Source organism: Panthera tigris, chromosome A2, assembly GCF_018350195.1.
Source record: "Panthera tigris isolate Pti1 chromosome A2, P.tigris_Pti1_mat1.1, whole genome shotgun sequence".
NCBI classification, from domain to species: domain Eukaryota; kingdom Metazoa; phylum Chordata; class Mammalia; order Carnivora; family Felidae; genus Panthera; species Panthera tigris.
Window position 1 is genome coordinate 5,954,827 of NC_056661.1, and position 67,828 is coordinate 6,022,654.

Sequence of the window (67,828 nt, forward strand, 5' to 3'; positions counted from 1 at the left end):
TAACCCTGGAGTCTGCCACCCTTAGGATGTCCATGAATGGCCCTCTGGGAAATCTGGGGGAATCTGTTGACCGCCTGAAGTAGCTTTGGAATTTTGCATGTGTGTGTACATTTTCCTGGGCAAGGAGGTGCCCAACTTTTATAAGATGTTCAAAAGTCCTAGGTCTTCAAAAGGGTTGAGACCCCCGGCTCTGAACATCCAGATTCTGTAGGTCAGCGTTTCCCAACATACAGGCCTAGGACCACCTGCATCAGAATTACCTGGGATGCTGATTTACAGACAAGTTCCTGGCCTCCAGCCAGACCTGAGTCAGTCTTTCAGGGGTGGGGCCTGGGATGTTTTGTTCTGGGGCTGTTGATTTTGATGCAAGGCCAAACATGAGGACCATTTTACTGAGTTCACGTGTCCATAGCAAACAACTTATAAATAAGGGATTGGCATCAAAGTTGGGGGCAGGGGTCGCTGGTCCCTTGTGTCTGTGTCCCCTCCTTGGGAGAGAACCGCAGATGTAAGCTGTTCGGGTTGGGGGAGAAAGGGTTGAAATCCCATTGGGATGTGCCTCACCCCCACATACGGCACTAATTGAGCTAGAATGTCCAGGGGGAGGGCAGGACAGCCAGCCAAAGACACAGGTGTGCTTTTGGTCTGAGACTCCTGTGACTGAGTTGAGCCCTCTACGACGGTCCACCCCAAATCCACAGCCTCCTGTCTCTTCTCGGACAAACCAATCCCAGGATCTTGTCTGGACCCTCCCCCCCCCCCCCCAACCCAAGGCTGATGTGTCTGCTCCTCGTCTCCTGGCCTGGGCCCTCTTGGCCACCTCGCTTGAAGACGATAGTAGAGATTCTGGGGCGGAAGCATCCGGAAGGCCTCTACCCCAACCTGCCCCACCTTTCGCTTCATTCCTCCTCCATTTTTTCCCGCACCTCCGCTGGCAGGCCCTCGTAAAGGGTGTCCTCCACCAGGAGCCCCACTCTCTTGAGCCCCACACAGTTGCCAAGTTCTTCTGGCAGAGCCTCCAAGCGGTTGCCCTTGAGCTCCAGGCGGCCGAGGGCCCTGAGGGCCCCCACCTGGGGCGAGAGCTGGCTCAAGTGGTTGTAGCCCAGGAGCAACGTCCGCAGCTTGCGGCAGAAGAAGAGCTCCTCTGGCAGGGCCTCCAGGGCGTTGTAGGACACAGCCAGGTGCTGCAGGCTCTGGAGGAGGCCCAGCTCGGGCGGCAGGGAGCGCAGCCCGTTGTGGGAGACGTCCAGCAGGCGGAGGCCAGAGCACAGGCCGAGCTGGGTGGGCAGGGTCTCCAGCTTGTTGTGGCTGAGGTAGAGCTGCTCGAGGCCCCGGAGCTTGCGCACGTGCTCGGGGACGTAGGCGATCTGGTTGTGCCACAGCTTGAGCGTGACCAGCTTGCGACAGTGCTGGAAGCTGAGGATCTCTTCAATGGACCGCAAGTGGTTGTCCTTGAGGTCAAGTTCCTGCAGCGCCCCCAGGCTGAAGATGGCATGGGGGATGCGCTCCAGCCCGCAGGCCACCAGCTCCAGCTCCCGCAGCGCCGCCAGCTTCTTGAGGCTGTTCAGGGCCAGCAGGCGGGCCCCGTCGTTGTGCAGACTAAGCCGCTGCAGATGCCCGGCCACGTCGGTCACGCTGGCCGGCACCTTGCTGGCATTGCTCCGCAGAGACAGCACCTTGAGCTGCTTCAGCTCCCGGAGGCTCTCGAGGGTCGCCGCCCGAGCCAGCTCCGGGGGGAAGAGCCCCTCGAGGTGCAGCTCCTCCAGGCCACGCAGCCCGAACACCCACAGGGGCACCTCGCGGAGCTCCTCGCACTTGACCCGGATGACCTTCAGGCGGTCCCGCAGGAAGATCTGCAAGGAGAAGGGCAGCCGGGCGGGCGAGTGAAGCAGGCTGAGCTCTTGCAGGTGCACGAGCTGCGAGAGGCCCGGGGGGAAGGTGATGTCGCAGATGGCCTCCAGCCGGAGCGCCTCCACCTCGCTGAGCTCGAAGACGGTGTCGGGCAGCCCCGGGAGCATGCAGAGGGCCAGCTCGAGCCGGCCGCGGGCGTTGCGCTGCAGCTTCTGCCGCAGCTTCTCGGGCGTCCACTCGTGGTTCAGGTTGAGCTGCTTCAGGCGGCTCTCGCTGACCTCGGAGAGGAAGACGGCAAAGCGCTTGGAGTAGAGGGAGTCATACTGGTCGATGAGGTGCAGCATGAAAGCAAAGTCGTTCTTGACGTCGGGGATGTCACCCATGCCCGTCTCCTCCCGCACAGAACGGAAGGAGTACTCCTTGAGGGGCCGGTGGAAGAGCCAGTAGAGGGTGTAGAGACAGGTGATCCCGTAGACGCACACGAAGGAGATGTAGCAGAAAGCCAGCTTGGAGAAGAGGTGGGCCTTCGTGTGGTTGCAGCAGAAGCTGGCGTAGCCCGTGACCTCCGAGGTCTCCACCCTGCAGGCCACCAGGAAGCTGATCTTCTCCACGTAGACCAGGTTGTAGACCAGGATGGCAAAGAACTTGCAGACTTTGAGCACCGTCTGCCGGATGTACATGGTGTACAAGATGTCCCCCTCTTCGACGTGCACGCGGAACTTCTTGACCTTCTCAAACAGGGCTTTGGCCTGCTCACCCTCCTTCTTGTCCAGTAGGGTGACGGCTGGTGGCTCAGTCACCACCTTCTCGGGCTCCACCAGCACCTTTTCCTTCTCACCCTCATTGGCTTTTCCCGGCCCCGCCGAGGCCTCCACGGTCGCTGTCGCCCGTCCGGTGGTGGGGCCCTTCTGGTTCTCCCCAGAGACCTCGGACAGGGCCCGTGTGGTCCACGGAGAGTCGAAACACTTGCCCAGAATGGAGATGAAGTGCTCGATCTTGGAGCTGGTGCCGGGGAACTTGAACCAGAAGCTGGTGCAGACCATGAAGATGAGCGTGTGAATGACGACCAGGTAGGGGAAGTACTTGGCGTACCAGTGGAGGGCTGTCTCGTAGCAGAGCTGGTTAATGAAGCTGTACTGCTGGAGGTCCAGATTGTTCTTGAGGCCGCTTACCTCCCGGAGGCCCCCCATCTGCTCGGAGACGCCCCGAGGCAGCAGTTGCTGGCAGGGGGCCTCTGAGAAATTCTCCTGGAGTTCGTGACTCGGCAGACAGATGATCTTGTCCTGTGTCACCTGGGAATGAGGGGGAAACAGGGCCAAGGAGCTGGGATGGCCTGCACGGTTGGGGGGAGAAAGGCAGGCTGAAAGTGGGAGACCCCAATCCCTGACTGTCCCCAGCGGGCTGTGACTTTGGAAGAGTCACTAAACTTCTGAGAATCAATCTTTGTCTGAAAAAAAGGAGTTAGGTTGAATTGCATCTTCCTTCTCCCTCCCGCCCCCCCCCCCCCCCCCCGCCGAAAGATACTGACCTCCTAATCCTTAATACCTGTGGACAGATAGTCTTTGCAAAGCAGATGTGATCAAGTTAAGGTGGGGTCATTAAGGTGGGCTCTAATCCAGTGCGACCGTGTCCGTTTAAAAAAGAGCCATTTGCACAGAGACCCGTGCGCAGAAGGGAGATGAGAGAAGGCCCGAGGCCACCAGAAGCCAGGAGAGAGGCATGGGACACATACATGCTCCCTCACAGCCCGTAGAAACACACAACCCTGTCAACCCTTTGACCTCACACGCTCAGTCTCCGGAACTGTGGGATCAGAGCAGGTAGCCCTCCGGAATATCCGGGCCGCGACCCCACCCGCCCCGCCTCTCCGACCCGCTCAAACAGGCCCCGCCCCTGTAGGTCCCGCCCCCACAGACGGGCCACACCCGGGCCCCGCCCCCTACGTGCCCCGCCAACTACCCGCTCATCCGGGCCCCGCCCCTCTCCACGCACCCAGGCCCCAACCCCTACAGGCCGCGCTCCATCCAGGCCCCGCTGCTGCCTCGCGCCTCACCTGCAGGGTGCAGCCGAAGACCCCGATCATGAGCATAGCCACGGTGAGGTACTCCGCCAGCACGTCCCACCAGGGTTTGAGCACCTTGAACGCGGGCTGCTGCTCCGTGAACTGCTTGAACTCGGCCACCGGAATCATCTTTCCTATGGGAGAGGAGGAGGCGGGGGTTGCAGAGACCCTCGAGAAGGGGCGTCTGGTGGCGGACCCCCAGAGGAGCCAGACACACGCCTCTGCTCCCAGTTTGTGCTCTGCCCTGCCCGAATCTGGCAGAAGGCACGAGCTGTGTGCCCCTCTCTCCCCCAGACCTCACCTCCTTCCTGAAGCCAAGCTACTACCAGTCTCACCACATCTGCTCCCCGGGATCCCTGCCCCCCCTCTGACGCCGCTCGCCCTTTCAGAGGTCAGGAAGGGCAGTCCACGGAGCCGCTGTCCTCCTGCTTGCCCGAGTGGCCTTCTCCCAGAACCCAGCCATCTCCCACCCTTGATGACGAGCCCAAACCACTCGCTCTGCCGCTCTGACTCCAGACACCTGGTGTCCGGACCGCTAGCCTCTGCTGTCTCTGCCACCGGGCCAGAGAGCGTCTGAGGCTGAGGACTTCCGGGGTGTGGGCCCCCCACCCCCTTCAGGGGCGCTCCGGGCACCACCTCCAACCTCCAACCGGAAAAGCCGGCTGGAGCCTGGCTCTGGTTACAGGGCCTGAGGGGCAGGGAGGGGCAAAGCTGAAGGCTGGTCAGTGGAGGGGAAGGAGGACTAGGACACCTGGGTTTCTAGAGGGATCAGTGCCTAGAAACTGAGGCAGACGACAGAAACCTGGGCTCTGACTGGGAGGGTAGGGGGTCGCCAGGATGGCCCGAGGGCAGAGGATCAGGAAATGGAAAACTCAGGGACAAAGCCAGAGTGACACCTACTGTCTGGGCTGGGGCTGGGCTGCCAGGCTCCTGGGCGGCCAGCCCGCTCTGTCTGTCCCTGGGTTTCACTTTAGACCAAGGTATCATTATTTCAGATACGGGACAGCCAGGAGTGAGTCACGTGGGGGCATGGGCCACAAGCTGGGACATCACCCTCCCAGAACAGGCAGCTGGGGAGCCTCCCTCCCCCTCTCCCGGAGGCTGGGCGGAAGGAAAGGGAGGCCGCAAGGCCCCCACTGCCTTTTGAGGGGGCTCCCAGGCTGGACTGCCTCTCACAGCACCCTGCCTCCCTTTGCAGTCCCCAGGTCCCTGAGGCCTGGGGTTGACTCCCGGGCGGGGATGAGGTAGAGACGGACAGGGATGCGGGCTGTAAGCCCTGCCCGCCGGGCTGAGGGCGAGGTAGTCCACCACACCTTCTAATCCCTTCAAAGGCCCTCACATAGGGATGGCAGGGGCAGGGCCCCCCTGACTCAGGCCCTGACTCACCCAGAGCCGGGGACAGGCAGGGGGTGCACAGACAGAGCACGGGCTCCCTCCCACAATGCCCCATTCCTCACTCTCAGTTTGATGCCCTGTCCTAAAAGAAAAGCTGAGTAGAAGTGCCCCAGCGTATCAGTGCCGTCAGCCGGGAATCTTATCAGCAGCACCCTGGGGGCCACATGAACAACGTAGCCACCAAAAGGGACACCTGGGAGCATTCTGGAGTGTGCATACGGATGCAGGTGGGTACCCGGAGCCGTATACACTGGGCTGAGGGGAGACCCAGGACCTGTTCCAGCCAGCCACCGTTCTCCCTGCCCCGGGTACCTGTGAGGGACACGGCTCCGCTGTTGGGGCTGCGACAGAAATGCCACGTACACAGGCGAGGACCAACTTCCTGCCTGGGTCCATCTCGCAGTGGCGGAAGCTGCAGTATCCACCAGGTCAAGACTACAATCAAAGGCAAGACGGCGGCGACACCGAGGGTCCCCGGTGGATGGCCCAGTGGCTCCCACGGAACAAGGTATATACACAACGCCATCAGAGGCAGACACTGGGGTTATCATTATCTGTCTCCATGACTCAAACTCGATGGTCTGAACCTGCCATTAAGCTTCCACAGACACAAGGCTGGCCCCCCCTTTGTCTGAGCAGGGCTGGCGGGAGGGCCCTGGGCAGAGGGCTCCAGGGATGGGGAGCCCAGAGGAAAACAACAGCACGGCCATACGCAACTTATGGCCACCAGATGCTTCCGGTGCCTCCTTGAATCCCCACTCTGGGGGAGGGAGGGCACCACAACCCTCATTTTCCAGACTCAAGGGGAGGGAAGGAACCAGCTGAAGCTTTCACAGCTACAAGCGGTATGTGAGGCGTGACTCCCAAGTCTCATCTGTCCCCTAGCGCCCTGTCTGCTTCATCTTGGGTGAGAACCTCTCGCTGGGATGCAGCATCTTTGCCAAAAGGAGCCCGGAGAAGAGTGTTCTAGCAGAGAATGTTCTAGCAGAGAAAAGATGGGCGGAGGGCTGCTCTGCAGGGCAGGCCCTGGGGGTTCTGGTCGGCCTGGGACGGGGTCGTGCCCCCCGCCTAGCCTCAGCTCTACTATGCATGCCTCACCCCTGCGTCTCCCCTCTCAGACCCTCCCCAGGCTCCCAGCTTGCCTCCTGGGGGCAGTGGTGGGTGCTCGGGGTCCAGTGCCCCTCCTCGCCCACAACCCGTGCTAAAGGGCAAGGAGGACACAGGGGTAACTGTCAGCCCTGAAACGGGCTTTGAAGCACACAGGTCCAACCTTTGACTTCTACACAAGAGAGAAACTAAGGTCGGGGGTGGGGGTAGGGGTCCCCTAGTAGCAGATCTTGGGTCAGGCCCCAGGCCTGGGGACTCTCCACCTAGTACTTTTCCAAGCTGCCCAGCCAGGACTTGGGAGTCAGGGAGTCTTGAGGTTTAATAGTCCCAGAGAGGGCAACTTGGTAGGGACCCCCGGTGGTAGGGTTCTGGGGCGTCCAGGGGAACATGGCCAAGACCCCATGGGGGTCTCCCCCAGCCTGCTGATCTGTCCTTGGCCAGGCTGGCCTGCTCCCTGACAGGCGCCCTAGGTCTGGCCAAGGCCGAGGCTCTCGCCGCCTCCACCCCCTCCCCAGCTCCTTGTGTCCCTGGCGGGCGGGCCGCGGGCTCAGGCGGCAGTGCCGGCGGCACCTGGGGCGGTCCTCACGTGGGCCAGACCCCCACCCCGCCACCGGGTCCCCAGGGACGGGGAGCCTCCTACTCACCACTCTGGCTGGGACGCTGGGCCCAACTCCTGGGTCCCTGGGAGCGGAGCAGCCGGGACTCCCGCAGAGTTCCCGGGCCAGCCTGGGTGAGTCAGGGCGGGCGGGCGGGCGGGACAGGAGCCCGGGAGCCGCCCCGCCCGCCCGCCCCGGGGACGTCTTGGCTCCGCCTCCCTTTGGGTCCTCCCAGGTCGCCCCCTACTCCAGACGCCAAGGGATTGCGGGAGGAGGGCAATCCGAATCCAGTTCTCCACGATCTCGTGGAGGGTGAGGGGTGGGCCGGAGGGCAGAGGTCTTAGAACTTTGGGCCGGGCTGCAGTCAGGGAAACTAGGGGGGCCCCCCCCGGAGGCGCTGCGCGGCTCCCAAAGCCGGCCTGTGGGCCCCCTTCCAGGATCTAAGCTGTAGAGACCCTGTCAGGAACAGGTGAAGGGCCTCCTCATCCTTGCCCGCACCCCCACCCCAAGGGGCAGCCACCTGGCTGCCAAATCCAGAGGAACAGAGTCCAGGGGAAGGGAGGGGGCTTCCCCTTCCTGCTCTGACCACCCAGCCAAGGGAGGATGAGCAGAGTGGGGTGCTTACCTGTCTGGCCCTGCCCAGCCTTGAGACCTTCTCCGAACTTCGGAGGATGGGTAAGCTGCTCCCAGGTCTTGGGGGCGGCACAAGGGCTGGAAGGCTCTGGGATCTGGGGCTGGAGTCCGGTCTGGGAGGGCAGCTTCTAGAGAGGATGGCTGCCTCCCCACCCCCACTCATCCCTCCCTGGCCGAGAAGGCCTGAGCTGGGTCTTACACTGGCAAAGCACCCTTTCAGCCTGGAGGCATCCGGTGAACTTTGACCCGTTCTGTCTGCAAAACTGAAGGGAGAGGGGACCTTGACAAAGTGGGGGAATGAGATCCCTCCCCCACGGGGAGGCTCACGACTTCCACTAGACTGGAGACAGTCTGAGACCCGAGGCTTGAAACCTCGAAGATTGAGACCCCCTCTAAGCTTGGGTTCCTCTGCGAAGCCCTGTAGTGGGCACGACCCTTGGAGACCCGGCCTCTTTCAGGTGTCTGTGGGTTCTACCACAGGCAGCTCGAAGACAGACAGACAGACAGACAGACAGGAGGCCCTCTTCTCTCTGAGAGTGCCCATGCCCTGGTCTACAGCTTTACGCCGGGGTGACCATCCTGATACACATGGCTTTGCACACTTGTACAAATCGCCGAGGTCACTGTGACGGCAGCCCCATGACTGCTGTGTCCCCAACCCTTGGGATGGTACCTGGCACACGGGGTGGGGGGGCATTCAGTAAATGACAGGTGGGTGGACGACTGAGGTGTCGCCTTAGGTGCAGACCCTGACACAGGGAATTGGAGGCAAATGGTCCACCCGGAAGGTGATCCCAGGGCGACCTGGGGGGGGGGGTAGCTGGGAAGTGACCCTGGGAAAGGAAGGAGGCCAGCAGGCATCCGTGAGGGTAAACGGAGCAGGTTCACAGGCAGCTGGGGCTCTGTTCTGCTGGGAGACAGTGGAGGACACACCGCCAAGTTGTCCAACCCAAGGGGCGAGGGGGTTGAGAAGGGCTGACCCGTCAGCTCCTGTCAGGCTGCGGGTTGCTCTGGAGAAGGGGGGGCGGAGGGGACTCTGCGGCACCTGCCACAGGTGTAGACGCCCCAGGAGAACAGCCAGGTCACGGGACACACGTATGCACCACGCCTTCCAGTTATTCTCCCGAAGGACCGTCTGCTTCACACCCCCATTGGTGGCGCGTGAGTCCCCCCCCCCCCCATCGATCACACCCAGCCTTTAAAAAGCATTGTGGTAAAATACCATGACATAGAACTTACCACTGTCACCGCGGTGAAGTGTGCAGTTCAGCGGCATTGAGTGCACTGACGTTGTTCTGAAACCATTTCCACAGTCCGACTCCAGAACGCTTTTCATTTTCCAATGCCTAGATTCTGTCCCCATTAAACCCCGGCCCCGGCCCCCTGCCTCCCGCCACCTGCTGTCTGTCTCTACCAACGTGCCTCTCCTAGAGAGCCCGCGTAAGGGGAATCCTACCGTGTTCGTCCTTCCGTGACTGGCTTCTGCCACCGAGCACGCGTTGCCGAGGTCCATCCGTGTTGTAGCGGGTGTCAGAATATCTTTCCTTTTTAACGCTGAAAAATATTCCGTTGTGTGGCTGGACCACATTTTGTTTATCCATTCATCTGTCGATGGATCCTCTACCCCTTGGCCGTCGTGGATAGTGGTGCTCTGAACCCAGGGGTGCAAATATCTCTTCAGGTTCCTGCTTCCCATTCTTTGGGGTGGGATTGCTGGATCATATGGGAAGTCCGTTTCATTTTTTCGAGGAACCGCTGCCCGGTCTTCCACAGCGGCTGCACCTGCACCATGTTCCCACCAACCGTGCACGAGGGCTCCCATTTCTTCACATCCTCACCGACACTTGTTATTTAACACTCAGCTTTTAAGGTTTTGTGAATGGGAGGTAGTTATCGATCGCTGCCAAACAAATCACCCCCAAGCCTAGGAGCTTAACGCAACTAGCATTTATTGTCTCACACAATCTCTGAGGGTCGGGAACCTGAGAGTGAGTGTCATGGGTGGTTCACACCTCCCTCTCCCACTGGCCCCAGATATCACTGATTTGCTTTCTGACACTACAGATTAGCCTGGATTTTCCAGAATGTTATATAAATGGAATCATGCAGCGCGTTGTGTGTGTGTGTGTGTGTGTGTGTGGCTTCTTTTGTTCTGCAGGATATTTTTGAGATTTGTCCCTGTTTTGAGTGGCTTGGTACTTTGTTGCTTTTTATTTATTTTTAATTTTTTAAATAAAGTTTATTCATTTATTTTGAGACAGAGAGAGAGAGGGAGAGAGAGAGAGAAACCCAAGCAGACTCTGTGCTGTCAGCACAGAGCCAGACGCAGGGCTTGAACCCATGAACTGTGAAATCATGACCTGAGCCGAAACCAAGAGTCGAGGCTTAACCAAATGTGCCACCCAGGCGCCCCAGTAGTTTGTTGCTTTTTCTGGCCGAGGAATATTCTACTGTAGGGTACTCTCTGGTTTGCGTAATCCGTCCCTGTTGATGGACATTTGAAGAGCGTTCTTAAAAGAAGGAGGAGCCCAGATCCCAGTGAAATGCAGAGTGGGTTCAGTGTAGCCTCGGAGGGGCCTTGCACTATAAAAGGTGAGGGGCAGGCATCTGGGGGTGGCCAGTGGATGTGACTTGCTGGGAAGGGCACTGCTGGTGAATGGGCGGGTGGGCGGGGGGGGGGGGGAACCAGGCTGCTGTCATGCCAGAAGGGGCTCACACAGGTGATGCTCGGAAGACTTGGGGAGGAGGTGAGGCCAGAATGATCTACTCTGGAGGGCAGCGCCCTGAGGAATGGTGAGGGGGCACCTCTCCCAGACTGGAGGGAGGGGTCATTGAAAGGACAAATTCCAAAGGGTTTTGACCTTGCCCCCTCTCTCTTCCATTCCCCGAACCTCAACTGAACTCAGGCGCAACTCCTGAGGGGAGAAAGCCAAACCCCTGCTTCCGGCCACACCCTAGTTGAGTCTATCTTCCTTGTCCAGGTTCAGCCAGGTGCCAAAGCCCCCCACGCCCCGTCCTGTGCACGAAGCCCCCCCAGGTCCAGACAGTAGTGAACTGCTCCTGTGTGGGCATGCAGGCATGTGATGGGCAAAGGGTTGGGGCAGAGGGCGCTGGCTCTTTGGGATGGGGGAGGGGGTGGCTCAGTTTGGACAGAGGAGGTATCAGAGGTAGAAAGCACTGTGTGTGTGTGTGGGGGGGGGGGGGTAGGTGTCCTAGCAATAAGCAGAGATGAAGGAGGGCGGCCGGCTCTGTCTTCCCACTCCTACCTCCCCCTTGGCCCAGTCCCCTGTGGAGGTCCTTCCACGGAGACCCCTGCGCGGGCTGGGAAAGGCACCTCCCACTCCCACCGGCTGTGCTGGGCAGCCTCCGACAGGGTCGTCTCTGCTCCTTCAGGCACCAGTTTTGACACCCCCCCCCCAGTTGACTCCCCCCCCCCGCCCAAAGCTCGGCTCTGCTAATTGCTTTTGCTGACTTGACATAGGAGCATGTGGGGAGGGGGGTGCCCTGCCCTGCCGAGGGCTCGGAGCCTCTCACAGTTCTCTCTCCCCGCCCTCCCCAGCCTTCCTCTCTTCTTGTGTTCTCCCAAATCCGAGCCTACCCCTAAATTCCCACGGCTGCATTCTCTCCGTGGTCCGCCTCCCGCAACCAATGTAGGGGCTTCCTGGGGTCTGGGAAAAGCCTTGGATATGAGAGGGGCGGAGGCCCGCGGGGACCCTGGGGGGCCGGCCTCCGCTGTCGAGAAGGCGAGGACTGGGACCAGGGACACTGAGCGGCGGGATTGGTTGACTGGGCACGAGGCACGATGGTCCCGCCCCCTGGTTGCCAGGGCCCGGCCTATCCGCGTCCAGGCGGGCATCGGTCGCCAGGTGGTTGGGGTGGGGGCCAAGGCAGGTGTGTATGTTTGGAGGAAGGGGCCAGGCCCCGTCGGGACCCCAAGGGACTCCCTCCCGAAGCCCCTGCGGCTGGGAGTCTGGGGCCCTGCGGCGCGGCCGCGGAGAAGCCGCCCCTCCTTCCACCGCGCCTCTCCCCACCGCCCCCGGCGCGCTCCCGCCCGCCGCCTCCCGGGGCTGGATCGAGCGCGCGCGCCCCCGTCTCCCCTTCCGCGGCCGAGGGGCGGGCCCGGCTCCCCGCGCCACCGCCCGCAGCCCCCTCCCCTCGCCTGCCGGCGGCTCACGCCAGCCCCGGCGCTCCCGCCCGGCCCCACCCCAGGCGACCCAGCGTGGAGAGGCGGGCGGCCAGAGCCCGAGGTGAGCGCGGCGCGAGCAGGTGGAGCGGGCGGAGCGGACCAGGGCCCGGCTGGGGGAGGGGGACGGGCTCCGGACGCGGCTCTTTGTCTCCGCGAGCCCCTTCGCGGGCCGCCGGGGCCGCTCCTCCCCCTGGCAGGTGCCCGCATCCTCGGGGAGGGCGCTGGGGGCCGGGGAGGGGACCAGGGCTTGCGCTCCCGTCCCCCTCAGCTGGAGCCTGTGGCAGACCCCCGTCCCCGAGGCTGGTGGTCCGGGTCTCCGAAGGGGCGAGGGGTAGGGGCGTGGGTCTCGGGTCCTGAAAGGGAGCCGAGGCGGGTGGGCTGGGGCAGGCAGGGCCTCTCAGCTTTGGAGGAAGGCGGTGGGGGTGGGACCAGGGGACCACCGTGAGCAGCTGGGCTGGTGAGTGGGTGTGTGGGTGGGAGGGAAGTGGATCGAAGCCGAAGTGTGGGCGCCTGTGGGTGGGGAAGGAGCAGCGAGGTGCCGGGACCCGGGTCCCTGCAGGCAGCGTAGCAGCGCAGGAGCTGGGATGCTGATCTGTCTGTCTCCTCATCAGGTGCGGGATGGACAAGAGGGACAAGGCCAGGGCGGGGGCCGCCACAAGGACTCCGGCTTCTCGCCCTCCCGGCCTTCCCACCCCCAGACCCCCGGGGTCTCCTCGACCCCCTCCCCCAGTAACCAGCGCGGCGCTCCGAGTTCTGGGGGCAGCGGGAGCTGCAGGGCGAGGGCCCCTGGCCGAGCGAGCTGGAAGTACCCGGGCAGCCGCTCTCCCGGAGGCTGCTCCCCGGGTGGGATCAACTCGGAGCGCTGGGACAGGCCCCCGGAGTCCAGGTATCCCGCCCTCTTTGCCCCGATTCAGACCCCGTCTTTCTGTTCCCCCTTTCCTTGTGAGGCTGCTGCCTCCCCTTCCTTTCCGGAGGCACCGCCTTGACTTGGCCTTCTCCCCGCAGCCTCCAGGCCCCCAGCTGCTGGGAGAGGGGAGCGGGCCCCTGCCAAGACCCCAGGCCCAGGCTCTGTCTCTAGCCCCGGACGTGCCAGCGGGACCACCAGGTAAAATGCCTCTCCAGTCCCTTTGGCAAGGACTAGTGTCACTAACTGGAAACTTTCAGTTTTACACATGAATTGGGGGAGTGGGTGCATTTGCAGGTCGCTGGGCACAGGTTGCGTGTCCCCAGAGAGGGCATTGGTGGGAACATACAGGCTTGGGAGAAAGCAAAGAGTTCCTTCTTGAGCGGGGCCGCTCCTGTCCCTAGGCTAGGCACTCTTGCGCAGAAAGGGCTTCGGCCCCCAGCTGAGGAACCCGTGGCCAGAGGAAAAGCCCCAGAAACACCTAGAAGGAGCCCGCTGAGCGCCGGGGCACGGAGAGGTACGTGGCCTGGGGGTGGGGTGGGGAACGGGGTTCCTGGGCAGTGAAGGGGACCAGCCTGGAAGTATCGGTGACCCTCTGGCCTTCTACTTCGTCCCCAGACTCTTCCGGGCCCTCCCCAGGCGCCCCTTCCCCAGCCACCTCCCGTCGGTCCCGGGCTGCAGGAGCTGAAGTGGGTCTCCCTCGGGCAGCTCCGAATGCCCGGCCGCGGCCTCCGACCGAGGCCTCCAGGAAATCCGTGAGCAGTACCCCGCAGCATGGTGCCGCGGAGCCGAGCCCCGCCACCAGGAGGCGACCCAGCGCCGGCGGAGGTCTCCAGAGGCCAGCCTCACGCCCCTTAGGCTCCAACGCCACTCCCCTGTCCTCCCCTGCCCGCTCCGGGGCCTCGCCGGGTGGAACACCCCGGGCTCCCGGGCAGCCCTCGCAGCCCTCGCAGCCCAAGGCGAAAGGGCTGCAGGCTCTACGCCCCCGCCAGTCCACACCCCCAAGGAAGAGCGCTACCCCCGCGCCGGGCTTTTCTCCTCCAATAGCCACACCCTCTCCACCGGGTTTGACTGCACAACTGGCACCGCCTCCGCAAATCACAGGCACTCCCCTGCCGGCCACTCTCCCTCCATCTCCACCGACCACGCCCCCTCCTCGCTCTCCTACCTGCCCTTTGGCCACGCCCCCTCCCCTAGCCCCTCCTTCCTCTGCTCCACTCGCTCTGCAGACCCTCCCCTCTCCGCCGGCCACACCCCCCTCGCAAGCCCCACCCACACACGTGGGTACCTCCTTTCTGGAGGCATCCACCTCTCCTACGGCCGCTTCTCAGGCTTCATTCTCTCCATCCGTGTCACCCCCTCTGCTGAGTATGCCCCCAACCCAAGCTTCTCCAGCTTTGCCCTCTCTTCTGACTCTGCCCTCTCCCTTGGCCACACCTCCTCTGTCGGCTCCTGGATCACCAGCCACGACTCCTCTACCACCAGCCACTTCCCTTCTACAAGCCTCTTTGACTCCAGAAACTTCTCTGCTGAATCCGCCCTCTCCCCAAGCCACACCCCCTCTGCAGGACTTTTCTGCTTTGACTACTCCCCCTCCACGGACCAGTCCTTCCCTATCACCTTCCCCACTTCAGGCTATGCCCTATACAGTGACCACACCTCCCACGCAGGACACTTCTCTGGCCACATACCCTCTACAAACCTCTCCCTGCCCTCTGACCACCCTCTCTCTGCAGGGTTCTCCTCTGTGCTCTCCATTTCCTTTGGCCTCACCATCGCTGCAGGCTCCGCCTTCTCTCCTGGACACGCCCCCTCCACAGACCCCACCTCATCTGGCCACACCCCCTCCACAGGCCTCTCCCTCTCCGACCCGGTTCTTTACAGAGGTCCCACCCTCTCTGGCCTCACCACCTCTGCAGGCACCTTCTCCCCTAGCCACGCCTCCTCCACAGACTCCAATTTCCCTGGCCACACCCCCTCTACAGGCCGCACCCCCTCAGGCCTTGCTCCCAGTTCAGGCCCCACCATCTCTGCGGGCCCCTCTCTCCCCTCCGGCTTCACCACCTCTGCAAGACCCTCCCACTCCCTTGGCCACTCCCCCTCTCCAGGCTTCACCTTCCCTGGCCTTGCCTCCTCTTCAGGTTCCTCCCTCTCCCCCTGCCTCACCCCCTCCGCGGACAACTCCCTCTCCCCTGGCCACACTTTCTCCTCAGGCTCCACCTTCCCTGGTCTTGCCTCCTCTCCAGGCCTCTACGCTCCCTTTGCAGGCTCCTCCCCCGCCCCTGGCCACGCCCCCTCACCAGACTCCACCTTCCCTGGCCCTACCTCCTCTTCAGGGCTCTAGTCTCCCTTTGCAGGCTCCTCCCTCGCCTCTGGCCACGCCCCCTCCTCAGGCTCCACCTTCCCTGGCCTTGCCCCCGCTGCAGGTCCCTCCCTCTCCCCTGGACTCACCCCCTCTGCAGGCCCCACGCCGCCCCCCGACCCCAGGTCCCGATGCCCCGATCCCGGGCCCACGGCTGACCCTGGCGCTGGCCCCAGCTCCGCCGCCACCGCCCTCCCGCAGCCCGTCCAGTACGCTGAGCGGCCCGGATCTGGCGGGCCACAGCAGCAGTGCCACCAGCACGCCGGAAGAGCTGCGCGGCTACGACAGCGGGCCGGAGGGCGGCGCCGCCGCCTCCCCTCCCGCCGACGCGGAGCTCGCCGCCTGCCACCCGGCCTCCTGGAGCCGAGGTCCCCCTCCGCCGCTGGCTGTCCGCAGCACCCCAGGTAAGCAGCCCCCTGACCTCGCCGAGCTGTGGGAGGAGCGAAGTCCGGGGATGGTAGGAGGGCGGGATGGGAGGCGGGGCTTTCCAGCTCGCGGGCAGGGCAGTCGGGTCTGGGGCGGAACCGGGAGGAGGGGCGGGGCCTTGCGGCTGGAGCCCAGGTGCCCGCCCCTTGAGCCCACTCCAGCCTCTCTCTCCGTAGGAGCGCCTCTGCCTTGGCCTCCTTCTGCCGGGCCAGGCTCCGCTGACGGCCTGTGCACCATCTACGAGGCAGAGGGGCCCGAGTCGGCGACCCCCGCCCCAGACGCGCTGGATTCGGGTCCTGGGCCCGGCGCGGGTGGTGGGAAGGTCGTGGCTGGAGCAGGCGCGGGGGCGACCTCGCGCGGCGCGAAGCCGGCGCGCCTGGGCGAGCTGCCGCTGGGGGCGCTGCAGGCGAGCGTCGTGCAGCACCTGCTGAGCCGGACGCTGCTGCTAGCTGCGGCCGAGGGTGCCGCTGGCGGCAGCGGCGGTGGCCCAGGGGTTGCGGGGGCTGGTGGCGTCGCGGGGGGTGCCCGGACTGCGCTCAGCGACGCCGAACTGGGCCGCTGGGCTGAACTGTTGTCTCCCCTGGACGAGTCCCGCGCCAGCATCACCTCGGTCACCAGCTTCTCCCCGGACGACGTGGCTTCCCCTCAGGGTGACTGGACGGTGGTAGAGGTGGAGACCTTCCACTGAGCCAGACCCTTAGCCCCGCCCACCATACCCATCCCTGCCTTAGGACCCGCCCCTCTGGCTACGCCTCTGCGTCTTAGACTGCCCGCCTGTCTGCTCTCCTTCGGGAGTCTGGCTCCCGTTGGATTGGACGTAGCCCCCTAGAGCCCTAGATTTTGGGTCAGGCTCTCGACCCACCCACGCCTGTGGCCGAGGTCTTTCCCTCGAGCCCCGCCCCTTTGGCCTGGAAACACGCCGACTCCCCTCGAGCCCCTCCCCCTCCCTCCGCTTAGGCTCCGCCCCGCGTCCTGTGTATTGTCTACCACGCGCTGCCCGAGTTTGCAATAAAAGCCGGGACGCTGCAGCCTGTGCACCTTCGAAGTCGCCTAGGGGGTCTACCGCGGGGCGGCGAGAGGGGCTGGGCCTGCCGGTGCTGGAGGCTGTGCGCGAGCGGGTTGTAGCTCCGGATGAAGGCCTCCCGCGCCCCACGCAGATGTGCCTCTTTGCTAAGGAAAATGGGCGCGTGAGGCAGGCTTGGGGTGGGACCTGGTGCTGAGTCCCCGACGCGGCGCCCCCACGCACGTGCGTGAACGTGGGCTTTTTTTGTCTGACTCGTGGTGGACAAGTTAGGCGCAGGAGCGGCCCGGTGGAATTGCCCGACCACCGGATGGCTGAGCTGAGACGTGCCCAGCGTTGTTGAACGACCGAAGCTCTTCCTATACTCCGCTAAGGGAGCCGGCAGCTCTTGCGGGAAGGGGGAAAGACGTGCAGGAAGGGCTCGCCCAGGTCCGGGGGCGAGGGTGGGGGACCTCTTCCTGAGGCCCCCTCGTCACGGTGCGCGCCCCTTGACCTCGCACGCCCTGGAGTGCCGAAGGGAGGGGGTCGTCTAAGACCCAGTGGCGATCTCCGTTCCCTCCTGCGCCCTCCCAGCCCGCGGGCACACTGCCCTCCGCTCACCGAGGAGGTTCCGATGCAGAAGGTAGGTCTGCAGCTGCGCCCAGGACTCCTCCGGCCCCGGGACTCTAGGGTACAGGATCCTCCGGCGTCAGGCTTCCTTGTCCCTGGGGAGCCGACTGTGCTGAGAGGGTTCTGCGGGAAAGGAGCAGCCTCTCCCAAGGTCGGGTGGGAGACCAGGAAGTCCTCACCAGGCCCTTTTGTGCCTCCCAACCCCTGGGCCTCATCTTCCCCTCCATCTCAGGGAGTCCTCCTCGAGCCCCTCCAGCCAGACAACCTTGCCTGGGCCCACAGTCGAGAGTCCTCAACAAAACCGCCAATCTGTCTTCACCTGTTTCCCCCATCAGAATTGCTGTCCTTCCTCCTGCAACTGAGTCACCTCGACCCTGGACCCCTTTAGCCCCACCCAGACCTGTCCTCCCCAGTGTCACTCCAGAAAATGCAGCCCCTAGGCCTTTTCTCCCTGAGGGTCCTCCCTGGTGGGGGGGACCACAATCCACAGAGCAGGTAAAAGGACAGAGTGGGACCCTGTGCCGAACCCTTAGCCCTGTCTCTGTCCCTAGACCCAGTCCCTGTAGTCCACCCTATAGCCATGTTCCTGTCAGACCTAATCCCTAAGCCCTGCCTGTCCCCACCCCTCATGTCAGTCTGGAGTCCTAGGAGAAAGTCGGCCTTCTCCCAGTGGGACCGGGCACCTCCACCCCTAGGGGCCAATGTGTATGGGGGGGAACCAGCACGCTCCCGCGCTCAAGCTCGGTTCAGTGGCAAGCCACAGAGATTCCCTTTCTAGCTGGGCCCTGCAAGGACCCAGGTGGCCTTGCTTCCAGATGCTAGGACAAAGTCAAGGGTAGGGGCTGAATCCTGACATGTTGGGCACCAGGGCATCAAGACCACGCCTCTAAGATGGAGCCCGGCAGAACCTCAGACACTTCCCCCAGGGCCCTGCCCCACCCCGGGGAGCCAGCTGGGGTGGATGGCCCTGTGGGAGCAGGAGGGGTGGCAGCCATTGGGGGGAGGGTGTCTCAGTGTTAAATCTGTAGGCTGGGAATGGTTCGTGGAGACACCATCGTTGAGCCATGGGTCAATATGTGGGACTTGGCTGTGCTGGTGCATAACCGGTGTCACGCCTTGCTCCCTGGCCGGTACCAGGTGGCAGTGGGTAGGGGCACTTTGGGTGCAGAGGGCAGGGCCTGGTTGGCATCTGCCTGGACCCAATTAAGATTCTCTCCCTGGGAAGCCTCCCTTTGCCATCCCTGGCTCTGCCGCTCCCCCCCACCCCCGCCCCAGAAACCTGCCTCAGCTCCGTGCAGAAACCCCTTACGGACTCTGCCTCTCCGGGCCTCCTTCCCCCAGGAGAGCTCCTGCCTACTCACTGTCCCTACTGTCCAGCTGTTTGGGTTCTGCCCTGGCCTCCTGATTGACCCCCAACACTGTGGTCAATCTGCTGGTGCCCCCTCCCCTACCTAAGCCCTCCATGGCTCCTCAGTGCCCTCAGTTCAAAGCACAAATTCTGGCTCCCGACTGGAGAAGCAATTCTCAGTCTGGCCATGCCCGCTCTCTCCAGTTCCTTCCTCATAGGCATCATGTGCCTCCTCTGACCCCGCCAAGTCTCGCTTTCTGCTTTTGCCTTTGGAGAGAACTCCACCCCCCACCCCGCCCCTTCCAGGAAGCCTTCCTGGATTCTTTTGGGTATTCACCCCACTGGTAGGCAGGCTCAGCCCCCCACCCCCTTGTCTGTCTCCACCACACTGGGGACCCCGCAGAGCTGGGCACAAGGCAGAGCACCTGGAAGGCCTGAGGATGGGTGTGAGTTTGAACGAACCCCAACCAGGTCCTGTATCTTCCTGAAGCCCTGGGGCCCCTCATGCCTCCACGTCTCTCCTGGGAGGCCCAAGCATATTGTCCAGGTGGAAAATCAGGCCCCCCATCCAATACCTCCCCCCTGTCACCGTCTCCAGAGCCACCCTTCTGAAAATAGCAAGACATAAGCGTCCATCTGTCAGCCTGACACTTGAAGTCCTTTGCAACTTGTCCACCCCCCCCCCCCCGCACCGTACTATCTCTCCCAGCCCCCACACTTTTGTTCACACTGAGCCAACGAGTGACCTTTCCTCTCCCTTGCTGTCCCCCATCCCAGGCAGCCTCTTTGGCACCCCTGCTGGTCCCCTACCCCTGATTCTCTTAAACTGTGGGGCAGTCTGATGTCCTCTACACTGCTTTTCAGGACAAGGGGCTGGGGACTCACGGCTGCTTGCAAGCCCCCCAGGCCTGTCGCACCTTGTCTGTGACTGTGTAAATACACTTTATTTTCCATCTTTCCCGCCTGGGCGACGTGTGGAGTGTGAACAGGCAGTGTGCAAAATGGTGGTGGGCAGTGTGGGGGGCACGTGGGAGAGCCCCGTGGGCGCCCACCCTGGTCCCCAGGCTTTTGTAACACTGAGGAGTAGGCAACCGGGACGGGGGAACTGACCATGGGTCCCCACCCCAGGAAGCGCCAGGGAGATTGCTTTTGATGCTGCTCCGGGCTCCAGGAGCACCGACAGGGTCAGGCCCGAGGGTCGCAAGGCCCTGGGGGCAAGGGGCTGGGGGCATCGTTGGACTTTGGCACCGTTCTCAGCTCCGACTCTGCAAAGACCACGGGACCACCATGAGCAGCGGAGGGGAGGTAACCACTGGGAAGAGTCCTCCCCTGGGGAGGGTGGGGCTGGGGCCACAGGGAAGGAAGGGATGAAGAGGCTGGGGACCCCCTTGGAGAGCAGGCTAGCTTGGGTGAGGGAGCCTCTCCATCGCTGGCCAAGACAAGGTGATGAGAGTGTCTCACACAGGAATATGGGGGGGCGCTGGGGCGAGGGGGGTCTCTTCACTTCCTTGCAGCTGCTCTGGCCCCCAAGAAGCAGGGACAGTCACTGCCCACGCCTGGGCTGGTTTCCGCTGTCCGCTCACACCCCAGGTGGCCCTGCACACAGTAGGGGGGACTTTGGTTTCTGCTGCAGGGGCCATGATGCCTGCACCAGGCAGGAAAGGCCAGCCTGGCCATCTGTGCCCAGCCGCCAAGGGTCCCCAGGGGCATCGTGGGGTGGTAATGTCCAGCCCAGAGCCGCCCCCCTTCTTCTTCAGGCCTCCTTTAGCCCCTGGGCCCTTCCCAGCAGGGCCACCGTGTCCCAGAAGAGGGACTGCTGGGAGGAGGGAGCTTCCTGCGCGTCCAGTCCTGGGACCTCCGGGTCGTCCCCTGCCCTGGCTGTTAAGAGGGGCAGACCCTCCCGGGAACTGGACCCGGAGGGGTACAGACCAAGATGGGTAAACACTGCTGTGGAGAGTGGGCCTGCCGGGGGACCCTGAGGATCCTCAGCCCGCGGCCCTGCCCTCTGCGCCGCGCCGCTCTGGGCCTAGCCCCCGGGTGGGCGGGACCACGGAGCGCACGGAGTTTATCAGGTGCGGCCCCAGGCGGCGGCGGAAGGGGTGGTGGCCCCCTGGCTCCGCACGCGGGGCTCGGCCTCAGTTGTCCAGGCCCTGGCTGTAGGGCGCAGCCAGCTCGTCGGCGTCGCTGTCTGAGCTGCCCTCGCTGTCCTTGGCCGGCCGCTCCAGACGGCGGAAGAAGCGCGCGTCGCGCGGGGACAGCGGGTAGAGCGCGTCCTGCAGCGCCGCGCCCACGCCCACGCCCACGCCGAGCAGCTCCTCGTCGGACGACGGCAGCGAGTCCTCGTCCAGGTGCCGCGCCAGGCCCAGCCCGTCGAAGGCCAGCGGGTCCTCGAAGGGCGGCGGGCCCTTCAGCAGCCTCACCTGGGGCGGGGAACCGGCGCGCTGAAGGCGCGGACGGACGCGCCCACGGACGGAGCCCGGCCCGCCAGGCCGCTCCTCCCGCGCCCTCCCGGGCGCCGACGCCCCAGCGTCACCCGCCGAGGACACGCGGGGCTTCCGCCCGTCCCGCGCCAGCCGGGGCGGCCCCGCGCTCACCTCGGCCTTCAGCTCCTCGATCTGGTCCTTGAGCTCGCGGATGTACTGCGACGAGTCGGAGTGGTTCAGCTGGCCCTGGATGCGGCCCTCCTCCCTCTGCGGGGCGGGCCAGGTCACGGGGGGTCAGGGCCGGGCCCGCCCCGGGGCCCGTCCCCCGCCGCCGCCCCGCCGCTCACCTGGATCTCCAGCTCGGCGATGCGCTGCCGCATCTCGGCCACCGCCGCCATGCTGTCCGCCTCCCGCAGGCGCACGGCCATCACCTCCTCCTTGCTCTGGGGGGGGCAGAGGGGGCGAGGGCGCGTCAAGGCGCGCGGCGGGGCGGGGGCCGGGCCGGGCCGGGGCGGCGGGCGGGGGCGCACCTTGCACTCGGCCTCCGCCTGCTTCCGGCGGCTTTCGCTCAGCTGCGTCTGCAGCCCCTTGTTCTGCGCCGCCAGGTACTGCAGCTTCTCCTGCAGCGCCGCGCGCTCCGCCTCCACGCGGTTCAGCAGGTTGCGGTGGATGTGGTCCTGAGGGCGGCCGGGGGGCGGGGTCACGGCCCAGCCGCGGGGCCCACCCCGCCACCCCCCCCCTCCCCGGCCCCCGCCGCGGCGCGGGCGCTCGGGCCCACCTGCGTCTCGAGCTCCACCACGCGCTGCCGCAGCTCGCGCCCCTCGGCCAGAGCCTGGGCCTCGCGCAGACGCACGCTCATCAGCTCGTCCTGCAGCTCGCCCAGCACCAGCTTCCGCGGGGACTCCTTCCAGCGGCCGCCGCGGGACAGATGGGCCTGGAGGGGGCGGGGAGAGGCGGGCGGTGCGTCTCCAGCCCCGAGGGTCGCGCGGGCCGCTCCGCGCGCGTCGGGCTGGGGCCCTCACCTGCCAGGTGTCCGAGAGCTCCTGCAGCTGTAGCTTCAGCTCCCGCGCCGAGGCCACGGCCTCGCCCTCCCGCACCTTGAGCGCCTTCAGCTCCTCCTGCAGCCGCGCCACGTTGTTCTCGTCGGGCAGCGAGCTGTTCCTCTGCGGGGCGAGAGGGGGTCAGCGCCCGGGGCGGGGGAAGCCGCGCGTCGGGCGGCCCTGCCGGCGGGACCAACACCCCTGCCTCGCGGTCTTCTGAGCTCCACCCCGGGCACCCCGGCGAGGAGGGGTTCGCCCCCAGACCCCGGGATACACTGGGAAGGCAGCCCAGGCCCCTGGGGAGCAGACCCGACCCCACGGGGCCCCGGGCCTAGATCCGCAGAAATCCTGCGGCGGAACGGCACCCGCTCTCACTGGACTGTCTCAGGGTGACCGCCTAACGCGTGGGTCTTCCATAAATGTTACTGCTAATAACACCAAGTAGGCTGGGATAGGGCGGGTGCCCCGCCACGTGGGAACCCGAGATCACCCCCTGGGGCCCATGGTCAGACCTGGAACCTGCCCCAGCAACAGCCGAGAAGGCTGTGGGTCACAGCTCCCTCTCCCTGTTCCTCTCTCCCCCAGACCAGGACAGGCAGCCCCTTTCCTTGGAACAGGCCGAGGGACAGTCTAGGCCTAGGCCTAGGCCTGGCGGTTCCAAGGGCTCCAGTCCCTTGGATCAAAATCCAGCTTGCTGCTAGAGGTCCTCACCGTCCCCAGTTTGAGTCTGGGAGCTTGGGGGACGGTGGCAGGGTGTCCTGGTGTGCACATTTCCCTCTGATGTGGAGGGAGGTGGGAGGAAAGCCCGGTTCTGGGCCAGCTGGTGGAGCCTGAGAGGCCCATGGGCGGGGTGGAGACAACCCACTTGGGAGGGCACCCCAGATAGTGCAGGCTTGAGGGAGGTGGGGCACGGCTTCTGCCTGGTGTGAGTGCGTTCTGCTGCCCCCTGCTGGCTGGGGCACCTCTTTCCCAGGGCTTTGTGGGAGTTGAGTCAACATGGAGTCAGGGTGACAGCAGTTGAGGAGGGCCCAGGAGGTCTGGGGTGCCCTTCAGAGTAGCAGGTGGGAGCAGGTGGTCTCTGTATGGAGGTGGGGAGGGGGAGAGCAACCCCCAGGGACCCTGGCCTTCCCTCCCACCTCCATCCTGGACCCCAGGGCCTGTGGAGACACAGGCAGGTGGGACTGGCTATCCAGGAAGCCCGTGAAAGCCACCACACTGCTGTCCCTTGAGGAGTCACGCTGCTTTGTGTGTGCCCTGATGTGTGTGTGTGTGTGTAGATATCCAGGGCAGGGGGGCTTGACACGCCCCACTGGGTCTGTCTGGTCACCCCTTCTCAACTAGGGCCTGCTCATGCACCTCCAGAAGCATGTCTGGTCTCTCCACCTCCCCTCCTCCACGGTCTCCCCAACATCTGCCCACTTGCCGGCCCAGTCGCACCTTCTCCATGTCTAGAACCTTGTCCTGCATCTCCCGCAGGGCCCCCAGCGTCTCTGTCTCCCGCAGCCGTGACTGCTCCAGCTCAGTCTCCAGGTGGGCCACAAAGTCCTCAGTGAGGCGCGGGTTGTCCTGGGGGCAGGCAGAGGGCTGCAGCTGGGGGTCAGTAGCCTTCCTGCCAGCTGGCCGCAGGCCTGGGCTCTGCCCCCCCCCCTCCTCAGAGCCCCTGGGCTGGCAGAGGGGGCCGCGGCTGCGGTGGTGAGGAGAAGCCCTGGATCCCCTTCCCTGTGCCTTCTGCCCCCGTGGGGAGGGAACTGAACCCCATCATGGGGCTTCTGATGCTCGGTGCCTAGGGGTGGAGCCCGCCTGGCTTAGCCTCTTTGCTGGGAAAGCCACAAAGTGGGGACCTTCTGCAGGGCTCTTTCCAGGGCCTCAGGCTGGCTCCCAGGCTTGCTGGGGTTGGGGTGGAGGACGGGTTCTCCCAGGCACGTTCCCCAAGGTGAAGTCGGCGCCTAAGCACAAAGTGGGGGTGGGAGCAGCGTGGGGCTGGGGCATTCTTGCCCCTCCTCCACCTCCCTCCTCTCGCTGCACCCTCATTTCAAAACAGAAAGGGGTGGGGAGTCTGCTGGGATCAGGCTCTTGCTCAGGGCCCAGAAGGCTTCTCAACGCACATACCCCAGGGTGAGCCCCAGGGGAGTGGATACCCGCCTGGTGGGTGAGGGAAGCAAGCCCTGGGGCTGGAGCCATGGCCCCATCTCGATGCCTGGAGGCCCGGGAGGGTGGTTCTCCAGGAGGTGGTCCCAGCCTCTCCTGGCTGCTGGCCCCTTCCCAGGGGAGGGCCCGCTCGCCGCCCGTGGCTACCGCAGGTCTCCGAGATCCACGGATGCGAGGGGCCCTCCCTTGGCTGGTGTGGGCCCCGGGCCCCACGCTGAGCCCCACCCCCAGCCCCAGCAGCTATCTCTCTGCCTCACCCGCCTCTGCAGCTCAGGGGTGGCAGGTGGCAGTCTCTCTGGCCTGAAAGGGGTCATCGTGCCAAGGCTGGGATGAGCCCAGCCTTGGTTTCCCCATCAGCCTTGCTGCCGCCAGGGCTACGGTGCCGCTGGCAGGTCATGGCAAAAGGAAGGTGGCCTGGGCAGAGCCAAAGGAAAACCCGAAAGCCACCTCCTGGAGAAGTGGACTCTTCACGGTGCTCTCGCTTGAGCACCCCCTGCCCCCGTCACTGACCCAGAGTTCATGACCCACAATAGAATCGGGCTGCCCCCTCACCCCGACTCCGCCAGCTCAGAGCGGTGAGCACAGACCGGACCCTCTTCTGAGGGCAAAGTGCCGGGCACTGGAGCAGGGAACCCTCTCTGTCTCTCGTTCTAGCTCCCATCCCGCATGGCTGGCCCCCGGGGAAGCCCACAGCCCTTCAGACCTCAGGGACATGCTGGACATTCCCCTAGGGAATCACAGCCACGTCAGCTGAGGGAGGGGGCCCTGCAGGTGCAGCCTGGTTCCCAGGGGCCCTTGCGCCGAGGCTGCCTCGTTCTCAGTGTGGCAGGCCAGACGCCTCACCGGCGGGTGGGACGTGGGTGTGGGGCTGTGGGGCGAGCCGCGTCCCCTCCGGCTTTCTCCGTCCCCCCTACCCTGCCTGCTAGGAAGTAACCGGGCGGGTCCGGAAGGCCGGGCGGCTGTGGTGCGGGGCCCCACCCGGCCGGGTACCTGCTGCTCCTGAAGCTGCCGGATGGTGCTCCGCGCCTTCTGTAGGTCCTCGGCCGCTGAGCTACACTGCTGCCGCACCACTGCCAGCTCCCGCTTGATGACGTAGTTCTCCTCGGCCTCCTGCGCCCGCGTCACCTGGCCCTGAGCACAGCGAGGACCGGATGCTGTGGCCCTCCGCTCACACATGCCCCCCCCCCTCGGGCCCACCTCAGGGGGCGGCCCAGAGAGGGAAGGAAGGGGACGAGGTCTCCCGCACTCAGAGCCTGGGATGGGGAGCCCCGCCGGGCCTGGGCACGTGCGGAGGGGCACAGGGAGGAGCCTGGAGGGGGAGAGCCACCCCGGGGCCCAGGCTTTGTGGCGCCTAAATGGAGAAAGCCCAAATGGCAGCTCCTTCCCCTGCCAGCTCCTGGCTCTCAGCCCCTGCCCCAGGTGGGGAGAAAGGATCCTTACTTAGGCCGATGGCACAGCAGAGTCTGGGCCCCACTGGTGAAGGTGGGGGTCTGGAGGCAGCCAGGGCCCCAGGGACTCAGGGACAGCCCCTCAGGGCAGGGCTGGGAGGTGGGACGTAGCTCTCCTACAACTCTCCGGTTCTGGCATCTGGGGCCCCCATCTACCCAGGGCGAAGAACCCCCCCCCCCAGCCTGATCCCCCCGCCCCAACCAATTCGGGCTGCCCCCCATTCCAGGCTCGGAGCCACCAGGTGGTGGGCAGAAGCTTCCAGATAAAGCCATTCAAGGTGAGGCAGCAGCAGAAGCAGGTGAGAGATGGTAGGCCTTGCAGGTAGGAGCAGAGAGGAGCGTGAGGGGTCGGGGGGGGGTGGTGGTGGTGGTGGTGGTGGTGGTGGTGGTGGTGGTGGTGGTGGTGTGTGTGTGGTAGAGAGGCTCAGTGCAGTGCACACACCAGGGCCTGTTGCTGATACAGCCTCAGGGCCCCCACCTGTGTCCCCCGGAGGGCGGAGGCTTTCTGCACACGTGCATGGGCTTACACTCAGACACGCTCACACGCACCCACACACACTGTGCTGTCACGCGCACACCCCTCTTCCCCCCTAGGGAAACCTTTGTTTCTCCTGAGAAGCGGGCCCCAGCCACGCCCATGCACGGTGCCAGGCCTGCCCCCCCCTGCCCCAGATGCCCCCCCCCCCCGCATGGCAGTGGCCGAGGAAGAGGCCGTCCCTGGCTGTGGTGTGCAGGGACCGGGAAGGAAACGGGAGAGGGAGACGAAAAGCTACAGTACCTGGATTAACCTATCAGCCAGAGCAGCGCTCTCCTACCCGGCGGAGGGGGTTCCGAGCGACAGGGGGAGGAGGCAGAGCGGAAGGCGCACAGGGACAGGAGAGGGGGAGAGACAGACAAGAATGACTTGTCACTAACGCAGTGGACTATCTCTAGAAGCAGGGGAGAGAGGAGTGAGACCAGAGAACCAAAGAACCAGCAGGAGAGGCCCCGGAGGAAGACCAAAGCCAGAGCTAGCTCCGTCCTGGAGAGGGGTCTGTGTGTGGGTGGGGACGTGGGGGTGCCCACAGCTACACCCTCCAGGGCCCAGAAAACTCAGCGTGGGAGGCGGCGCCATCCCCGGAGGGTGAGGGGTGGGGTGGCAGTGCTGGGCCAGGACAAAGTGTTTTCCCGTGGAGTCTAAGCAAGAACTGAGACTTTGGGGCAAGGGCAGTAAAATCTGGTGGGGGGCTACTCTCTGTGGGCAGTGGAGGGCCAAGTGAGGTGGGGAGAGGAGCAGGAAGGTGGGCCCCCCCGCCTTTACTCCTGTCCTTAAAAGTAGGCTGGGGGCCAGGGTCAAGGTTGTGCCATCCCACCACATCGCCAATGGTAAGGCCTCCCCTCTCCTCTCTTTCGACGGGGAGGCTTCCAAATTCCACGGTTGCGAGCCTGCGGCCTAATTCGGGCACCTCAGTCAAAGCTGCGGTTCTGCCTCTTTCCGCCCCATGCAGGCAGCTCAGGAGGGACCAGTGTGTGCAGTGAACTGGGTTGTAACCTCACACCCGATCCCAAGCGAAGCGGCCCTGGAACCCCTGAGTATATGGCAGCCCCCATCTCAGTGGGGCTGGGGGTGGGGGCTCCGTGAGATTTACACCATGCTCCTCGGGGCCTGCTGGCTCAGGGTGGGGCCCGGGCCCGGGCGGGGGGCTGGCCGGCCCTCTGGCTGCTGGGTCCTGCTTGGGGCCTGGAGGAGTTGGTGCCACAGGCTGGTGGCCACGCTCCTAACCTTCTCCAGGGTCTCAATCCGTTGTTTCAGGAGCCGGTTCTCCGTCCGAAGCCTCTATGTGGGGAGAGGGGGGGGAGTGTGTCAGAACCCCGCCCCATTCCCCATACACACAGAGGTCTGTCCCCTTAAGGGCCAGGTCGCCTCCAGGCAACATGGTCAAATGTTCTGGGTCAGTGATTCCAGAAAACAGGGCCAATCCCTGTTCAGAATGGCCCATTAGATTTTTTTTTTTTTTTTTTTTTAAAGAATCCTTGGTTCACTTAAAACAATGTGATCGCTTTCAGGGGTCAGCAGTCAGCACCCACACCCACTTTCTCTGGAGTCTGTTTCCACCCCACACGGGGGCCTGCCAAAGGCCAATGTGACACCTATCACCGGGCAGACCCTTCCTCTGGGTCTGTCAATCCCCGCCCCTCATGGCTCTGCTTCGGGCACCAGAACGAACTGTTCTCAGAGTCTGGGTCCAGGGGAGGGGGTCTTGCTGAACACACACGCTTCCTTCAGCGGGACAGCTACATTTCTGTGAGCCACAAAAATCAGCTGTGCTCAAAAGCTGTCACTTCCCTCCAGCGGGGCGGTTCTGGAGGCAGTTTCCCTCGCTTTCCGCCTTCTCTCCTGCACTGATGGATTTGGGTTAGATATTTGTGGTTTTAAGTTCCCCGTGGCCTTTTGGGAAGCAGGTGAGCTTTATATATGCCTTGCATCGTAGCCTCTGCTAGGTACCCCTTACGAAGCGGGTACAGATAGTTGGACCCAGAGTGTGTGCTGAATGAACACCAACCAGATCCTGCGTCTTCCTGAAGCCCCAGGCCCCACATTCATCCGTTATTAGTGAGGGCCCCGCCTCCCTGTGGATCACAAAGAACCTTTCCTGGTTTCTTCCCGGGAGAAAAAGGTGATGGAAACACTCAGAACACTCCCAGGAGGCAACTGCGGTCAGAGAGAATCATAGACTCGATTGAGGGTCATTCACTGATGTCACGGGTGGGGAAACTGAGTCCCAAGGGGGTGGTGGCTTGCCGGGCCTCCCAGCTGGCCTGGGTTCGATCTGTTTCGGGCAGGGTCTCTGCCCCATATCTGCGCTCCAGGGTCCTGATTCTCGCCCCCGGCCCCTGCACTACTCTGCCTTCTCTCCGGCCACGACCCACCACCGCAGAATCGCAGAGATCCTTGAGAAGCCGCATGTGCCCGACTGACAACTCCCCTCTCTCCTGCTTACCCCAAAGGGAAAATAAGAGACAGGGAGTGAACAGGGACTACAGGGTCAATGCATACGCTGGGCTTTTTTTTTTTTTCTTTTAAATTTTCTGTATTTTTGGTGCTTTGATATCCAGCCACCTTGCTAATCTTGGAAAGACTGCCTGGCCCTCGACTAGCCTTTCATATGCAAACCAGCCAATACAGAGCCCACAGCCACCCACCTTTCCTATAGCACTCGCACACCCAGCCAGCGTTCTCCCTGCCTCAAATTGTCCCAGGGCAACCGAGGACTCTCCTGTAGCCCACAGCTTCTGCTGAAATTGTTCAGACCAACCAATCCTGAACTCAAACTTGACTGCCTGCCTTGCCCATTCCTTCCTGGGGATGCCCAATAAAGGAGCTGGCCCACGCTTTCCCTCTCTCACCCTCTGCATCCTGACCCACTCTGACCCACTCTGGTGGTTCCCCACGTGGCCAGGTGTGGTGGGGCGTGCCCCCTCCTTTTGGCAACTAGGAGTAATAAATTCTTCTTTCAAGGGCAATGTCGTCTCTGTGTCTGTCACTTGACCACCTGATTAAAACAAGTTTCAGGGGCGCCTGGGTGGCTTAGTCGGTTAAGCGTCCGACTTCGGCTCAGGTCATGATCTCGCGGTCCGTGAGTTCGAGCCCCGTGTCGGGCTCTGGGCTGACTGCTCAGAGCCTGGAGCCTGTTTCAGATTCTGTGTCTCCCTCTCTCTCTGACCCTCCCCTGTACATGCTCTGTCTCTCTCTGTCTCAAAAATAAATAAACGTTAAAAAAAAATTAAAAAAAAAAAACAAATTTCAGGTACATTTTGAAACAGGCTAAAAGTGAAAGTGCCAAGGGCAGGGCCATCCATGAAAGAAGGCGTCTGCCTGGATCCTATAAGGTCTGTGGGCTCTCAGGCTCCTCTCCTGGAAATTTCCAGGTTGGGCATGTAGTCTGAGTGTCTGCTGTGTCCCTATGTACCTACCACTGGGCCCTCACAGTCACCAGATGGGCGCAGGCCCATGACCGTGCATGAGCAAGACAGGCACACACGTTGGGACTGGTGCATCAGTCAAGCTGCCATTCTTGAGAAAGGGGGATGCTTGCAAACTCAGGACACAAAACTTTCTGGAAAACCAACAAACGGGACGAGGACACCGATGCCCTCTTTCCCCTTCAGGTATGGGTGGCAGGTGACCTGGCTTCTAATCTAGATTCTGCCTCTGCCTCTGCCTCTCTAAAGGGGGCAGAGATGTTGATAGTGGTGATGATAATAAAACTAAAATTAATAATGATAATAATTTGAACAGCAGAGCAAATGTTATTCCCATTTTGCAGAAGGGGACACTGAGGCTCAGAAAGGTGAATCCACCTTCCTGGGTCATACAGCTGGTCCACGGCTGAGCTGGGAAGTGAATCCCGAAGAGGACAAAGCCAGGTGTGTTGGGGTTTGGGTTTGTGTCTGTCCCTCTCACTGGACTGGGGGGGACCCTCAGTCTCTGCTGTGACTCTGGCACGCAGTAGATGCTCAATAAATGTTTGTTGCATGAATAACTAAAATCACATGCAGAAGGATGAAAGCAGAAGGAAGGAGAGAGAGGCGAGTCTGGGTCTGAGGGGTCACAATGGGCGCCGTCCTCGGTCCTCCGTGCCTGCCCCTGACCTCAGGGCTCCGCCCATCAGGGCCAGCTTTCCTGATATTCCTCCGGTCCATCAGGCCTGCTGTTGCACGGCCTTTTTGCACTGACTCCCTGGGCCCAGAGCAATCTTCCCTGGGTCAGCTCCGCCTCTCTTCTGCGCGTTTTTATCCAGAGTACTTTCTGGAGTCCATAGCCTGTACCACTTGTTCTCCGACCATCTCCCCACGATAATGAGGAGGGCGTCCCATGAGGGCAGGGACCTATCCACTTTATCTGCCACCGGTCTCTGACAGTGGGGTGGGCCCTTGCTCACACGCTGGCCCGCTGGTGAAGGAAGGGCAGGTGTGTGGAGGCAGATGCCTCGGACTCGAAGCACAGGCTGTGTGCGGCTTGGGCAAGGCTGCCCTCCCAAGGGCACCCCGTCCCTGCCCCCACTCCCGCGACTCACTTTGATCTCGATCTGCTCCTCCATTTCCTTGCTCTTCATGGCTGCGTACTCCTTCTCCAGCCTGCAGAGGGGAGTCAGATGAGGCTACGTCCCACTCTCCGGGACCCCCTCTGTGCCAGTCCCCTGGGTGCCCGGCACTGACCTCTTCATTTTCTTGGGGTTGTACTTGACCTGGTAGGCCTTGAGGATCAGCTTGTCTGGGCAGCTGTCGAACTGGTGGGGGATCACCCTCTGGAAGTACTGTGGGGGCACAGGCGGTCACTGACACAGAGGCCCCGAGTGCGGGGCCCGCCAGAGCTATATGCTGCTTCCCCACGGGAGGAGCTGGTCGGCCAGGGGCACGGCCGCGGCCCAGCTCAGGGTGCAGCCTGTTGCGGGCGCTCTGTCAGGGCGTGTGGAGCGAGCGAGTGTGAGAAGCGGGGCTGGGGAAGCAGCATCCACAGCCTGGACCTCAGTTCGAAGGGAAAAAGCAGGGCTTCGGGAGCTCTTGCCGGCAAAGGCCAGGCGGTAGAGGGGTCTGAGCACAGGGACCTCCACAGGGGAAGGGGCAGGCATGTCGCTGCCCCCGGGGGGGCAGTAAGAGGAGGCCGAAGGGTGTGAGGAATCAGGGCGGCAGGAGCAGCCTGGAGGGAAGACCCCTCGCTGGTCGGCCTGCACGCCTGCGCCCGGGAGCCCGGGCAAAGGGTTAAGCGTAAGCCCTGACGGAGCACACAGCTTGCTGCGGTTCGGGGCCAGGCTGGCTCCCGCTCCCCAGCCCAGCTGGCCCCCTCTGGCAGCTGCGCACAATGGATGCCCGTGTTCATGGACACAGCCGTGGCCTTTGTGCATTCTTCCCCGAAGCACCAGCTGGAAGACGCGGGGAGGGGCAGGGGCCTGCATGATGGGGACATGGCGGAAAAGCAGGCTGGCCTCTTCTCCAGCAGGCGGGACGGCCAGGGCGGGTGTGAAGCTACCCGGACCCCTCCTTCCCTCCCGGGCCCTCGCCTGGCCCACGTGCTGGGACCAAAACCACACCCAAGACCTTGTAGTTTGGCTGGTATTACTATTTGCCGGGTTAGACTTTGGAGGACCCAGGGCTGGGAGCAGGAGGTTGGGGCAGTGGGGGGGGAGGGGGGGGTGAAGGGGACCGCCCAGGGCTTGGCCTAAGCCTAGACCTTCCGTCATTTCCCCCAGGCTGCTCCTCAGAGCCTGTCTGGGTCCTCCAGGAAGGCCTCGGGGAACAGAGGCCATGGCAAAGGGTCAGGATGCTCGGGACACCTTCCGCCCTTGCAACTGCCCGCCCCCTGCCATCTCTCAGGAGGCCTTCACCTGCCCCGGTGCCCCTAGTGTAAGGGAATCCCGCCCACCCTGCCCCTCTGGCCCACCTGGGACATCCCCTCCATGTCCAGCTGCATTAGCTCTGTCTGGTTCACCTGCAGCAGGGCGAGGCCGACCCGGAACACAATCTCCAGGCCCTGCAAAGGTGATGGTGGCGGTGCATCTCGGGTCCTGTCATCCCAGGGGTCTCCGACCCCTCCCCGAGTCCCGGCCCTCCCTCAGCCCGGGCCTGGCTGGGGATCTGGGAGAGGAAGGGGTGTTCGGCGTCCTCACCTCGTACATGAAGATGTCAAAGACACGAGTGGCAACAGGGAGCGGGAAGGTGGTCAGGAAGAGTGTGAGGAACCAGGACGAGGCATACATAGATGTGTGGAAGCTCTGGGAGCGGAAGTGGGTGTTCAGATCCGGGAGCTGCTCCTGGGGTGGGGGTGGGGGGGAGGCCAGGCGCCGTGAGGAGGCCGCCAGGAATGGCTGTCCGGGCCCCCCCGGGGCCCCCTCCACCAGCCAGGGCCGGGCTTCGGCGCCCCGGCCTCCAGGGGGTCTTACCCACCTGCCCTTGACAACCCGTGGCACTGTGTCTGGGGGAGGCTGAGGTACCCCAGGGCTCCGAGTAGCACGAGGTGGGGACACCAGCAGGGGCGGCAGGTGCAGCAGCAGCTACTGGGTGTTGGGGATGCACGGGGGGCCGCGCTGGCACAACCACCCGTGGGGTCCTCACCGCTGCCTCAAGAGGGAGCTTCTGGGGCTCGGGGGAGGTGGGTGGTAACACAACTCCCCAAGTTCACCCAGAGAGCGAGAGGTGGGCTGTGGCGTGAGCCCCATATTCTGTGACCCGCTGGTTGCTGTGTCCACCCACCGCCCCCTGCGTGGTACTTGTGCCCAGCGACGCTCAGGGGATGCCTGTCTGCCTGGCCTGAACTTCAGGCGGCTGGCAAGTGACAGGCCCCGGGGAAACTGGGGCTGGACCAGGTGTTAGGACCCCCTGGATGTCCTTCACCAAGACAAAACAGACTCTGGGGCTGTCTCCCCACCTGCCCTGGGGCTTCCTCCACAGCTGGGGGTTCTCTGGTGCTGTCCAGCTACTTCACCCAGGAAGGCCTTGGCCACCCAGGCCAGGGTGGGGTCACTTCCTCTCCGTGGCCCCGGGCCACCTGCTTGCCAACACGACCCGGTCCCCTCAAGCGACAGCACCTCCCTGCCATCTGCTATGCAGAGCTACACAGCCCCACCTGTGACCAGCTTCTGAAGCAGGCCGTGTGTGTGTGTGTGTGTGTGTGTGTGTGTGTGTGTGTACACGCACGCATACACGCACGCCCAGTCTCTGTCTGCCAGCCAGGGGCGGGCCCTGCGGGGGCTGCTATTTATAAACAGAGGCGGCTGCTCTCCAGTATCAGCAAAGGCAGGCAGACAACACTTTCCCTCCTTCCGCCACACTGGGGAGCAGACAAGGAGGGGCTGCGGGTGTACCTGACAAGAGCCAGCCTGACCCCTCTTGCCCTGGTGGCTCTGGGAGCCCCATGTTCTCAGGGGTGCCCACCATCAATGGTTGGCCCTTGCCCCGTTGCTTGAAGCACCCTTTGGGGCAGTACCCATCCACCCCCCGCCCCGGCCCTGTCGCAGCACAGGACCCCTTCTGAGCTGGAACCTCTGTGTGCAATTTCCCAGCCCTGGAACTTTCAGCTAAAGAGACTGGAACGGGGCAGGTCTAGGTTAGCACCCATGGGCGTGGGGTGAGCGGGTGCAGACCACCCGGCCTCTGCTTACCTGTAGCATGGACTCGAACTGATAGATGCAGAGCCCCAGCTCGGCCATGCTGGGCTTGAAGAGCTCCCTCAGGCGGTACTCCTGCATCAGCCGCACGAAGACACAGAAGGCCTCCTCCTCGGGCATCTGGGTGGGTGGGGACAGGCAGGGTGGGAGGGGGCGCTTGCGGCTCTTCTTATGGCCCTGGGGCGTGGTGCTTCGCCTGCCTCTGTTACGTTTAGACTTACAGAATGCGGACTGAGTAGGCTGCCTGGACCCTCATAGCAAACCCCTGGTAAATATCGTCATCCCGGTTTCATTGATGGGAAAACTCCTGAGGCTGAGGCCACAGGCCTCCTGGCAGGAAACAGGGAGCTGGGACTTGAAGCCCGGGGCTGGCCACCCCCAGCGCCCAAGGTGAGACACCCTCTGGTTTAGCCCCAGCTGTCTCCATTCTCCCCTCCTAGGTCTGCCGGGTTCTCTGGAGGAAACCCTTGGCCCAGCTAACACCGCACTGGCTGACCTAAGCCCTCCGCCTGAGTGCCAGCCCTGGGCGGTGACCGGGCAGCTCCCGGAGGGGACGGTGGACCAGGACAGGCAACCAGCCCCTCCGAGCCCACCCATGGGGGGCTTGGCCTAGGGCCTGGCAGGGGTCGTAGGTGGGTGGGGAGGGAGGTCTGACCCCAGGAGGACCCTGGACGGGGGCACGCTCTGCTTTGGCCCACCTCCCGGGCTTGTGGCTGGTGCCTGGCCTACCTGCATGAGGAGCAGACCCACGATGAAGGCGCTGCCCTGGCAGTAGCCCACCTCCCTATCCACCAGGGAGTACGCCTGCAAAGGGGACGCACGTGCATCACCGCAGGGGCCCTCCGGGCCGGCGGGCCCTCACAGGCCGGGGTCTGGGCGGTGGAGACCCGCCGGCCCCGGGCCTCACCTTCATGACGTTGAAGAGGACCTCCTGGCCCAGGCTGTCCTGGCCCTTGAAGAACTCGTGCTCTGGGTAGGTGCGGGCGATGTCCCTGCGGATCAGCTTCTCACAGGGTGAGGACATCTTGAGCAGCTCCGAGTACTGGTTCTTGACGGGCATGTCCGTGGCGCTGCACAGGAGTTGCCACACGATGGCCCGGAAGTGGTGGGGGATGCCCTTGCGGATCAGCTCCTGCCAATGCGGGGGGGGCGGGGGGGGGCGGGAGGCCGGGCTGGACCCTGTCCCAGGGCGGCCTCCCCACGGCCACCCGGTCCAGCCCTGAGACGGGGCTGGCCTGTGGCTCGGTTGAGGCCCAGAGCTGGCCGAGCCCCCGTGCTGCGGACAGAAGCCATGCTGCTTAATGCGCGGTCCCCAGTCCGTCACGGAACAGAGCGGGCGGGAAACAAACGGGTACCTGAGACACCGGCGTGACAGCCACTAGCTTGGCCGGCCCCACCCTGCACCACGGCCCGGGCCCCCCCCCCCCACCCTGGTAACCCTGGTGCTGCCCTCCGGTGGCCCAGTGACCCGGCCGGCGCCGCCCAGCCCCACAGGCCCCGCCACCTTGAGCAGCTTCTCTTTCCTGCGCCTCCACTCCTCCCACTCGTTGGCGATCCGGCCCCACAGGATCCACGTGTCCTCCTCCAGGTGGCTCAGGTTGGAGGAGGCCGAGGAGCTGGACACCAGCGAGGAGCCGCTGTTCCGGCGGGAGCCGTTCATGGAGCGCATCGACTTGGAGTCGGCTTCCAGGAGCCTGGGCAGAGAGGGGCTGGTGGAGGCGGGGCCCTGGCTGCGGCCAACTCCTGCCCCCGCCCCTGGGCTCTAGTGACTCTCTGGGGACAGGGCACCCCCAGGGGAGCCCGGCCCCTCCTCTCAGGAGTCCCAGACTGGGTCTAAGTTGTTCTCGCTGAGGGGCCTTAGCCGGTGCTCTGCCGTCTCTGAGCCGTGGTCCTCATTCCTGGGCCCCCAGAGAGGCTGCCGTCTTTGTGTCCCGTCTGTGTCCAGCACGGGGCTGAGAAGCCCGCGCATTGGTGGGCTCAGTTGCGTACCAGCACCGCAGGGCAGGGTTGGTTAAGATCTACGCTCTACGCACCAGGTGTAGGGAGGGCGAGCCACTCGGCCAGCTGGCAAGCAGCTGTGTGGCCGTGTGTTTCTGCTGCTCTGCCATCTGGGGCCTCGCTGACCCCGGGGGGGACCACCCTCTGTCAGCCTAGCAGATTCCTAGAGATGGGTAAAGACTTGCCTGCCAAGTGCAGTTTTCCTATGCAGACCAACCAATCTAGAACCCCTAAACCAACCCCCTCCCCTGCTCTGATCACCCCAGGGCCAGGTGCCAGGCCAACTAGGCTTGGCCCTGCACCCCCGAGCCCGCTGAGATTACTCGAGCTAGCCAGTCGGCCTCGCTGTTCCTTCCTACAGGAACCACAACGAAGGCTCTTGCTCACGTCCTGCCTCATTCCCTCTGCCCCCTGACCGACCCTGGTGCTGTCCTGGTTAGCCCCACATGGTGTGCCCGGCCCCCTCCTCTTAGAGGCGGTGACTCACAAACTCTCTGTCCATTGGCCTCATTGTATCCGAATAATAATACCGCCTACATTTTGAAACCAGGGGAAGGGCCAGAGGAGAAAGGTGGGAAGGCCCGGCTCCAGAGTCAGAGGATTTGTTCTTCCCTCCAACAGAGGCTCAGCCAGCGAAGGCCAGGTTCACTGGCCCTCTTGAAACCTTGGTCTCAATGGAATGGGGAAACCGATCATCCGGGGTTGGAGGACGGCAGAAGACGTCCCTTGTCAAGCCTCTGGTGGGCGCTGTTACTTTGCCGAGGGCTGGGCCCAGCTCTTAGTGTGAGGGGGGGCCCCCGGGAACTTCTGTGTGGGGCCCAGGCTGCACCCCTGAGGCCACTCCCCGCCCCCCAGGCCCCAACTCACCGGTTCTGCTCTTCAAGCTTGGCCAACAGCTCCAGCTCATCGGGGCTGAGGTTCTCGGAGTCAGAGGTGGGGGAGCAGGTGGGGGCCGACAGGGCCTCCTGGGATGAGGAGTCGGGGCTCAGAGTGGGGCTCGCCATGGTGGGCAGGCTCGTCTGCTGCAAGCAGGGCCAGGTCACAGCTCTGTCTGGGGGCCGGAGACATGTATGGTCAGCACTGGGTGGGGGCGCCTACCCTGTCTGGCTGGCTCTTGGCCGGCTGAGCCTGCTGCTCGCCTATGGACATTTCCTCACCTCGGGCTGCCCATCTCTGGTCTGTCCGCTCGGTGCACCCCCCATCCCCACGTACTCCAGCCCAGCGGACGGCCATGCTGGCTCCTTCTATGCGAGACACCAGCTACCATGATCCCTGCCTGGGTCCAGATGCATGGATGGAGACAGAAGGACCGCAGCCAGGGCCCGAGCTGCCCTGCTGTCCCTGGGCATAAAGGCCAGGTCTCAACTTGACATCCCTGAGTCCTCAGCAGGACCAGGGGCAAAGGCTCCCTGTCACTCAGGCCTTGGAGGCACAGAAGCCCCTGCTCCAGTGGCCCTTCCTGATGGCCATGGTCCCTGTCTCTGGCTAGATCCTGTCCTGGGAGCCCTGCCTCAGCATCCGACCTTCCCCGTCTCATCAACCAAAGTGGGCGGCTGGCACAGCCAGAAACAATTATTCTCTACCATTGATTGGCTGGTGTTGCCAACGGCCAGAAGAGTCGACTCCCCTTGGGCTGGGAAGCCGGGGATGGATGCATCAAAGTGCTGGGAATGTGTGGCCCGGCGGATGCAGAGCGAGAGCCACAGGCTCTCGTCAGTACCCCGATCTTGGCCGGGCGGGTGCCAGGCCCATTTGTCTGATTTTTCTTGGGGAGGATCTGGCCCTGCCCTCCTTGCAGCTTCCAGAACACTAGCCTCTTGCTTTCTGCCGGCTTCAGGAGAGGCAGCTCAGCACCGTGCTGAAAGCGAGGGCTCTGGACTCAGACGAATCTGTGTCTGAACCGTGGTTCCCCCTCAACCAGCTGGGTGGCCTTGGGCCAGTCCCCTGGCCTCTCTGAGTCTCCAAAGACTGAGGATCACACAGGACCTGCTCCAGAGGGTGGCGGTGAACCTGAGTGTGCCACCGCATGGAACATGGGAGAACAGCGCCTGACACTTAATAACTGCTCTCTAGATGGCGGCCTTGATCATTCATTCCAGGGCCAGGGCCAACATCTAGCTGGCCTCCAGGGTTCTGCTATGCCTGGTGTGGGGACTGCTGGCAGGAGCTGCCATCACCCTGGTGGGAGGTTTTAGGGGTGGGGGTGGCTAGGGGAGCGAAGGCAGGGGCCAGGGGCGGTGTTCTTTCCACTCAGTCATGTTTCTGGTAAGCCCAAGCATCAACGGTCTAAGAGGATGGGGATCTCCAGGGCCATGGAGGCAGGAAGAAAGTGCTCCTCCCCTCCCTGTCGCTTTGGACGGCTCCTTCACACCCCCCTACTCTCCTGCATAGTCTGTGACAGGAATCCACTATTGCCCTTGGACCCCACATAACCTGGCTCTGACAGCTCCGCCCGGAGGGGCCCTTGGCCAGGCCCCGGAGAGGAGGCATCTGGTCCGCTAGGCAGCAGAAGGACAATGACAGGACAAGAGTAGGTCATTTCACACCTGCCATCAGGTCACTGGGCGCCTACTTGCAGCCTAAACTCAGACCCCAACCGACACCTGAGGGCCCACTGGGTGGCTGGGCTTGACCCTGGCCATACACTTGATTCCAGCCTCCTTGCCCTGTGCTGCCCTGTCACGGGGTGGGAGCGAGGGGGCATCATTCTTTTTTCACCTTGTAGGGGGCCCAGAACCCTCCCTTCCCAGGTCTCTGTGGCTCCTCAGGGCCACTGGTTCTGCCTCTGGCTCCCCAAGTCTCTCCGATTCTGTTGGGTGCCAAGGGCTCTGGCTTGGGTGGGCAGTACAAACTCTGGGTGGCGAACCCCAGCAGAACTGGAAGATCTCTTCCTCCCACGGCCTCGCTGGCCAGCGACAACTGCCCCGGAGAACGGGCCACTCTATACCGTCTAGCCAGGAGTTAACCTCTCCGGAGAGAGGTGGGGCCCGCTCCGGGCCTACCACCGAGTCAGAGTCTGTGACCAGCCAGGGCAGAGGCGGGCTGTGCACAGGAAGCCCTGACCTGGAAGGATCTCTCTGGGCGGGGAGGAGCTGGGAAGGCAGGCTTGGGAGGTGGGAGAGAGGTGGGGGAGCAGTGGGAGCCCTGGAGCAAGAGACCACACGTGGCCAGGGTGGTGGTCCGGGCCCGCCATCTCAGGAGGCCTGGAGTGCCCTGGTGTCCACGATGCCACCCCCAAAGGGCCCGAGGGACTGCTTCAACTCTGGCCTTCTGATTTCAAAACAAAACCAGCCACTAGCAGGGCTTGTCCAGATATTTATCACATATTAATGTGGACTTCATACAGGAAGTAAAATTGATCCAATACACACGGCTGAAATTTGCAGTCCGAGAGGCAGAACCTTCTGATCCCTCAGGAACTTTCTCTTGACTCGTCACCAGATTCTCTAAACACTGCCTGGCGCTGGAAGCCATCCTCCTGATGCACACACACACACACACACACACACACACACACACACCATACACACTAAAACACTCATGCAATTGACCCGCACACACCCACACATACTTACATACACTCACACACTACCTCACACCCCCTGCACTCACGGCGACACACACGATCTTGCACCCACACCCATGCGTACACACTCGGACACACGGCCCACTCACACGCGTCTACAGTCCGTCTCACACCCACGCATTCTCACGTGTGCACACACACACACACACGCACGCACTTCCTGCACGGACCAGATCTTGCCACTCTTGGGACTGAGTAGGTTGGGACGGACACCGGCCCGCCACCCTCCTAGCTCTGCGGGTGGCCCTGCCTCCCCTCCAGAGAGGCCCAACTCTTCCCGGCTCATTGTCCTTCCCTGATGCTCACTGAGGGCCGTCTGAGGGCCAGGCACTGTTCTGGGCACAGGGAAATGGGGGGAAATAGGCGGATGAGGCACCGCCTCCCCTGCCTGATGGGTACAGAGACCCAGAGAGGGGGCAGTCCCTTCGAGGGCTGAGGGGCCACCGGCCTGAGATGCACATGTGGGTCCAGTGGGTCTGATGTGCCAGCCTCTCAGCGTCCTTCACTTCAAGCCCCTTTGCCTCTACTCCACCTCAGCCACTTGAATGGGGTCCTGGACCCTGCAGAGCAGGCAGTGGGCGGCCTACCCCTTTGCCTGCTGGCACTCCCACCCTCCACATGGCCACAGGGTGGCCCATGGCTTGTGAGGCTGAGCCCATGGCTGAGCCAACCTAGAGGGGTGGGAAGAGACTGCCAGTGTGCTGGGGGCAGGGGGTGTGGGGGCAGAAGGGCCCAGATGCTGGGCGTTTTCTACTTCCCTCCCCCTCTCCGGGCTGTTTAGACACTGCCAGCCATGCGCCCTCCTTCTTGAAGTCCTTTTCCACCCAGCTTCAGACAGACCAGGCTCCTGGCTTCTCTCCCACTTCTCTTCCTGGGCTTCTCAGTGTCCTACACGGCACCTCTTCCTCCACGGGCCTTGCCTCGGCCCCTGTCCCTTCATGCCCCTGGTGGTCTCACTGTCGAGGCTTAAATGATCAAATAAATGCCACCAATTGGGACACTCTCCTTTCCCCATCTTTCCCTTTCTCCTGAGCACCAGCCAAGATTGCCAACTGGCTCCTGAATATTACCCACCAGGGTAAAAATCGCCACTGTCTGGGTCCCTGCCACTGTGGTGCCCTGCACTGAGCCTACAACATAGGAGTTGAGAAATTGAACCCACCTGCCCACCCACCCATATTTGCTGAATGCCTGCGAGGTGCTGGGCACCATACTGGGCAAACACCGATACAGTCGCGGCCCTCCCAGAGCGTACAGAGCATAGGGATTAAGAAACGACCATCCAAACTTTCTATTACAGATTGAGAGGCACGCTTGGAAGAACGGATAGCGCGGAAAACAATCTGGCAGTTCCCTCCAAAGTTAAACACGGAGTTACCCTATGACCCGGCAATTCCGCTCCTAGATATCTACCCAAAAGAATGGAAACCGCACGGCCACACGCGAACTTGCACATGACTCTTCACAGCGGTGTTATTCGCAACAGACAAAAAGTGGAAACAACCCAATGTCCGTTGATGGATGAACAGACAAACAAAATGTGGTCCATCCATACAATGGAATATTACTCAGCCATAAAAAAGGAAGGAGGCTCTGACACCTGCTACAACGTGGACGGACCCGGAAGACATTAGGCTCAGTACAAGAAGTCAGACACAAATGACCACAAGTGACATGGTTCCATTTATACGAAATGTTCAGAGGAGGCATATCTATAGTGGTGGCCGGGGGCCAGGACTTAGGGTGAACGGGGGAATGGGGGATTTCTTTTTGGAGCAAGGAACTGTTCTGGAATTAGACAGTGAGGACAGTTGCACAGTGTTGTGAATATACTGAAACCCATTGAACCATTCGCTTTGAAAGGGTGAGTTTTATGTTATGTGAATGATCGCTCAGAGAAAATGATGATAGGGATGGGATGGGGTGGGATGGGATGGCAGAGGGACCACAGGGCAGAAGCAGGAGGGAGGCATGCTACTCTAGAGGAGACTGTTGAGTTCTGCAGAGGCCAGACCCCCACCGGGCCCTGTGGACCAAGGCAGGAGCCTGGCTGGCCTTGCATTTTAGGAAGACCTTCCCTAAAGCCCGCCACTCCTCCTGATGCAGAGGGGCCTCGCTGGGTCCGTGGTGCTGCCTTCCACCCACCTGCTCAGGCCAAGCCTGGCGCTAGCCCTCTGCACTTGCCCAGACCCTTCAGCCACTCCCTACTTAGAGATGGAGACCAAATGTTTTTGCCTGGTGCTCACAGCCCTGCTGGCCTCCCTTTCTCCGTTATCCAAGCCCCACCAGGCTCAGCCCTCCGTGACCACCTGCTTCTTTCTGCCTGTGTCTTTGCACATGCTGTTCCCTCTTGCTGGAAAGGCATTCTCCAACATTTTGAATATTTTTTTTCCTGTGAAATTGTTCCTGTCAGCCTCCACCTCCAGCACGCTGGCTCACTTCTCTCCTCTCTGCAAATATCTCCTACAACCCAGCCCAAGGCACATTCTATGGCAATTACTTCTATACGTGCCAGCCTGCCCTACTGGGTCATGAACGTGCTGAGGGCTAGGGCCTAACTTCTTTTTTTTTTTTTTTTTAATTTTTTTTTAATGTTTGTTTTTATTTTTGAGACAGAGAGAGACAGAGCATGAACAGGGGAGGGCCAGAGAGGGAGACAGAATCTGAAGCAGGCTCCAGGCTCTGAGCTGTCAGCACAGAGCCCGACATGGGGCTCGGGCTCACGTACCGTGAGATCATGACCTGAGCCGAAGATGGACGCCCAACTGACTGAGTCACCCAGGAGCCCTGGGCCTAACTTCTTTAATTTTCTACTCCAAGATCCTAACACATCTGGAATTTAGCAGGTGCTCGGTAAACATTTGCCAAATGAAGACAAAAATCTCTGTGCTGTTCAGCCAAGTGATCAAGGTCAACACGGACAGTGATAAGTCATAGTGAGAGCTTGGGCCCGTGATGAGATGACAAGGGCATGGTCACCTCTGTGTCTTTCCTCCCAGAACACATCACCCCAGTTTAACTATGAGAAAAACATGTGACAAAGCCAGACGAGGGGACATTTTAGAAAATTCCTGACCAGTCCTCAAAACTGTCAAGGTCATCATCAGTAGGGATAAGCCTAAGAAACTGTCCCAGCCATGAGGAACCTAAGGAGATTTGACAACAAAATGTCACGTGGGATCCAGGATGGGATCCTGGAAGAGGACAAGGAAATTAGGGAACCTGAATAAAGCGTGGACTGTAGTTAATGTATCAACATCAGTCTGTTAATCATAACAAATGTGCCAGACTAACTGAAGACGTGACTAATAGGGGAAACTAGGTGTGGGGTCTACAGGAACTCTCTGTACAATCGTCTCAACTTTTTTTTTTTTAAAGTAGGCTTTGGGGAGGGGCGCCTGGGTGGCTCAGTCGGTTGAGCGTCCCAGTTTGGCTCAGGTCATGATCTCGCAGCTCGTGAGTTTGAGCCCTGCGTCGGGCTCTGTGCTGACAGCTCGGAGCCTGGAGCCCGCTTTGGATTCTGTGTCTCCCTTTCTCTCTACCCCTAACCCACTCGCATTCTGTCTCTGTCTCTCTCTCTCAAAAATAAACATTAAAAAAATTTTTTTTAAATAAATAAATAAAGTAGGCTTTGGGGAGCCTGGGTGGTTCAGTCAGTTGAGGGTCTGACTCATGATGTTATGGTTCGTGAGTTTGAGCCCCACATGGGGCTCACCCGCTGTCAGTGCAGAGCCCGCTTTGGATCCTCTGTCCCCCTCTCTCCCTGCCCCTCCCCTGCTGGAGTGTGCTCTCTCTCTCTCTCTCAAAAATAATTAAACATTAAAAAAATAATAATAAAGTAGGCTCCATGCCCAATGTGGGGCTTGAACTCATGACCCCGAGATCAAGAGTTTCATGCTCTGACTGAGCCAACAAGATGCTCCACTATCCTCAGTTTTTCTGTAACTCTGAAACTGTTCGAAAAAATAAACCCTACTTTAAAAACAATTTGAGAAAAAGATGCCATATCAGCGTGGACAGAAAAGTAAAGCACAGTTGTAACACGTGCCAGGTGCCGTAGCAAGTAGGACAGGTGCCAGGGCCCCCGACGAGGCCGCGGGGGAGGCAGGACTTGTGCTTGGATTTCTGACTCCAGAACCTCTGCCTTCTTCCTGCTTCCTTTCACTTTAGGAATAATACACATAAAACTCGAATGCCCAATTTACTGGGCACTGAGGAAAGTGCAGTCGTTGGCTTTCAATGGGGAGAGGGGGTGAGTGTGTATGTGCCCTCTCTCAGAGCCTGGCATTTTCAGAGGCAAGAATAAAGACCCCAAGTTTCCTTCCAGTTTGGCTCCCCACTTCCCCTCCCCCCACCGGCTTGTGATCCTCTTCTTGGAATGGTTATGGGGGACACAGAAAAATTTCTGAATCTGATGCCTCAGGAGATGCCATGTGACCCTAGATGCCCAGCCTGCCAGGACGGTCACTGTGGGCCCGCAGACCGCATGGTCCTGGCTGGCTCCAGCTCCTGGGGAAATGGCCTGGTGTCTGGGCCCTTTCCCTTGGCGAGGGGCGGGCAACCGATCTGTAACCTCGGGTAACAAGAACAGCAGTTGGAATTCAGGGCTTACTGTCTATCCTCCTCTTTCCCCCAGTTCTCGCTGCAACTCCATGCTGCTCTAGATGTTTCCATATCCGTGTCTCTTCTTCCATGGCTCTGTGGGTGTGTGTATAACTGTTCCCAGATCTCTTGGCCTCCTGGGAGAACTTCAGAGCCAGTAGCCTGCGTTCAAATCCCTCCTACATCCCTTTCTATCTTTGAGATACACTTTGCCTCAGTCTTGTCATCTGAAAACAGGGTTAACTGTTAAACAGTACCTGCCTCCCAGGTTTTGTTGGGAGGAATACCTGAGCTAAACCTGTCAAGTGCTTAGGACAGGAGCCGGCCCATAGTATTTGTTCCCTGTGGGATGGAAAGTTCCATGAGGGCCGGGGCTGTCTAGCCCACCCCTGGATCCCCAGAGTTCCATCACAGCATCAGGCATCCAATATTTGTGGGATGAATAAACAAACCTCCCCTCCTCAGCAGGCCCACCCCCAGTGTGGTGGCCCTCTTTAAAAGTTAAACGCAGTAAAACTATCATTATCATTATTGGTAATAATAGCAGCAGCAAATACCTTCAGATTAAAATCTGAGAGGTGGACCAGTATGACCTGTGGAATCCCTTCTGACCTAAAAAAAAAAATAAAATAAAATGTTTACTACCCTGTATCATCTCCAACTTTCCTACTGCCACCGAAACAGCTTCATTCCTGCAAACCCCTCGTTCCTCTAGGTCCCTGAGAATGACAAAGGGGAACATTTAAAGCCCTTATGAGCCTTCCAGGGACCCATGAATAAGACAAGTGGCATCTTGCAAGGCACTTGGCTCTTCAAAGCCAAGATGATAGCTTTTCTGGTGCCCGTGTCAGCTGCACAGGCTCGCTGGGCCAGGGGGCAGGGGCGAGGTGGGTGCTCCCTGCCTCTGGGGGCTCTCCAAGGCCAACGGGTCAACTTCTTTCTGGGGAAGAGATTTAGGTGCTCTTTCGTAAGTGGGTTGAGTAGGGAAGACTGTCAGATCCTGAAACGATGCAAGTATTTACCGAGCATCCAGTCGCCTGAGACTCAGCCATGAACAGAGAGGCACCCTGCCCTCGTGGGACTAGTGGTCTCCTGTGGGAGGCAGACCTCAATGAAACCATCTCACCACACATCACAGCACGCTGAGCCATGCAGGAAAAGTGCAGGCGAGCTGTGCTGTGCGGATGGGGCCTTCGAAATCTCCCTGGAAGGGATACATCGCTTCCCTGGGTCTGGTGAGTTCGTGCTCACTCCTTTCACTGCCCCTGTTTGGCTACCGGAGCCCATGTGCTACAGACTCCCCTGGGCAAGGTGGGGCTTGCTGCCTGTCCAAGTTCTTCCAGCTACGGGTCCCTTTTCCCAGGGAGCAGCACACAGGGTGCTCCCCATGGATAGCATCTGGGACACAGGGCCTGCAGGATGAGGCCCACCAAACAAGGCACGATTTCCTGAATGCACCACGCTGGCTCCTGCTTGGTGGGCCTCTGTCCAAGCACTCTGCCTGCCTGGCACGCCCTTCCCTGCCATGCCTGCCCGGTGAGCTCTTCTCTGGGCCTCTACGTCATCCTTGCTCCACCCTCCCTGACGCCCCAGGGATGCGTTGGACCCTTTCTGTGCTCCCGCCGCACGCTGTGCATAATTCCATCTCATGCTTCCACAGGGCAAGCAGCAGGACGTGGTGGGAAGGGCACACACTGGAATCTAGGTTCCTCCAGGTTGTTCGGAAGATTAAATGAGATAATATGTAAATGGTGCTTGGCACAGGGCCTAGCATGTGGCACGGGCCTGATCGCAGGGCACACCGCTGGTTTCAGCTCTTGCCTCCCGATGCCAGGAGGGTCTTTAGCTGCGGGGCAGGGACCACATGTGACATTCTTTCATACCCCAGCAGCTGACTCGGTGCCTAATACTTGGTAGGGCTTCACCTAGAACAATCAGCGCCTCTATTTTGCAAGAGGAAATTGAGATCACGTTCCTCCTTGCCCCCCTGCACCTGCCAAAGCACATAGACACAAAGACACAGGCCTGTATCCCAAGCGAGGGTAAGAGTGCACCGATGCTGTTCACAAGCAGCTTTCTCGTGTTTTCCCAAGGAGTTCGTACCCAGCCTCTTCTGAGGAGCCTTCTGACCCCACTGGATCTGCACAAGGTCCCACCCTGGGGAGGTGGAGACTGTTTCCTGTGTACCTCGTGACCTTCAGGAGTCTTCACCACCTCTCCCTTCAGCAAGTGGGCAGAGCAAACCTCTCCCTACCCAGGTCTATGCATCAGAGGTGTACGCGGGCCAGAGGCATTGCCAGCAAGCAGTCCCCATCCTACCCTCCGTCCCCACGGGAGGCTTCTGTGTGGCCACAAATCCCACAACAGACCATCTCTCAACCCCCACCTGAGCCGGCTTCCTGAGATGCAGCTGGGCCACAGAGAGATGGCCATCATCCAGAGAGGTGCCAACGAATTACAACCAGGGGACGAGGGCGGCCAGTGATCCTGCCAGCGCCCATGGATGGATGACTGCCCTGCTGGACCCCACCGGCCCCTTCCACATGGCGCCCAGGGGGACATTCAGGACTACATCCTAACCTCATTGGCTCCCCTGCAGTACAAAGCGAGGATCTAAGGATCTTCCCCCCCATTTTCCAGATGGAGAAGTTGACGCCCCGAGCCAATATGGGCTCCTTCTCAGGGCCGTCCAGAGTCCACTGGTGAATATCCACAAAGAAGCCTGGGCTTGTTTCTCTGGGGCTTTCCAGGCTAATGTCGGTCAAAGGAGCCCAGACAGGCAGTGCGGGGGCTGGACTGATCTGGATTCGGCGCAGGCGGGACCCAGACTCCTCCTCACCCCCGCAGTCCTGGCCACACCATCGTGCCCGCTCTGTGATCTCCTTTCCTCATCTCTGTGCCAGGGCCAAGCCACCTGCAGCTCCTTCCAAACCGCCCACAGGGGTGACCACAAAAGCCCAGGGGCGCCCACAGGTTGGACCTGAGGGTGACAGCTGTAGGGTGGCAGGACGGGCGGAGGGAACCAACACGACCCGGGAAGACCCGTGGATGCTGGGGCCTCTAGCTTGACCAAAGCCCGGCCCGGGGACAAACCAAGCTGACTACTCACTTGTGTTCCACCCGAGCCTCTTCAGCACATTCTTCCCTTCTGAAAATATTCCTTAACAAAGAGCTGTGTGCTTCTGGCAGGCCCCAGCCCGGCCCCACCGGGTCCCAAATGCCAGGGGAGAAGGGAGCCGTTTCATTTTGGCATGACACGCGGGTGGTGGGTGAAGGAACTCACGCGGGCTATGAGGGGCTGCCCCTGGCGCGTGCATCATGGGGTCCAGAAGCTGGTCCTGCCGGTCTGGTCAGACTTCAGGAGCAGCCTGAACTCCCCCTCCCCACCAGGGGGGTGGCATAAATCAGGGGGGCAGGCAGTGGGGAGGGGGGGCTTCCCTTTGGGAGACTTCAGTGTAGGAGGGAGAGTGAGTGTCCTTCCCTCTGAAGAAGGGCAAAGCAGGGAGAGACGGGTACGGGGAGAGAGGCCCGGGGCAGGTGTCCACAGGGGTGCTGGGAGATTCTGGGTCACCCTGCCACCCTTCAGGGCCCCAACGGGGACGCCGGGCAGGCTGGCCGCCTGGGGCAGGGCAAACAGCTCCTGTCTCCAAGTCTGCCTGCGCTGGGAGCTTTGGGCACTACGGGAGGACCCGGGCAGGTGGCGTCTACGGAGGCGTGTGAAAGTGCTAAGGAGTCCTGCGTGTGCGAGTGTGTGGGGGGAGGTACCAATTGTCTGCGTCTGTGTTGGAGGTCCTAAGTTTTTCCGTGTGCGTAGGGGATCCGAGTGTCTAGCTCTGTGTGTGTGTGAGTGTGTGTGTGTGTGCGTGCGAGAGCGCGCACGCCCGCGTACCAGGGGGCTCCTGGATGCCTGTGTGTTGGGGGGCAGGATGTCTGTCCCGACGCGTTGTGGAGGGTTCGTGGTCATCTCTCTGCGCGAGAGAACTGTTGGCTCCCAGATGTGCGTGTGTGCACGCGCACGGGCGCGTGTGGGGCTCTCAGAAAGATGTGTCTCTGGGAGGGGAGGAGGGCTCAGAATATCTATCTGTTGGGAGGTCCTGAGCATGAGGGGAGGGTGGATGCTCAGGAAGCAGGCTCAGGGGTGTGTGTGCAGCTGCTGGAACGCGCTGGGAGGAGCCCGAGGAGTGATTTTTCCGGGTGCCCTTGGGCATGGGGTTGCTGGGGGTGGGAGATGGGCCAGCAGGCCGAGGTCAGGCCTGTGGGTACGAATCCTGATTCACAGAGGCTAGGGGAGGGGTCCTGTGGGGTCGGAAGGGAGGGGTAGGGCTCTGAGGCTAACACCCTTGGGGCTGGGGGCAGGCCTGGGCCCTGAGATAGGATGCCAAGTGAGGGGAGGGAGGGGTGGCAAGGGGTCTGCAGATGGGAGGGGTCCTGAGGGATCCGGACAGAGGGAGGGCGGGGGTCCTGGGCCTGCAGGGAAGGGGGAGGGGGCGCCTGTGGGGGGCGGGTCTGCGGGGTGGGGGCTGGGGGAGCCCCGAAGGGTCCGGGAGGAGTCCTGCGCGTCTGTGGAAGGGGTGGGCGGGAGCTCGCGGCCGAGGGGGGCAGGCTCTTGGGGAGGGGGCGGGATGGGGGAGGGGGCGCCCGGAAGGGCCCGGGGAGGGGCCCCGAGGGGTCCGGAGGCACCGGGAACGAGGGTGGGTGGGCGGGGGCCGGGGCCCAAGGCCGACGGCCGGGGTCCGTGCCGGGAGTGCCGAGGGCCCCCGGCGCGGGTTCCGCGGCGAGACGGCCCGAGCCCCGGTCTTGCCGGGCCCCCCGCGGGCCGCAGCGCGGAGCCGGCGGCCTGAGAAGGCGCCCGGGAGGCCCGGCCCGCGCCGCCTGCCTACCTGCGCCGAGCGCGCCGCCATCGCCGTGCCGAGCCTCACCGTCCCGGGCCGCGCCGCTGGATCCCCGCCGCGCCGCTCGCCCCGCAGCCCCGGCCCGGCCCCCTCAGCCGCCCCCCGGGACCGCGGCCGCCGCCGGTTCTGCCGCTGCCATTTCACCCGCTGACAGGAGCGGCTGCCCCGCCCCCGAGGCCCCGTCAGCCAATTCGCCGCCCCCAGGCACCCTGGCTCCGCCCACGGTCCAGGAGTGACGGGATGCCGGGCCAATCCGTGGCCATTCCGTGAGGAGGGCCCTGGCTACGGCCAGAAGGTTGCCGCCTCTAAGGAGAGAAGCAAATTGAAATTAGGAAAGCTGTGAAGGACGGGCAGTTTTTCCTATCGACATGTGGAATCCTGTTGAGCAACACCTGGCGGCACCAATAACAAGGAGGGAGGGGTGTGTCTCCGAGGAAAGGCTGCAGCCTTGAAGAACCCCAGACAGAGGCAGCCAAGCGTTTGGCTCTAAGCCCCGCCCAGAGCCGGGCTTTCTGCCCAATAACGAGACGTCTTGAGACGTCCATTATTATCTGCCCCTCAAATCTCGGCCATGGCAACTGTTGGGACTCTATAAAGAAGATTGACGCCTCGGGACCCAATAACACCGATGGAAGGCGGTGCACTAACATTCTCTGGCCAATGGGATCGTGAGGTTGGTTTGAGGTTGGTCTCCCGGGCGGTGGGGCTTGAGGCCTGGATTGAATGAAATAGGGGAGGGGCTGAGAGGGGCGTGACCTGGACCAACAATGGGGCGGGGCCGAGAAGGGGCGTTGGCAGGCTGAGGGGGCGGTGATGGGACCGCACCTTTGAGACCGGCTTTATGCTGGGGGGCGGGACTGTTGGGGGTGGGGTCACATCCAAGGCTCAAGCCGGTTCCCGAACCTGGTCTAGGCCGGGTTAAGTATCTTCTCTGGGGCTCACAGTGCTTTATGTCCACCCATCAAAACTCTGATCAGGCTGTTACCACTGCTTATACGGCCTTCCCACGCCCCACGTGGGGTGTGGGTGTGAGTGGATGATGCAGGGCGTAGGCAAGGGGCCTGGCTCCTGGAAACTAAGTATAAATGCTTGATGAATGAAGGGATGAATGAATGGTAGCCCCCAGACTCTCAACAAGGAAGAAAAACGGTGGGGGAGTGTCACTCAGGCTGAAGAAGAGCATGTAGGGACAGTCACTGATGGCAGGCAAGACTTAGCAAAAAGGACACGTTCCCACCCCAAGGGATGGACCCTGGAGGGGGTGGGGCAGGGAAAGACCCTGTCACCGAAGAGAGGGTGACATTGTAGGTTCCGAATGGGGGCTGAAAATGGGGAGACAGAAATGGGTATGGGGGGCTTGGGATGGAGAGTGGGCCGTTATCAGGACTTTCTAAGATCTGAGGTTTCAACCTTCTAAATACCAGGGGCTTCTATCTGGTTTTGGGAGCAATGACTGACATCTGTTCGCTCCATGCCCCTGGCCATCTCTCCTTGCCTCTGTCTACGCTCTGTTCTATCTACATTTTGCTTCTGCCTGCATTCTCCCTGCCACTGTGTATTCTCTCTGCCCCTGCCTAACACTCTGATTCTGTCCACACCGTCTTTGTCTCTCTCTCTCTCTCTCTCCCTTACTATCTACATTACATCTATTAAAATTCTGGAATTGTAAGAAAAGCCCCAAAACATATTTCTAAAAACTCTGGTGGTAAAAATAAATATAATGCATTCCTTCTCCCCACATGCCCATATCCCCTTTCCCAATTTTTTTTTTTTTTTTTTTTTTTTTTTTTTTAAGAACAGATCTTTACCTCCCTTCGTTTTCGTTTAAAGTCAGCTTATGTGCTGGGCATTTCATAGTCTTGACAAAGTTATAAGGTGACTTTGGACTTGCAGAGTACGAAGCTGAAATGAATCTCATCGACATTGTCCCCTGATTTCCTGGGTGGGCTTGAGAGGGGGCCACAGACCTGCATGAACATGGTTAGAAATGTGATACAGGATGTTAAGTCAGGAGGGTAAGAGTAATGCCAGGACATGATAAGGATCAATTGACCAGCAAGGGACAATCCTTATGTTGGCTGTCCATGATCCCTCAGTGGGTGGGGGCGGGGGGAGGAGGACTGAGGAGCCATCATAAGGGCCAAAGTCTTGGGATTTGCCCCGGTTTCCAGAGGTCTTCCCCACTAGTGATCCCCTCAGAAAAGAACAGTTTGGTGTGAGCCATACCTTCCGAGGGACAGAAAAACCTGGACAGCTAGCCAGGATGTGGGAAACAAAAAGGTCTGTGGAGGCACATGTCACGGTGGAGTCCGGGGTACCCCGGGAAGGGGTCATGACCAGTTCATTTCCGGGGTCTTTCCTGGGAGATTAGCAGCATCTGGTGTCTGGTGAATAAAGTCAAACACAAGAAGGATGCACAGGACATTTGACCCTCTTGTCCTCACATGGCCATTTTCTCACAAAGGATGGTTTTATTCTGGGGACACTTTGATTCCATTTTTATAAGCACAGTGGAAAAAAATCCAACACATTTCTGTTGGAAAATACTTTTGAATCACAAACTGCATTTAGCCAATTAGATTCCTGGATCCTTTTTCTATTTAGTGGAGCTAAACCGTTCCCAATTTTTTTTCCTATGCTCATTTTTACTTGATTGAAATCATCTTTATCGGGAACATTTTTTACCATGTGATTTTTGGAAACATTCGATTCATTAATGAGGCTCATTTTGTCCAATTTTTACCAACTGTCAATTCTACCACTGTGATTTTTTTGGTGTGTGGCTGTCATATCTTCAGAGTTGAATTTTGCACATTCAAGTTTATTAAAAGACTCTTCGCTCAGTATTTTTCTGATAACCAGTTTTAGCACAATAACAATTTTTTTCTGGGTTAAACTTTGGACTCAAAATTCATTTGTTGTGAATACTGACCATGGGAGCCTAGAATTTATTTGTCTCAAAGAGAGCCGAGAAAGCCACAGTATCTGTAGCTCCTCTTATGAAGAGGTGAAGTGTGTTTTCTTATCACTTGACTCTGACCTAGCTTTGTCACATGCTCTGACCAACAGAATGCATCAGAAATAAGGCTGGGGTAATTCTAAGCCTAGACCTTAACACCTTAACAGGTGTTGTGACTTCTTTTTCTTTTTTGAAAAATGTTAATTATGATTATATATATATATATATATATATATATATGTATATCAACACGCCCTTTTTTTAATTGTAATTTTAATTTTTTTCATTTATTTATTTTTGAGAGACAGAGAGAGCACAAGTGGGGAGAGGCAGAGAGAGAAGGAGACAGAATCCAAAGCAGGCTCCAGGCTCCGAGCTTTCAGCACAGAGCCCCATGCGGGGCTTGAACTCACAAACAGAGATCATGACCTGAGCCGAAGTTGGACGCTCAGCCGACTGAGCCACCCAGACACCCCAACACTTGCCCTTTTTAAGACTACAGTTCGATGCATCAAGTACATTCACAATGTTGCGCAATCATTGCAAATCATTCCAAAATGTTTTCATCATCCCCAAATAGAAACTCTGTCCCCATTAAACACTAACTCCCCATCCCCCCCGTCCCTAGCCCCCTGATTACCTTGATTGTACTTTCTGTCTCTATGAATTTGGCTCTCCTAGTTACCTCATATAAGTGGAATTACCCAATATTTGTCCTTTTGTGCCTGACTTCTTTCACTTAGCATAATGTTTTCAAGATTCATCCACGTTGTAGAATGTGTCAGAACTCCATTCCTTTTTTTGTGGCTGAGTAATATTCCATTGTGTGTGTGCACGACGTGCTGTTTATTCCCTCCCCTGTTGATGGACACTTGGGTTGTTTCCATCTTTTGGCTTTTAATTTTTTTATTTTTTAAAATTTACATCCAAATTAGTTAGCATACGGTGCAACAGTGATTTCAGGAGTAGATTCCCTAGTGCCCCTGACCCATTTAGCCCATCCCCCCTCCCGCAGCCCCTCCCGTAACCCTCAGTTTGTTCTCCATATTTATGAGTCTCTTCTGTTTTGTCCCCCTCCCTGTTTTTATATTATTTTTGTTTCCCTTCCCTTATGTCCATCTGTTTTGTCTCTTAAAGTCCTCATATGAGTGAAGTCAGATGATTTTTGTCTTTCTCTGACTTATTTCACTTCGCATAATCCCCTCCAGTTCCATCCCCGTACTTGCAAATGGCAAGATTGCATTCTTTTTGATTGCCGAGTAATACTCCATTGTGTATATATACCACATTTTCTTTACCCATTCATCCATCGATGGACATTTGGGCTCTTTCCATACTTTGGCTATTGCTGATAGGGCTGCTATAAACATGGGGGTGTGTGTGTCCCTTCGAAACAGGACACCTGTATCCTGTAGATAAATGCCTCGTAGTGCAATTGCTGGGTCGTAGGGTAGTTCTATTTTTAGTTTTTTGAGGAGCCTCCATACTGTTTTCCAGAGTGGCTGCACCAGCTTGCATTCCCATATTTTTTGGCTTTTGTGAATAATGTTGCCTCGAACATGGATATGCCAATATCTCCTTGAGTTCCTGCTTTCAATTATTTTGCTATCTACCTAGGAGTGGAATTGCTGGATCATATGGTAATTCTGTGTTTGGCTCTTTGAGGAACTACCAAAGGGTTTTTTCCACAGTGGCTGCCTCATTTTACATTCCCACCAGCAATGCACAAAGGTTCCTATTTCCACACATCCTTGCCAGTACTTGCTTTTTTTTTTCATTGAAAAAAATTTATAGCTGTTTTAGTAGGTGTGAAATGTTATCTCATTGTGGTTTTAATTTGTGTTTACCTAGTGACTAACAGGGAGAGAGCATCTTTTCATGTGCTTATTGGTCATTCGTACAGCATCTTGGCAGATATGTTGTTCAAGTCTTTTCCCCATTTTTTAAACTGAGTTGTATGTCTTTTTGTTGTTGTTGAGTTGCAGAAGCTCTTTATATATTCTGGATATTAAGCCCCTATTAGATATATCATTTACAAATATTTTCTCCCATTCAGTCAGTTGTCTTTTTACCTTCTTGAGAACGTCCTTTGATGCACAAGGATCTTAAGTTTTGATGAAGTCCAATTAATCTGTTTCTTTTTTGTTGTCTGTGCTTCTGAGATCGTATCTTAGAATCTATTGCCAAATCCAGCATCATAAAGATTTAACCTTACATTTTCTTCTACAAGTTGTTTGGTTTTTGTTCTTATATTTAGGTTGTTGATCAATTTGCAGTTAATTTTTATATCTGGTGTGAAGTAGGGGCCCAATTTCATTCTTGTGCATTTGGAGATCCAGTTGTCCCACACCAGTTATTGAGGACACTATTTTTCCCCATTGAATGGACTTGGTACCATTGTAAAAACTCAACCGAACATAGATGTATGGGTTTGTCTCTGGGCTTTTATTTCAATTCCATTGATTATATGTCTATCCCTATCTCAGAACACAGTGTTTTGCTTACTGTAGCTTTGGATTAAGTTTTGCAATCTGAAAATGTGAGTCTTCTAACTTTGTGTCTCTTTTTTTAAAGATTGTTTTGGCTTTCTGGGACCCCTTGCAATTTCATATGAATTTGAGAATTGGCATCTCTAGTCTGCTAAAAGGACTTGTTGGAAGTTTGGTATTTTTTAATCTGTTGATAGCTTTGGGAAAGAATGACTTTTTTTTTAAGAGAGAGAGAGAGAGAGAGAGAGAGAATGCACAAGCCAGAAAGGAGAGAAGCGGATGGAGAGAGAGATCTTAAGCAGGCTCCACCACGCTCAGTGTGGAGCCTGACACAGGACTCGATCTCACAACCGTGAGATCATGACCTGAGCCGATATCAAGAGTTGGACACTTAGCCAACTGAGCCCAGGTAGTATTGACATCTTAAGAATATTAAGTTTGCTGGGGCGCCTGGGGGGCTCAGTCAGTTGAGCGTCCAACTTTGGCTCAGGTCATGATCCCACAGCTCGTGTGTTCAAGCCCTGCATAGGGCTTTGTGCTGACAGCTCGAAGCCTGGAGCCTGCTTCGGGTTCTGTGCCTCCCTTTCTCTCTGCCCCTAACCCAGTCACATTCTGTCTCTGCCTCTCTCAAAAATAAATAAACATTAAAAAAAAAAGAATATTAAGTTTGCCTATCCTTGAACACAGGGTATCTTTCCACCTGTTATGTACTCTTTAACTTCTTTCAGCAATATTTTGTAGTTTTTCAATGTACAACTTTCCACCTCAGGTATTTTATTCTCAGGTATTTTACTCTTTTATTTAAAACAATTTTTTTTAATGTTTATTTTTGAGAGAGACAGAGACAGAGCGTGAGCTGGGGAGAGGCAGAGAGAGAGGGAGACACAGAATCTGAAGCAGGCTCCAGGCTCTGAGCAGTCAGCACAGAGCCTGACGCGGGGATGGAACTCATGGACTGTGAGATCATGCCCTGAACCGAAGTCGGGTGCTTAACCGATGGAGCCACCCAGGTGCCCCTCCTTTTCTTGATCTTAGGGGGAAAGTTTTTGGTCTCTCACCATTGAGAATTGTTGTAGTCCCTTTGGGCTTTCATAACAAAATACCATAGAATGGGTAGCTTATAAACAACAGAAATTTATCTCTTTTGTTCTGGAGGCTGGAAATTAGATCAAGGTAGTGGTAGATTCCGTCCCTAGGGACTTCCTTTAGCATTTCTTGCAGGGCAAGTCTAGTGGTCATGAACTCTCTCAGCTTTTGTTTGTCTGAGAATATTTTGATTTCTTCTTTATCTTCGAAGGATAGTTTCGCCAGATATAGAATTCTTGGTGGATAGTTTTTTTTTTTTTTCCTTTCAGCACTTTAAATATGTCACCACAGGGGCGCCTGGGTGGCGCAGTCGGTTAAGCGTCCGACTTCAGCCAGGTCACGATCTCGCGGTCCGTGAGTTCGAGCCCCGCGTCAGGCTCTGGGCTGATGGCTCCGAGCCTGGAGCCTGTTTCCGATTCTGTGTCTCCCTCTCTCTCTGCCCCTCCCCCGTTCATGCTCTGTCTCTCTCTGTCCCAAAAATAAATAAAAACGTTGAAAAAAAATTAAAAAAAAAAATAATAAAAAAAATAAATATGTCACCACAGTCTCTTCTGATTGCCGTGACTTCTGGTGAGAAGTCAGCTCTTAGTATTGAGGATCCCTTGGAGATGATGAATCACTTCTCTTGCTGCTCTCAAGATTTTCACTTTGTCTTCTGACAGTTTGATTACGATGGGTCTCAGTCTCTTTGAGTTTAATCTTATTTAGAGCTCGTTGAAGTTCATGGATTTGAAGATCCATGTTTTTTACCAAATTTGGGGAGTTTCAATCATTGTGTATTTTTGTTTGTTTGTTTTTTGTTGTTGCTTTCTTTTTGTTTTTGTTTTCAAATGGTATTTCTACCTCTCTCTCTCTTCTCCTCCTGGGAATCCCATAATGTGTGTATTGGTCCATTTGATTGTATCCCAAAGGTCCCTTAGACTCTGTTTATTTTTCTTTATTCTTTTTTCTTTCTGCTCCTCAGGTTTGATAATCTCAATTGTGCTATCTTCAACTTTTCTGATTCTTTCTTCTGCCTGCTTAAATATACTGTTGAACACTACTAGTGATCTTTAATTTTCAGTCTTGAACTTTTCAATTCTATGATTTTTGTTTGGTTCCTTTTTTATAATTCCTATCTCTTTATTGACATTCTCATTCTATTCATACATTGTTTTCCCCGTTTCTTTTAAATCTTTATCCATATTTTCTTTTCACTTGTTGAGACCAGTTAAGACGGTTATTTAGAAATCTTTTTCTAGTAAGTCCAGTATTTGGACTTCTTCAGGGATGGTTTCTGTCAATTTGTTTTTTTCCTTTGAATGGGCCATACTTTTATGTTTCTTTGTATGCCTTTGATTTTTTTTTTTTTTGTCGAAAACTGGACATTTGTATGTTTATAATGTGGTAACTTTGGATATCAGATTCTCCCTTGGCTCCAGAATTTGATGTTGGATGTTATTGTTTTTGTGTTTTGATTGGTGAGAGCTCCAGTAATGCATTTTTTAAGTAAGTGACTTCCTCTGACAATTCTTGCAAATACCATATTCCTTCATGTGCGTGGTCACTGAAGTCTCTGTTGCTTAGTTTGTGGTTCAGCTGGTGTTTTTGCAGAGATTTGTTTTAAGCACCAGGAGCTAAAAAAGCAAGCAAATAAAACAAAAACCCCACCTTTCTGTCTTCACAAATGGCTTCTGTGCCAGAGCACTCCTTCAACACTTAGCCAGGCTTGCACTGAGGCTAGAATCAGCCTGAAGTAAACCTTGGGCTCTTCTCAGGTCTTTTCTGAGCATGTATTTTGCCTTGGGCATGCACCAGACTTTCTACATCCCAGTTGATACACAGGTGTTTCTGAATATCCCAGTTTTCCAAAAACACTCTCCCCAGCTTTTGATCCTGAGCCCCAGGCAATGTAGTGTATGGTTTGACCATAATCTTTGCCTCAGATGTCTACAGTTTGTTAAGCCAAGTTTACTTGAATGCCAAGTAAGTAAAACAGAGATGTGTACTTTGTGTCAGTCTTTCAGGTAGTTTCCAGACAGGTTAGAACAGGCACTCATTATAATTTTTGAATAAAGCCTCCTCTGTTCCCTCCAGAACCAGGGACAAGGGTCTCACACTGGGAACATGGGCTTCCCTTTTTAAGACAATGCCATACCAGGGAGAGGGTGGGACAAGGGCAAATAAAAATGCCACAAAGCCTTTTACCATTTTGGAGTTGCCCTTTTTATTATTATTATTAATTCAGGATTTACTTGGTTGCTCTGAATCTTTGACTGTTTTCCAGAGTTCTGAAAATTTGGTGATGACAATTTATACTTGTTTTTTGCTGTTTCTATTGGGGATGGATGAAGGCTGCCTACTCTGATTTAGCCCAAGCTAGCCTGGGTCGTGAAAGATATACGACCAGCCTATATATATATATATATATATATATACATATATATATATATAACCAGCCAATATAAATATATATATATATATATATATATATATATATATATATATATCACCAGCCAATCAACCTCCAGCTATGAATGAGGCCATCTATTCCAATATTTTATGGCTGTGTAACAAGCCACCCCCGAACTCAGTAGAAAACAGTAGCCATTTTTCTTTTAAATATGTTTGTGGATTCTGTGGACAGAATTCTGTGGGGGGTGGGGGGCGGGGGATGGTTTATTTGGCTCCATGGCATCTAGGGCTTAAGCTGGGAAGACTCAAAGGGCTGGCGTTCCTGAGTGGTTTGGGGCTGAAATTATTTGGGGGTCATCTTTATTCACATGTCTGGTTCCTGGCTGGGACTGCTCAAATGGTTGGGGTCTCATTGTACTACTCTCACTGTAGTTTCAGGAACCTCCATGCGGTCTCCCCACATGACATCTATAGCATGGCAGCCTTGGGGTAGTTGGACTTATTACATGATGCCCCAAGCCTCTGAAAGTGAATCTTCCAGCAAACAAGGGAGAAGCTTGCATGGTTTTTAATGATATAGCATTGGAAGTCATATAGTATTGCTTTGGATATACCTATTGGTTGAAGAAGTCCAACCACACTCAGATTCAAGGTGACCTCTTCTTTTGATTGTCTAAGTATTTTCTTGGTCAAAGTATTTTCAGTTATGTTTTAAAACTTCATTGGCAGGGCACCTGGGTGGCTCAGTCAGTTGAGCATCTGACTTCTGCTCAGGTCATGATCTCACAGTTTGTGGGTTCAAGCCTCGCGTCGGGCTCTGTGCTGACAGCTCAGAGCCTGGAGCCTGCTTCAAGTTCTGTGTCTCCCGCTCTGCTCCTTCCCCATTCATGCTCTATCTCTCTCTGTCTCTCAAAAATAAATAAAAGTTAAAAAAAATTCACTGGCTAAGTAAACAAACTTAGCTAACCTACAGATGTGTGAATGAGCCCTGCTATGCTCAGCAGAACTTTTCATCTGAGCCTGACCCAAATTTCTGAACCACACAATGTGAAACAAATAATTTTTATTTTGAACTATTGATTTGGGGGGTGGTTTGTTAGGCAGCAATAGCTAACTGACACATCTTGGCAGGTATATCACACTCATCAAGCCTAATATCAGCTGATCACTTCCTGGAGCCCTACAAGGTGATGCAGGTGAGCAGACCCATGGCTTCTGTAGGCCAGTGGCTCCTCCCTGTCTGTGTTCACCCTACAGTCTGCCACCCCTGGTTTAACTGCTGTAAAAGCTCCATCCATCCCACTGTTCTTTGATTCATTTCAATATCCTTTTAACAGAACCCCTGAACACAATAAAAGATACGTTGAATTGAACAATCCCTAACCATTCTACTCTTGGTCCATACAGCTTACTCCATTCAGTATTTTGTTTTACAAATATTAAAGGAGCATCTACAACAGGCCATTCACCCTTCAAAATACTGGAGAAGTGATAGTTAACATGAAAAAAGTGTTGCTTCTGTAATAGAATTTGTATTCTGGTGGGATACGGTAAGCAATTTCTAAAATTGTTCCCAGAGGTCTCCACCTCCTGGTATTCATGGCCTTGTGTAATCTTCTTCCAAGGAGTGATTTGCTTCTAACTGATATAATACCTCATCATTGAAAGAAATGTCATTTTTGTAACTAGGTTACGAAAGATTCTGACTTCTATCTCTCTGGCACATTTTCTCCCTTGTTGGCTTTCATGAAGCAAGTTGCCACATTGGAACAATTCATGTGGCAAAAAACCTGAAGGCATCCTTTGGCCAACAGTCAGCTAGGAGCTGAGGCCCTTAGTGCAACAAGAACTGAATGCAACCAAAAACCATGTGAGTGAGCTTGGAAATAAATCATCCCCCAGGTGAGCCTTCTGATCAGATCCTAATCTTGGCCATTCCCTTGATCTCAGCCTCATGAAACACCCCAGGCAAAGGATCCACAAAGTCATGTCTAGATTTCCGACCCACAAAAACCTGGGATGATAAATGTGTGTTGTTTTAATCCATTTGGTTTGTAGCAATCTCTTTCACAGTAATGGACAATGTGAGGGGAGTTGGGATAAATAAATGAACAATTCAGAAATAAATCACAGAGTGATACAAGCTATCCAAAGGATACAAGAATGGGGTGCCTGGGTGGCCCAGTCAGGTGAACATCTGGCTCTTGGTTTCAGTTCAGGTCATGATCTCGTGGTTCGTGAGTCCGAGCCCTGCCTTGGGCTCTGCGCTGACAGAGCCTGCTTGGGACTCTCTCTCTCTCTCCCTCTCTTTTTGCCCTTCCTTCTCTCTCTCTCTCTCTCTCTCTCTCTCTCTCTCAAAATAAATCAATAAACTTAAAAACAAAACAAAGGACCCAAGAAATGGGGAAACCTGAACAGACTAAACATCACAGGAAACATTGGAAAGGAAGGTAATTGAAGATTTCATATGTGAAATAGCACTGGGCCAAGGTGGTTCTACAGCCTCACCCTGGTCTCCCTATACCCTAGCTTCACCATTTGATTCCTATGACCAGTTTGCACTTTCATTCTCAACCTGTTGGATCTTGGAGAGTTTCTCCTTCAGTAATGGCCTTGGTGCCTCCCTCTGACTTTGCTGTCCCTGTAGACCCAGGCTGACTTCAGTCTAGAGAAACTGGAGTTTCTGGAAACCGGACCAGTTTCTGGCTGCCTTTTGTCCTCAACCTCCCAACAGCAGAAGGGGATTTGGAGAGCAAAGACTCATGAATGCCAGTCGCATTTCAAGGTCAGGCAGAAGAAGAGGAGCCTGTGAAGGGGATGGAGGAAGGGCTGGGGAGATTGAGGAGACCCCAGAGAGGACGTGACCAGGGAGGGAAGTCCTGGGAGAGTGGAGTTTCAAGCAGGAAGGAAGAAGCTCTTCTTAGGGGGTGGGACCATGACAACAATGGGTCTGTTGGTTTTCCCAAGGCAAAAGTAGATACTGTCATTGGTCGTGTTCACAGAGTGGGGGGAGGCAGCAGTGAAGAAAACCCTTTTCCAAGAAGTTTGGTGACACCTAGAGGACTAAAGGTGATGAGAGAAGCCAGGCCTATGTTCCTGGAAGTCTCTCTGTTCCAAGACGTGAGGCACAGATCATCCGCATCCCCAGGAACGAGTTTTCAGGACAGAAGCAAGAGTGGACCCAGGCGTTGGCTTCACTGTAGGGCAGAGCTCTGCAGTGGGGCCACGCCCTTCTTCCTGGTGCTGTCACGGGCAGCAGTGCCCAGGAAGGACTAACGCTCGTGGAAAATGAGCAGACCCAGAGGACTGTGACGTCACTCTCAAGAACTTGCAAACATAGGAAACGCGGAGGAAGAAGGGGTCCCAGCCAGTGCAAAGGCAAGGAGGCAGGAACGTGTGGCATGCCTTCTGTAAACCAGCGCTGAAGCCGCCTTGGGCACTGGGTGGCACTGTCCAGCCTGGTGAGACACCCAGCGGGCTGCCCATTTCTTGATTCCTGACCACAGCCCTCGGTGGTCTCCTTCTGGTCTGTGGCTGTTAGCTGAGGTTCACGGAATTCTGCTGCTGGCAAGTTCCTGAGAGGCCAGCCCCAGCCTGGCCAACATTTCAAAGAAGGAGAGAATGACATCTCTGAAGGCACAGGTGTCACTTGTCTGAGCCATGAGAGCTTAAGTGGGCTCTGACCTGGGGTAGATCTTCGGGGGAAGATTTTGTATCAAGTCAAAGCTTACAGAGTGTGTCAGAGTCCGTGCAGTCCAGTTAGTTTGGGAATGGGCTGCAAGTAGCTAGGGAAGGAAGACTTCCTGGAAGAGGTGGAATTGAAAGGTGATGAGATTCGTTAGTGGAAGAGCGGTGAGAATGTGGGTGGGGATGTAGGACTGAGCAGCCACGTGAGATGTTGAAGTTGAACTGGGCAGTGGAGAGAGCCAACGTTTGCTCGTTCCGTTTGTCACTTATGGAACACCTCATCTGAGCCAGCTTCTCTACAGGGAACTCGGTCTGCAGGGGGGAGGCAGATCTGAAAGACAGATCCAGGAAGAGCCTGGAGGAAGCACCTGCCCCAGCCTGGTGGGCATCTAAGATGGCTTCTCCGATAGAAGAAGAAATATAGTTAGTCTTTGTGTTTGGCTCCTGGCAGAAAACTCCTAAGACCTTGGTAATTCTCTGAGTGATAAAAGGATCATGTGTTATTTATAAGGCGCCCCTTTGCACCATACCTGAGTTTATGTTAACAAGATGACTCAGCAGAGGGCCTGGATGGGCCTGGTCCCCATGAAGGTCAAGGGATTTGAAGGTTGGAGCTTCTAGGGGCTGGAGGTTGAGCTCTACAACAATCCTTGAACAACAAGACTTGGTTAGCTTCCTGGTTAGTGAGGTGTCCGCATGTGGGAGGCTGTGCAGCTCAGTTCCATGGGGACCCTCTGGACTCATTCTGGGCACCCCTTCATTTGCCTGCTCATCTGTTTCCTTTATAACATCCTTTATAATAAACCAGGAAGTATATGTAAGTTTCCCCCTAAGTTTTATGAGTCGTTCTGGCAAGTTATTTGAAGAGTCCCGAGGAGGGGGTCATAGGAACCCCTGATTTATAGCCACTGGCTCAGAGGTATGCGTGGCCTGGGCTTACAATTGGTGTCTGAAGTTGGGGACAGTCCAGTGGCACTGAGCCCTTAACCTGTGGGATCTGTTAAAAACAAGGCAACAGGCCCCACACACGCCAAGCCGCACGGCACGGGATGGAAGCTTAACTTAATCACTGTTTTGCTCTCTCAGAAGTGGAAAATTTTTCAATGTTAATTTTATTTTTGAGGGAGAGAGAGAGAGATCCACCAGGGGAGGGGCAGAGAGAGAGAGAGAGAGATTGAAAGCGAGAAGCCCAAGAAAGCTGCACACTGACAGCAGTGAGTCCGAAGCGGTACTCAAACTTATGACCCGTGAGACCATGACCTGAGCGGAAGTCAGACGCCCAACCAACTGAGCCACCCAGGCGCCCCATCTCAGAAGTGGCATCTTAACCAGCCAGTCCAGAATCACCTGATCAATACTAGTTAGGTGACCTGCTTCATGGACCCCTGCTGTCCCCTACACGGCAAGGAAACTTGCAGCAACCAACCTACTTTTTTGTTGTTGTTGTTTTAAGTGGATTTATTTATTTTGAGAGAGAGAGTGTGTGTGAGGGAGGGGCAGAGAGAGAGGGAGAGAGAAGCTCAAGCGGGCTCTGCACTGTCAGTACCCAGCACCCAATGCGGGACTCGAACCCATGAGCTGTGAGATCATGCCCTGAGCTGAAATCAAGAGTCGGATGCTTAACCGACTGAGCCACTCAGCTGCCCCTAATCAACCTGCTTTTTGGCCTGGCACAATTTCCTTGTTCTTGCCCTCTTCTGCCTATAAAGTCTCTTGCCCTTTAAGCTCCTCAAAACTCCTTTCTATCCCCCATATTAGATGCTGCTCAATTCATGAATAATTGGATAAAGGCAATAAGGTCTTCAGTTGAATTTTTTTTTTTTTAATCAGATCCGATGCTACCTCCAGGTTGATAATGTCATCACGGAGTGAAATTTGTGGGACGTCCAGTTGGTGTCGGCTGAGACTTAGAACACAGTTTGGTGACGCTGGAGCACACGCAGAACTTCCAGAAAGAAGGCGGTTGTGCTTTGGGGGAAAGGCTACACTCTGAAGGGCGAACTGCTTGCACAGAGATGGAATGGGGAGGTGGGAGGAGGAGTGTCGTCGGGGCGACTGGCACATGCAAAGATCAGGAAGTGAGGCAGAATGTGACTTCCCAGGGGAACTGAAAGTCTTTCAGCAGGACTCCAAGTCCCAGGAGGGAAAACTGGATGACTAGTCTGGGATCCATCACGAGGTGTTCAGCCGCAGACGGAAGGGTTAATCACAAAGGTGGTAGGACTTGGTCCGCCCAAGAGAGAGTATCTTGTCTGGCGTTCGGACGAGCGGTTGATGTCACGGCTCCGCTCGTGTGTCTGCAGATGGGAAGTCAGCGTCTCCTCTGAAAGTCCAGCTGGGCACCAAGAGGATCCTAATGGAGGCAGACTTGGACCCCAGCCCTGCCTCTCCTGCTGTGCAGCCACGGGCAGGTCTCCTCCACTCTCTGAGCCTCCGGCCGTCCCCATGTGTGAAATGTACAAGCGATAATAATTCATTTAGGCAGACCTTTAACAGCCACGGATGGAATGAGAGTTCTTGACCCTGGGGACAGAGCAGTGAAGAAAACAGACTCAGTCTCCTCCCTCTGAACAGCCAGCCCCCTGCTGTTGTTATAAATCCTTTGGTGAAACACAGCCCCCTCTCCATTCACTGACATACTGTCAGTGGGGCCTCCTCGTCCTAGCGGCAGAGCTGAGCCGTTGTGGCAGAGACTGTATGCCTTGCAAAGCCAGCAAGTATTTACTAGGTTCCCCCTTGGTCTAGAAAGTTCCATTCTGGGGGAGACAGGTAGTTGACAGATACACAAGTTTGGAGCCTGAATCTGCCACCTCCCCTCCCCCTGCCTTCCTCCTTCCCTCAGACTTCCTGAGTCTGAGAGGCAGCACTATCAAATCCCCCCTCCCGCTTTTTTCAGCTGGTCGGAGTTTGGGGCACAGAGCCGAATGAAGAGGAGGTCTGTCCCGCAGTTCCAGCATTCATGGGCAGGTGACACAGTCCTCTTTTTACTCCCAGGTAAAGTGGGAACAACAGTGGCTGCGTAATGGGAATTGACTGAGATCACGTCCAAAAAAGCATTTAGCACTAAGTGCTCAAGGAATGCTGGTAGGATTTTCACTTCTGGTTACAATGCAGAAGGACCAGGGCCGCCTGGGTGGCTCCATCAGTTGAGCGTCCGACTTCGGCTCAGGTCATGATCTCGCGGTTCGGGAGTTCGAGCCCCGCTGGGGCTCTGTGCTGACAGCTCGGAGCCCGGAGCCTGCTTCGGATTCTGTGTCTCCCTGTCTCTCTGCCCACCCCCCCACTTGTGCTCTCTCTCTCTCTCTCAAAAATAAGTAAAAACACTAAAAAAATAAAAATTTTTTAAAAATTAAAAAAATGTAGAACAACCCAAAAGACCCTCACTATCATGGCGACAACTAGAAAAACCCATTCTTTCCGATGGAGCTAGTTCAGAGTGGTGGATGAAAGGGAGTTTTGATGAGCTGGTTTTCAGAGATAAAATGAGCCCTTTGTAGGTGAGTCAAGAGCAGTGGCATCTTCTACACCCAGGGGCAGGCGGACGCCAATTCTGGGTATGGGAAGGCTTGCAGAGATAAGGACATGTTTCAGGGACAGAGGAAATCAGCCAGTTACTGGAAGACGAGAGTTAACGTTTCAAGTGGCGGCCACTAGAGTGTTGGAGTCCAAACCTGGTGAGGGGGACATCCACATGGAGGGTTGTACTGGTATGGGGGGGTCAGAACCCAGGCGAGGTAAGGGCAACACGGTGGTCAGTCTACCTGGTGGGAGGAGTCAATGTCCAAGCAAAGTAAGGAAGACATCCATACAGGTAGAGGAATGGTTTCAGAAAGGGAGACTGATTATATATCGGGGCATTCATTCATTCAGGATAATGGGAATCAGGTTTCCCGATATCAGATATCAGCACCTGATATCAGGGTACTGCCAAGTTGAACAGAAAGAAAACTAGAATGAACCCCATTGTACTTAATTGGAGGTGTTGGTGTAAAATCACGGCTTTCAAAATATTTAGAGAAGTGCGTGCGTGCACGCGTGTGTGTGTTCCCATTTGTCTACTGAGGGGTCTTGGGACCAGTGATGCTTCAAAGAAATGAGCACACTTAACATCCAGGTCCTGGTTTCTGAAACGCCATTCTCCGCTTAAAAGCAACCCAGCCTCTTTGGGAAATGGCTGACTCCAGAGTTGGGACAGGGAAAGCCTGGAACATCTAGTTAGAATAGAAAGGAAGTTTTGGAGTAGGTCATCAGGAGGACCACTGGTTGACCTGTGAGCCGGACCTGGGCACTCAGAGGCTCCTCTCCCATTCCTCAATCCTTGGAATGTGGGTTCCACTTGCCTTTTCTATTCCCAGAGGCTGCCCCAAGGACATAGCCTTGAGATAGCGATGTGGTGCTGAGATATACCATCTGGATGGTATATATGAATGGGTCCCTTAAAAAAAATTTTTTTTTAATGTTTATGTATTTTTGACAGAGAGAGAGAGAGAGAGAGAGCATGAGCAGGGGAAGGACAGAGAGAGAGGGAGACACAGAATCCGAAGCAGGCTCCGGGCTCTGAGCTGTCAGCACAGAGCCCGACGTGGGGCTCGAACTCACAGACTGCGAGATCATGACCTGAGCCGAAGTCGGACGCTCAACCAACTGAGCCACCCAGGAGCCCCGAATGGGTCCCATTAAGGTCTCTACATAAACTTTTAAGATTCTGGTGGGCAGGTGTGGAGATCTACTCGTCTTGCAGACACCCAAGACAAGCCTCAAATGTCATTCCTTTGCTTATTAAAACTGCCACCTACCGATCTGGAGTGGCCTTCTTCTTTCTTCCTGCCCTATATGTATGGGGACTAGTTTCAGATTTCACCCAGGGAAAGTCCTGAGGTTGCAGACCAACAGGAAGGAAAACTGATTGGCAAAAAAATGGATAAGCAGATGTCAAGAGGACACAGAAGCCGGTTTGAAAGGCTTCCACTGGCCAAATCAAAGACAATTTAAGCATCAAAAATATGGGAGGAAGAAGCAGCATCAGCAAAAATGCCACAGTAAGTTTTGTCCTTCTAGGAAAGCGATGGAATAAACTGCAAAATTTGTCAGAATCAGCATTTTTAGAACTCTGGAAATCAACCAAAATCTCACAATAATTCAGGGAGCATGTAGTCCAGAAAAAAGAGCTGAATCTCAGTAAAGAACAGTGAGCTCAGGAGAATCTTAACTTACTCTGGTTTGATTCCCCACCCTCCAACTCAGAAGTAGCTCTGAAAAGTAACAGTCTGGATAGCTGGTTCTGGAGGGAGAAGAACACAGCTGGAGCTCTTAAAAATCCTCACTGCTGAGCAGGAGTCATCATTTGATCTGTCTGATTTCCCTGGAAGCCCACACTTGGAAGGCTAGTCTTCAACTGACCCTGCTTGAACTTGCCCAGTGCTAAAAGCCTCTCTCCAGGGGACACTCCTCAAATGTTTTAACAGGACAGCTGCCTGAGGCAATGAGGCAAATACCAGCCTAGTCAAAAGTCTCAAAAGGAAAAGTTAAGGAATGAGAGATGTCCTTGGGGCTTTGGAAAGGTCTGATATATTCTTGGGATCTGAAAGGTCACCTGTACGCACAGGGGTTTGTGCACACCCAGGAAAGATCTGAGAAAGCCCTAAGCTCTCAGTTCTGGCTGGCTTTAAGGCTCTGGGAAAGCAGGAAGTGAAGGCTAAGGCAGAGCTTCAAACTTTCTGGCTGTGTGTTGAAGGTGTGTCTGAACAAACAAAGTCCCTCAGCAGAGACTGGGAGACTTTTAGAGGCATTCAAGGAAATCTCTGTCCAGCCATCAGCTAACTTCTAAGCTAACTGAGTAGAGATTTTAGTGGGCTTACATGACAGAGACTTTACAGAATTAGTTCAGAAAAGTCATTAAATAAGCAAAAAACAACAAATAGCAGTGACAGCAAACCTTTAGGAGGAGGAAAAATCTGATTTCCATAGCTGCCATATTATTTAAAGTGTCCATTTTTCAACAAAAAGATTATGGGACATACGAAGAAACAATGAAATATTACCCATACACGGGCAGGGAGGTGGGGGTGGGGCAGAAAAAGTGACTAAAAACTGTTTCTGAGAGAGCACAGATGTTGGAATTACTAGACAATGATTCTAAATCAGTTGTTTTAACTAAATTGGTATTGATCCTACCTAGATTGTTATAAATTAATATGTTAATAGTAATCCCCAGGGCAACCAAAAAATAATTCAAAAATATATAGTAAATGAAACTAGAGAACGGTACACTAGAAAACACCTATTTAACACAAGAAAAGATAACCAAGAAAGACCTAAGACATATAAAAAACAAATAGCAAAATGGGAGCTATAACTCCTACATTACCAGTAATTACATTAAATATAAATGAACTAAACTCTCCAATTAAAATGTAGAGATTGACAAAAAAT

General features: G+C 57.4%; 3 protein-coding genes across 12 annotated transcripts; 1 reads left to right on the top strand and 2 right to left on the bottom strand.

Moving 5' to 3' along the window:
• Positions 1-785: 785 nt before the first annotated feature.
• On the bottom strand, positions 786-7,140 carry LRRC8E (leucine rich repeat containing 8 VRAC subunit E). Of its 3 annotated transcripts, none has more exons than XM_042978020.1 (3): positions 7,060-7,140; positions 3,905-4,047; positions 786-3,143 (listed from the first exon to the last, which is right to left on the bottom strand). In XM_042978020.1, the coding sequence occupies exons 2-3, from the start codon at positions 4,040-4,042 to the stop codon at positions 900-902; spliced, it is 2,382 nt and encodes a 793-aa protein (XP_042833954.1). In that variant the 5' UTR covers positions 4,043-4,047; positions 7,060-7,140; the 3' UTR covers positions 786-899. The 3 variants fall into 3 exon arrangements, with proteins under 3 accessions (XP_042833954.1, XP_015396826.1, XP_042833955.1); XM_015541340.2 differs by lacking the exon at positions 7,060-7,140 and adding an exon at positions 4,434-4,461; XM_042978021.1 differs by lacking the exons at positions 3,905-4,047; positions 7,060-7,140 and adding an exon at positions 3,397-3,677.
• PRR36 (proline rich 36) lies at positions 5,693-16,536 on the top strand. Its single transcript, XM_042978018.1, has 6 exons — positions 5,693-5,816; positions 12,442-12,716; positions 12,836-12,935; positions 13,139-13,251; positions 13,353-15,500; positions 15,699-16,536. The coding sequence occupies exons 2-6, from the start codon at positions 12,449-12,451 to the stop codon at positions 16,208-16,210; spliced, it is 3,141 nt and encodes a 1,046-aa protein (XP_042833952.1). The 5' UTR covers positions 5,693-5,816; positions 12,442-12,448; the 3' UTR covers positions 16,211-16,536.
• Positions 16,537-19,425: 2,889 nt separating this feature from the next.
• On the bottom strand, positions 19,426-48,843 carry EVI5L (ecotropic viral integration site 5 like). 8 transcript variants are annotated; one of them, XM_042978025.1, is made up of 22 exons: positions 48,770-48,843; positions 44,447-44,501; positions 36,569-36,752; positions 35,208-35,397; positions 34,611-34,835; positions 34,433-34,507; positions 33,698-33,823; positions 32,207-32,350; positions 31,981-32,070; positions 30,759-30,856; positions 30,617-30,677; positions 27,322-27,375; positions 26,338-26,370; positions 25,102-25,242; positions 23,805-23,909; positions 23,401-23,547; positions 21,946-22,086; positions 21,702-21,857; positions 21,454-21,600; positions 21,271-21,366; positions 21,095-21,190; positions 19,426-20,920 (listed from the first exon to the last, which is right to left on the bottom strand). In XM_042978025.1, the coding sequence occupies exons 3-22, from the start codon at positions 36,703-36,705 to the stop codon at positions 20,636-20,638; spliced, it is 2,547 nt and encodes an 848-aa protein (XP_042833959.1). In that variant the 5' UTR covers positions 36,706-36,752; positions 44,447-44,501; positions 48,770-48,843; the 3' UTR covers positions 19,426-20,635. The 8 variants fall into 8 exon arrangements, with proteins under 8 accessions (XP_042833959.1, XP_042833957.1, XP_042833956.1 ...); XM_042978023.1 differs by lacking the exon at positions 44,447-44,501 and adding an exon at positions 44,535-44,608 and having other exon boundaries at positions 23,401-23,529; positions 48,770-48,836; XM_042978022.1 differs by lacking the exon at positions 44,447-44,501 and adding an exon at positions 44,535-44,608 and having other exon boundaries at positions 48,770-48,836.
• Between the last annotated feature and the right edge of the window lie 18,985 nt (positions 48,844-67,828).

Bases quoted from the DNA above. Each gene is read 5' to 3' on its own strand.
- LRRC8E (XM_042978020.1), bottom strand. From the start codon at position 4,042: ATGATTCCGGTGGCCGAGTTCAAGCAGTTCACGGAGCAGCAGCCCGCG. The intron at 3,144-3,904 runs GTGAGGCGCGAG...CCTCATTCCCAG, and splicing joins TCTTCGGCTGCACCCTGCAG to GTGACACAGGACAAGATCAT.
- EVI5L (XM_042978022.1), bottom strand. The intron at 32,351-33,697 runs GTAAGCAGAGGC...CCCCCACCCCAG, and splicing joins AGTTCGAGTCCATGCTACAG to GAGCAGCTCCCGGATCTGAA. The intron at 25,243-26,337 runs GTACTGTAGCTT...CGCTGTGCTCAG, and splicing joins TGGCTGATAGGTTAATCCAG to GGCCAGGTGACGCGGGCGCA.
- PRR36 (XM_042978018.1), top strand. From the start codon at position 12,449: ATGGACAAGAGGGACAAGGCCAGGGCGGGGGCCGCCACAAGGACTCCG. The intron at 13,252-13,352 runs GTACGTGGCCTG...CTTCGTCCCCAG, and splicing joins GAGCGCCGGGGCACGGAGAG to ACTCTTCCGGGCCCTCCCCA. The intron at 15,501-15,698 runs GTAAGCAGCCCC...CTCTCTCCGTAG, and splicing joins GGCTGTCCGCAGCACCCCAG to GAGCGCCTCTGCCTTGGCCT.